This window comes from Coregonus clupeaformis, chromosome 35 (assembly GCF_020615455.1).
Source record: "Coregonus clupeaformis isolate EN_2021a chromosome 35, ASM2061545v1, whole genome shotgun sequence".
Classification (NCBI taxonomy): Eukaryota; Metazoa; Chordata; class Actinopteri; order Salmoniformes; family Salmonidae; genus Coregonus; species Coregonus clupeaformis.
In genome coordinates, this window is record NC_059226.1 from 8,878,383 (window position 1) to 8,950,471 (window position 72,089).

At 42.9% G+C, this 72,089-nt stretch overlaps 3 protein-coding genes and 1 long non-coding RNA gene across 6 annotated transcripts in view; 3 read left to right on the forward strand and 1 right to left on the reverse strand.

Annotated features, from left to right (window-relative positions):
- Positions 1-1,165: 1,165 nt before the first annotated feature.
- On the reverse strand, positions 1,166-19,768 carry LOC121551746 (ubiquitin carboxyl-terminal hydrolase 31-like). The gene is made up of 16 exons (XM_045210777.1): positions 18,457-19,768; positions 18,135-18,266; positions 16,777-16,871; positions 16,583-16,675; positions 15,253-15,388; positions 14,388-14,535; positions 14,038-14,218; positions 13,751-13,862; positions 11,195-11,289; positions 10,194-10,271; positions 5,343-5,472; positions 4,708-4,827; positions 4,227-4,452; positions 3,938-4,096; positions 3,558-3,713; positions 1,166-3,375 (listed from the first exon to the last, which is right to left on the reverse strand). The coding sequence occupies exons 1-16, from the start codon at positions 19,018-19,020 to the stop codon at positions 1,886-1,888; spliced, it is 3,915 nt and encodes a 1,304-aa protein (XP_045066712.1). The 5' UTR covers positions 19,021-19,768; the 3' UTR covers positions 1,166-1,885.
- A 21,964-nt stretch (positions 19,769-41,732) lies between these two features.
- LOC121550907 (interleukin-21 receptor) lies at positions 41,733-58,911 on the forward strand. Of its 2 annotated transcripts, XM_041863346.2 has the most exons (9): positions 41,733-41,872; positions 42,178-42,300; positions 42,518-42,626; positions 42,835-43,022; positions 43,421-43,560; positions 43,669-43,840; positions 43,983-44,073; positions 44,751-44,844; positions 57,723-58,911. In XM_041863346.2, exons 2-9 carry the CDS (start codon positions 42,243-42,245, stop codon positions 58,419-58,421), a joined length of 1,551 nt encoding a protein of 516 aa, XP_041719280.1. In that variant the 5' UTR covers positions 41,733-41,872; positions 42,178-42,242; the 3' UTR covers positions 58,422-58,911. The 2 variants fall into 2 exon arrangements, with proteins under 2 accessions (XP_041719280.1, XP_041719279.1); XM_041863345.2 differs by having other exon boundaries at positions 42,178-42,626.
- An 8,526-nt stretch (positions 58,912-67,437) lies between these two features.
- LOC121551971 lies at positions 67,438-68,026 on the forward strand. Its single transcript, XR_005997129.1, has 3 exons — positions 67,438-67,454; positions 67,757-67,853; positions 67,967-68,026. It is a non-coding gene; the product is annotated as an uncharacterized LOC121551971 (long non-coding RNA).
- Positions 68,027-69,387: 1,361 nt separating this feature from the next.
- LOC121551130 (3-phosphoinositide-dependent protein kinase 1-like) overlaps positions 69,388-72,089 on the forward strand; it is a 12,846-nt gene continuing 10,144 nt past the window's right edge. Inside the window, exon 1 of one of the 2 annotated variants that reach the window (XM_045210778.1) lies at positions 69,388-69,521. The gene's annotated coding sequence lies outside the window, so the exon portion shown is untranslated. Of the gene's footprint in view, positions 69,522-71,503; positions 71,622-72,089 lie in introns of those variants that run through there. The other variant, XM_045210779.1, reaches the window with a different exon arrangement.

Here is a 72,089-nt window from a genome sequence, read left to right on the forward strand (position 1 = left end):
CCCCACCATTTCAACAGTGTTTGCAGCAGCAGCTCACTTAATGACAGCGTAGCCAGGGGCAACAATAACAAGTGACAGGTTGTCAGACTGTTGCTGAATCCTTACAGCTTCCATTACAGAATCATTCCTGCTTTGACCGAACAGCCATACATATGGCTGTAGTTAATATGTAACAGTGGGGGTTTCACTTTCAGATAGACTGTAACTACAGGCAGCAAAATGTCTGCAGTGGAGTTTAATATTACACTTGGTGCAGTAGGTTAGAGATATCAAATCTCAAGACCCTGGAGAAACTGGGTCTCTTACATTGGCAGCAAGCAAAATATGAAATATTACAAAATGTGTTAAATGCCGTTTCAGTAGATGGGTATCTGAAGATTTCAATATGTTACAACCAGACCACCAAAACATTTTACCCTGGTATTTTGAATCATAATTAAAGTTATCATATTTACCATAGAAGGTAAGACTGAGAACTATTGGATGAACAGTTGAGAACTATTGCACTTAAGGGCATGGTAGGTTACCAAATGAGTTACAGCAAGACACAGGGAGAGTTCAGTAACAGGTCAAAGCTAGAGCGAGAAAAGCTTTGCAGATATTGGGGTAGCAATAGATCTGGCTTAAATGACTTGTCAAACTATCATTCAACTAAGGAGAAAATCCCATGCAGGGCCTGTTTTACAGTTATGTAGGTATGCTACAAGTAAACAGCAAAGAATAGCAAAACGTTCAGTGCAGTGTGCATTATTTAGATTGTCCTGTCTTCAGATCAAGTCCATTCAAAAGCAAACAGCACAAATGTAACAATGTTCAACTTAAATGAGCGATTATGGGTTTTATCAGTACTATACAGCTGCCTATGGCTGCTATTACATACATGGCAGAAATGTTAATTTCTCATGAGGTACCACAGGTTGAGAGGTGCTACCAGGATTGGTAAATGTGAACACATAGATCAGGGGTAGGCAACTAGATTCAGCCGCGGATGGTCAGGGGGCCGGAACAAAATTATAATAATTTGTACACTGCAAAATTACCACAACTAAGCCCAAAAACAGATTGTATTTGAAAATAACAATCATTACATACCTTGATTACATCTCTTTTTTTTTCTCAAGAGAATACTTGGGAATAGATTTTCTACATTAAACAAATGTTTTGCTGAATTCCTGGTGATTTTACAGCCTTTGACCAAAAACTAAAATCCCCCAAAATATATATATTTGTTTATACTAAAACCTTTGGGTAGCCCCCCCACAAAAAAATATATATATATAACTTGCGGGCCGGTTTCGGGCCACGGGACGCCTGTTGCCGACCCCTGACATAGATAGTTTTTTATATTTCAGAATCTCAGCATTTTAAATATATCAAACAGTGCCAGTATTGCCCTTTGAACAGCACCAGGTGTAGAAATGGAGTAACATTTTAGACTACTCCACAAAATATCTTAAGACTAGCGTCCCTTTACAACCTTAAATATCAAGTCCTAGACCCGTTACTCTAGTTTCACGTGACTTTTTTTAAACCATGTGAAAGTAATACATAAAAAATGACTAATAGATTTTTTGTTAACCAAGTTACTGTATAGCGTTGTCCTGGGGAAAAATATTCCATACTGTATTTACAAAGTGCTATCTTAAAACATTCCTATTCAGTTTTGTGTACAGTAGTAGACTAATACCATACTTTGCCGAAGGCAATGATTTGGTTCCATGACAGGATAGAAAGGCGCTTTTGATCATTTACATCTTGCTTATGAAAAGAAAAATACAAGTATATATACATATACTCTCTAAATCTATATATATTTATATCTTAGGCACACGGAAAAAAAATAGCTGCATACATAAAATAATGAGACTGCTATCGATATATAATGTCATTGAGGCTTCTGTGTTGGGCGTGCAGAAGATTGCATGCTGGTAGAAAGCTTTCTGGAGGATGCCTGCTTCTCAAGAGGCTTTTTCCCATTGGGGGGAGAATTAAGACTGGATTCAGAAGTGGAAGACTTGGATTTGCCTATAACAGGTAACAGAGAGCGTCTGACTGGGGTGGAGGGCTTGGAGGACTCCTTTACCTCAGTGACAACCTCGTTCACATGATGCTCTGGGGAGGCCTGCAGTGAGGCATTGGCTGACCCATCCCACTCCTGACCGCTCAGCCTGGCTGTCCTCTCAGAGGCCTTCTTGGCCAGGATGCTGGTCTTACCCAGATCGGCCGACCGGCGAGACTCTCTCTGGCGCAGGGCGTTCTTGAAGAACGACAGACCCTTGTCCTCTGACTTGCTGCTGCGCCTAGGGTCCCTGGAGGAGACGCTGGGGGAGCGCAGGCTGGTGACAGAGGAGCTGCTGATGGAACTCCGCAAAAACCTCCTCTCTGGACGGACCCCCTCCACAGCGGTCTTGCTGGGGGTCCGGGCTGCAGCGTTGCTGCCCCAGCGTGGTCTATCAACCAGAGGGCTTACCAACCCCGAGTCCCGACTGCAGCTCCTCTCCAGCAGCTTCTTCCGACCAGAGGAGGTCTTCTCAAGGCCAGAGGAACTCTTCTTTACGGTGGGGGAGGGGGAGGCGGAGGACTGCGGCGTGGAGATGCGCTGCTTGCGCTGAGGGGTTCCAGCTGCCGAGTCGGGACCCTTGGAAGACAAAGACTCTTTCTTTTTGGATGGGGTCCTGGTGGGCGTAGCGCTGCCGCTGCTGGTGGTCTTGTCTTTAGAGTTGGTCACCTTGGGGCCCTTCACCACAGGGCTGGAAGACATTTGGGATGTAGAGGATTTGGGGTTGGAGGACGAACACTGGCGCTTCTTGGAGCTTTTCTCTGGCTCAGACTTGATGGAACTCTTTTTGGACCCGACGCTCTCTAACTTCGGGGCAGATCCGGCGGTGCTGCTCTTGCGTTTCTGCTCCTTCGACGGGGTGGCTTGTGCATTTTGGTCCAGGGCTGTTATCTGGTTGTTGTTGTCAGTCGGGTCACTCTTGGAGCTCTTCTTATCGGCTGGCGTGGGTGCCCTGCAGTAGACCTCGTCTAGGATCCTCCTGTCATGGTCCTGATCGGTGCTGTTCCCCTCCATCATGGCCAAGGAGGCCCTGCCGCCAGGGTAGCACTCGTGCCTGCTGTAGCTACCGAAGCAAGACGTGGATACCTTGTCATCACACGCCTCTCCCCTCTCTCCTATCCTCTCCAAGGGGGGAGAGGAGCGTGAGTCCAGGGAGAAGCGTGAGGGGGAGTTGGACCTCATCTGGAGCTTGGCAGAGAGGGACCAGGAGGGCTTCATGCCGTTCTCACTGAAGGCTAGAGGACTGGCGATGGATGACCTGGAAGACGAGCTCTGACGCTGGATGCTCCGAACAAAGGGACGGGTCGAAAAACCACCTAAATAGATTAAAATAAATGAATTTACACTAATGCACTAGACTCAATGAAATGATAATTTAATGCCCCTTTTTCTCAAGTGGGCATGGTAACAGATTGTGTAAGGTCAGAAATAACTAGCTAGAGGAGGGGAAAAGAGCTGAAGAAGGAGAAATAAGACAGAGAATCCCATTGTATCTCACCGTCATCTTCGCAGTGGTCCCCTGTGGTGAACTCCACCGACTCGCCCAGGGAAGCCAGAGAGGTGCGTCTGGAGGAGGCCCCGGAAGCCAGGCTGGCCGGCCTGCTGCCTTGGAGACGATTCACCCAGTGGTCACACAGAGATGAGCTGGTGGAGCCTGGCACAGATAGACACAACAATCAACACCCTCAGGTCTCTCACAGATAACCAAACTCACTCCAAGTTGTTGATGCTACAGTCCAACTAAGACTGGACAGACAGTTTCAATGTCACTTAATGACATTTCTCCTATCGAACAACGTAATACACCATCTTACATAATACATCATCTACAAACACTAGTGTCAGGAAAATCCCACACTCCAAGAAGCAACCACTGACCTGCTACGGAGCTGTTGGCGGACCAGGAGGGGATGGTGTTCCTCCTCTGGTAGAACAAGATGTAGGCCGTCTGCTGACACACATCATCATCAGCGATGGGCTGGACCTCACTGTCGTCAAAGCAGTACCACTGGCCGTCAACAGAGTTCTTACAGTAAGCTGGGGGTTAGAAGAACAAGATATTTAGGGTGATGGTGAAGAAACTGTCAGACTGTAGTGTTATTTTCCTATCCATCTACCTCCACAGTCAGTGACTACTACCACCCTACTGCTAAACCACCAGTCTTACCTGTGTAGTGGCCTCCATGCATGTTTCCGTGGTGATTGCAGACGGCGTACAGGTCGTACAGGTAGTCGTCAGGGTTACGCCCCAGGCCGTACGGTCGTCTCCATGGTGACCAGTGGGAGGGCAGGCTCCAGCTGCTCTGGGACCTCTTCACCATGTGAGGAGCCATGTCCATGCCTAGCAGAGGGAACCGCACCATGTTCTGCATCTTCACCCTCCTGTCAGCCTCCTACAGGACACAGCAGCAAACACATCAGTACCCAGTCAACTGAACTGTCGCTACACCTGCCTCTTAGACAGGCAGGAGATAGGTCACTGGGTAAGACTGAGTGACAGTGACTGAAGGCAAACCAAGAATAAGAACCAGTCGGGCCACCAAAAGCATGAGAAACTACAATTACTAAAACATAACAGGAATGTTTGGACACAATTCTCAGTGTGGGAATTGAAGGGGGTGCTGAATGCTATGTAGGTGCTGCAGTACCTGTCTGAACCTCTTGAGGTGCAGTATGAGGACGTCAGGCAGGGTCCACAGGCTGAGCTTGATGCGGCCCTGCTGCAGCTGCTTGCAGTGGGGGCAGCGCCAGGCATCATCCGGGGCCAGCTGGAACAGAGACGGCACACACACGCAGCCATCAAGGAAAAGCTCCCCACCGCAGTGCTTTTAAATCAGTCTTACTCATAGAGGGAGTTCCTGACTGCTCTACTCCATGTTTTCACAGCAACCTCATTTTTTGTGACCAGAGCCTGTTCTTAAACTGACCACCTCCAGCCTCGGCTAACCACAGTGTATATTCAGAGTCTATCTGGCGTCCTTCCAGACAGAGAGAAGCCATTATAAAAATGCTGTATTTCAAACATAGCATTAGGGGCAGAATATCCAGCAACCTCAGCATTTGAACCAAATGAAAGGATATTGGATATTCAGCTGTTGAATAATAAACAAACCCTCTGGTAAGAAGAGAATGTTCCTTTTTTCAAGTCTCTTTTCTTGTTTAAATACATACGACAGCATACAAATGCATCGACGGCCATTGTGTGTGGCCTTGTGATACCAACACAGTGTGTGTGTGTGTGTGTGTGTGTGTGTGTGTGTGTGTGTGTGTACTCCAGTGTTACCTGCTCCTCTTTGGTGTAGAGCTGGAGGCACTGAGCGAGGGTGCAGGCCTGGGGCTGATGGTGATGCTCTCTGTGCAGATACACACTCTCAGCATCAGGGATGTACTCTTCCTCAGTGAGCCCAAACAGACTGCATGGAAGGGGAGGGGAGTCACAGTCAGCCAATGAATCACTCAACAACACACTGCCTCCTTTCCTAACACACAATACTAAATCTGACAATTCCCAATAAGTGGAGATTGCTTAGGTAGGCAAATACTTAAGGATTTCATTCCTTTATGTTATTCTGTCTCCAAATTTCTAAAGACATTCGCATGCTTCCCAGCCGAAACAGTTCGTAAGAGTTTGTGCATCTTTATGAGGGCATTATGTGAAGTTTCTGTTCATTTTGGAGTTCGGTAAAAAGAAATGTGGCTGTTCGGGCACACTTTTTCTGAGGCAAGCCGAAGTCGGTAGCCAAAGTCTACGCCCCTTCGTCTGTGATTGGTCAACAGTAGCGATTCTTCAATAAAGCCTTTGTTGTCATTCAATGAGAGACAGCTCGTTTTCATGCAATTTTTTAAATTGAGAAATAAATACTGCATCAAACATCTTCGTTAACTTTAAAATTGCACGACTATGAACTTCTCTGCAAAAACGTCAAAATTAATGACAGATTTCTTGAGTTATCTTCGATTAATTCTGACTACGGTCTCTCAAAATGGACAAACAGTACTTTTCCTCTCTCTCTCAAGCACACTCGTTCGGTTTTCCAAGCCGAGTTCAGCAAGGCGCCAGCCGAACTGAAGCGTGCAGACTTTTGCCTTAAAAAAGCAAAAACAAACATCAAAGTGCCTCGTCTGCTATACTCTCTCGCCCCTCTCTTTAGACAAACAATCTATTTTGTTTAAATTAATATTTAGTTGCTTTAAGGGAAAGGCATTTTAAATTATTTCACCATTCGAATATCCGGATAGTCGAAATACATGTTTTAAAGAAAAACACAACATGCAACAATTTCAACTATTTTACTGAGTTACAGTTCATATAAGGAAATCAATTTAAGTCAATTTAAATAAATTCAATAGGCCCTAATCTATAATTTGACATGACTGGGCAGGGGTGCATTAGGCCCACCAACTTGGGAGCCAGGTCCAGCCAATCAGAATTAGTTTTTCCCCCACAAAAGGGCTTTATTACAGACAGAAATAATCCTTAGTTTCATCAGCTGTCTGGGTGGCTGGTCTCAGACGATCCCGCAGGTGAAGAAGCCGGATGTGGAGGTCCTGGGCTGGCGTGGTTACCTGTGGTCTGCGGTTGTGAGGCCAGTTGGACGTACTGCCAAATTCTCTAAAATGACGTTGGATGCAGCTTATAGCGGAGAACTGAACATTAAACTCTCTGGCAACAGCTCTGGTGGACATTCCTGCAGTCAGTATGTCAATTGCACACTCCCTCAAAACTAAACTGCACATTTTAGAGTGGCCTTTTATTTTCCCCAGCACAAGGTGCACCTGTGTAATGATCGCGCTGTTTAATCATCTTTTTGATATGCCACACCTGTCAGGTAGATGGATTATCTTGGCAAAGGAGAAATGCTCACTAACAGGGATGTAAACAAATTAGTGCAGTTCCAGGTCTCTGGCAGCCTCTGGAACTGCCGTTCTGCGGCCAACAAGGCAGAGTTAATCTCAGCCTATGCTACCCTCCAGTCCCTCGACTTCTTGGCGCTGACGGAAACATGGATTACCACAGAAAACACTGCTACTCCTACTGCTCTTTCCTCGTCTGACCATGTGTTCTGGAGAGCACCTGGTCAGCGCGGCGGTGGCACAGGAATCCTCATCTCTCCCAATTGGACATTCTCTCTTTCCCCCTGACCCATCTGTCTATCTCCTCATTTGAATTCCATGCTGTCACAGTCACTAGCCCATTCAAGCTTAACATCCTTATCATTTATCGCCCTCCAGGATCCCTTGAAGAGTTCATCAATGAGCTTGACGCCTTGAAAAGTTCCTTTCCTGAGGATGGCTCACCCCTCACAGTTCTGGGTGACTTTAACCTCCCTACGTCTGCCTTTGACTCATTTCTCTCTGCTTCCTTCTTTCCACTCCTTTCCTCTTTTGACCTCACCCTCTCACCGTCCCCCCCTACTCACAAGGCAGGCAATACGCTTGACCTCATCTTTACTAGATGCTGTTCTTCTACTAATCTCACTGCAACTCCCCTCCAAGTCTCCGACCACTACTTCGTATCCTTTTCTCTCTCGCTCTCCTCCAACACTACTCACTCTGCCCCTACTCAGATGGTAATGTGCCGTCGCAACCTTCGCCCTCTCTCTCCCGCTACTCTCTCCTCTTCCATCCTATCATCTCTTCCCTCTGCTAAATCCTTCTCCCTCCGATCTCCTGATTCTGCCTCCTCAACCCTCCTCTCCTCCCTTTCTGCATCTTTTGACTCTCTATGTCCCCTATCCTCCCGGCCGGCTCGGTCCTCCCCTCCTGCACCGTGGCTTGACGACTCATTGCGAGCTCACAGAAGAGGGCTCCGGGCAGCCGAGCGGAAATGGAGGAAAACTAGACTCCCTGCGGACCTGTCATCTTTTCACTCCCTGCTCTCTACATTCTCTTCCTCTGTTTCCGCTGCTAAAGCCACTTTCTACCACTCTAAATGTCAAGCCTCTGCCTCTAACCCTAGGAAGCTCTTTGCCACCTTCTCCTCCCTGCTGAATCCTCCTCCTCCTCCCCCTCCCTCTCTGTGGATGACTTCGTCAACCATTTTGAAAAGAAGGTTGACGACATCCAATCCTCATTTATAAAGTCAAATGACACCGCTGGTCTTGCTCACACTGCCCTACCCTATGCTTTGACTTCTTTCTCCCCTCTCTCTCCAGATGAAATCTTGCAACTTGTGACGGCCGGCCGCATAACAACCTGCCCGCTTGACTCTATCCCCTCCTCTCTTCTCCAGACCATTTCCAGAGACCTTCTCCCTTACCTCACCACGCTCATCAACTCATCCTTGACCGCTGGCCATGTCCCTTCCGTCTTCAAGAGAGCGAGAGTTGCACCCCTCCTCAAAAAACCTACACTCGATCCCTCCGATGTCAACAACTACAGACCAGTATCCCTTCTTTCTTTTCTCTCCAAAACTCTTGAGCGTGCCGTCTCTAGCCAACTCTCCTGCTATCTCTCTCAGAATGACCTTCTTGATCCAAACCAGTCAGGTTTCAAGACTGGTCATTCAACTGAGACTGCTCTTCTCTGTGTCACGGAGGCTCTCCGCACTGCTAAAGCTAACTCTCTCCCCTCTGCTCTTATCCTTCTAGACCTATCTGCTGCCTTTGATACTGTGAACCATCAGATCCTCCTCTCCACCCTCTCCGAGTTGGGCATTTCCGGTGCTGCTCACTCTTGGATTGCGTCCTACCGGACAGGTCGCTCCTACCAGGTGGCGTGGCGAGAATCTGTCTCCGCACCACGTGCTCTCACCACTGGTGTTGGCTGGGCTCCCTGCCTGTGCCATTAAACCCCTACAACTTATCCAGAACGCTGCAGACCGTCTGGTATTCGACCTTCCCAAGTTCTCTCATGTCACCCCGCTCCTCCGCACACTCCACTGGCTTCCAGTTGAGGCTCGCATCTACTACAAGACCATGGTGCTTGCCTACGGAGCTGTCAGGGGAACGGCACCTCCTTACCTTCAGGCTCTGATCAGACCCTACACCCAAACGAGAGCACTACGTTCATCCACCTCTGGCCTGCTAGCTCCCCTACCTGTACGGAAGCACAGTTCCCGCTCAGCCCAGTCAAAGCTATTTGCTGCTCTGGCACCCCAATGGTGGAACAAGCTCCGCCACGACGCCAGGACAGCGGAGTCACTGACCACCTTCCGGAGACACTTGAAACCCTACCTCTTTAAGGAATACCTGGAATAGTATAAAGTAATCCTTCTACACCCCCCCCCCCCTCTCCCCATAAAAAAAAAAGTGGTTGTCCCACTGGCTATCATAAGTTCAATGCACCAATTTGTAAGTCGCTAAATTATGTAAATGTTAATACGCTTTTTGTGCGTATGGAACATTTCTGGAATCTTTTATTTCAGCTAATGAAACATGGGACCAACAATTTACATGTTGCGTTTATATTTTTGTTCAGTATATATTTTGCCCAAAAGTTATGAGATCCAAAATGTACCGCTTAGTAGGAATGACCCAGCTACGTTAGTTAGCCAGCTAGCTAGCTTGAAAGGCTAATTGAGGCTGCTGTGCTCCCCACCTCCTTGTCTACAACAATTCCATTCATATTAAACAACAGCCTACCTGTTGGTTGATCATTGTAGCCTACTTACTTACATTTAGCCAACTTAATTTCGTAATTGTAATTCCATTTTGCATTGATTAGAAATCTCCCACTTCACTTGGAGCCTTTGATGGTAGTGCTGCTTTGACTGACCGACAATAACAAGCTACACTCGTGAAAAGTGTGTAGGCTACCGGTACGTCTTTTTTTTAATGGCGCGCACTCATAAAAACTCATAAAACTGTTGTTTTACTAAAATGTCTAATGTCATGGTATATCCTTGTATGTAGCAATGTCACATAGATAATAACATTTTAGACAAAGTATTTTCATTAAAATAGGCCTAGCCTATATATATTTTTTAAATATCTTCTCGCAAGTCATTGAATACTAACTTCCATTTGGATAGTCAAATATTCTAACAACCATCCCCATCCCTAGTGCCTTTATGGGGATAATTTATGGTCATGTATTTCCCTGCAGGATGAATCTCACCACAAAACCCCAGAAACATGGCATTTTTCAAAGGGATGCAGAGCACCAGCAATACTGTTGTGCAGCGTTAACTCACTAATCCTTGGTCTCTTTGTCCCACTCCACCACTATCTTGACGTGCGGCGGTCCCCCCTGTCCACAGGACTTGTACGCTCTGCCGAAGAAAGATTATGTTATGAGGGAAAACAAGAACAAGCCAGTTTCACAACCCTGCCTGACAAGTTAAAAATATTCCAACCAACAAGCTGTATTCCTCTCATCTTCAAAACACTACAAATCTAAGTGAATTGGATTTACATTACCCATGTGGCTGTCCTTTTGCCTCCTGTACACATATCTAACCAGCTTTGTAGTGTGTGTACTGTGTGACAAACTTCCATTCTATTCAATTGAATCAGCAACTGGGATATAAACTATAATCCAAACCTGCTGAGCAAGCAGTGTGTGTGAAGAAACAGACACCAAAACATGTTAAGGCACGCCATTTAATGGTTCTGGTGACATAAGAGCATCTAATCTGGCATTCAAGTCTGGTTAGAGGATTACAAGGAGGCGGTGAACTGTAAACAACAGTGTGCATTGGGGGTGAGGAGGTGGTGTTCAGTAGGAAGAAAACATTTTTGAAAAGGGGAGATACTACCTGAACACAGATGTCCTTTTTCTGATGAGAAACGTTTTGTTATGTGCCCTACTGAACATGACCCTGGTTGAGAGCTACAGTTGAATAATATAAAATATGCCATTTAGCAGACACTTTTATCCAAAGCGACTTACTGTCATGCGTGCATAAATTTTTTACATACAGATGTGCTATCTTAATTTGATCACTCTGTTGTCGCAGAGAATCTTCCTGCGCAACAGGAAATGCAAATGTATTGCATTCGAGGTTTAACAAAAAATGTATCAACCCCTCAAAAAATGTCCATTAATTATAATCCACATAATATAGAAACTGGTCAAATTAAGATATCACATCTGTATGGGTGGTCCCAGGAATCGAACACACTATCCTGGAGTTGCAAGCACCATGCTCTACCAACTGAGCTACAAAGGACCAGGAATAACAAGGAGACTGACCTTTCCACTGTTGGGTGACAGAGAGGCTGCTCCTCTTGGGGCAGGAGGTACGTGATGCCAACCACACCAACCACTCGCAGGCTAAAGGGCCCCACCTGCAGATAATACCAGGACTTTAGTTACTCACTATCCCTATTCCCACTTCCTGACTGCTACGTATAGACATGTTGCCATGGCCGTGCTTTTCAAACCAGACCAACTGCATTCTATCCAATGAAGCAACTTACACGTCCAACATGCCATTACATGGGAATCAACTGTTCATTTCTTTAGAGTCTAAGACGTTGGAGGATAGGGGGTGCTAAGCTGACATATGGAATTGTTTTAAAATGGTCATACTATGGATAATTTAGCTATTTTATTTTATTTTAGGACCCCTTTAGATATAATAAAAAATATATAAAACATGTATTTTATCAAATATTGATTTTGGCCTTTACTACTAAAGCCCATAGAAACGCATTGAATAACACATTCATATATGGCAAAAAGGACAGTCAAGAAAGAAATAATAAGAAACAAGGTTTTGAAGTGTCTGTCCTAAATCTAGGAGATATAAAAAAAATGCTGGAAATATATACACCATCAGTCAAAAGTTTGGACACACCTACTCCTACAAGGGTTTTTCTTTATTTTAATATTTTCTACATTGTAGAATAATAGTGAAGACATCAAAACAATGAAATAACACATATGGAATCATGTAGTAAACAAAAATGTGTTAAACAAATCAAAATATAGTTTATATTTGAGATTCTTCAAATAGCCACCCTTTGCTTTGATGACAGAAGGCACACTCTTGGCATTATCTCAACCACCTTCATGAGGTAGTCACCTGGAATGCATTTCAATTAACAGGTGTGCCTTCTTAAAAGTTAATTTGTGGAATTTCTTTCCTTCTTAATGCGTTTGAGCCAATCAGTTGTGTTGTGACAAGGGGGGGTATACAGAAGATAGCCCTATTTGGTAAAAGAGCATGTCCATATTATGGCAAGAACAGCTCAAATAAGCAAAGAGAAACGACAGTCCATCATTACTTTAAGACATGAAGGTCAGTCAATACGGAACATTTCAAGAACTTGATGGAACTGGCTCTCATTAGGACCGCCACAGGAATGGAAGACCCAGAGTTACCTCTGCTGCAGAGGATAAGTTTATTAGAGTTACCAGCCTCAGAAATTGCAGCCCAAATAAATGCTTCACAGAGTTCAAGTAACATACACATCTCAACATCAACTGTTCAGAGGAGACTGTGTGAATCAGGCCTTCATGGTCGAATTGCTGCAAAGAAAACACTACTAAAGGACACCAATAAGAAGAAGAGACTTGCTTGGGCCAAGAAACACGAGCAATGGACATTAGACCGGTGGGAATTTGTCCTTTGGTCTGGAGTCCAAATTTCAGATTTTTGGTTCCAACCGCCGTGGCTTTGTGAGACGTGGTGTGGGTGAACGGATGATCTCCGGTTGTGTATTTCCCACCGGAAAGCATGGAGGAGGAGGTGTTATGGTGTGGGGGTGCTTTGCTGGTGACACTGTCTGTGATTTATTTAGAATTCAAGGCACACTTAACCAGCATGGCTACCACAGCATTCTGACGCGATACGCCATCACATCTGGTTTGGGCTTAGTGGGACTATCATTTGTTTTTCAACAGGACAATGACCCAACACACCTCCAGGCTGTGTAAGGGCTATTTTACAAAGAAGGAGAGTGATGGAGTGCTGCATCAGATGACCTGGCCTCCACAATCCCCTGACCTCAACCCAATTGAGATGGTTTGGGATGAGTCGACGGCAGAGTGAAGGTAAAGCATCCAACAAATGCTCAGCATATGTGGGAACTCCTTCAAGACTGTTGGGAAAGCATTCCAGGCAAAGGTGGTTGAGAGAATGCAAAGAGTGTGCAAAGCTGTCATCAAGGCAAAGGGTGGCTACTTTGAAGAATCTCAAATATAAAATATATTTTGATTTGTTTAAAACTTTTTTGGTTACTACATGATTCCATATGTGTTATTTCATAGTTTTGATGTCTTCACTATTATTCTATAATGTAGAAATTAGTAAAAATAAAGAAAAACCCTTGAATGAGTAGGTGTGTCTAAACTTTTGACTGGTACTGTATATATATTTTTGGGTAGGCACAAAACTACCTTCATACTTCCATTAGTTTTTTTTAACCGGTACCGGTTACCTTCAGACGAATCCTGTGACAGTTGTAGGGGTCGTAGAGCAAAACGGAGTTTGTGGGAGTCTTACCTTTCCATTGAGTGGTCATAATAATTTATATGTCAAACTGTTCAGACGTTTTTGTGAGAAGAATGATTTAATGGATCTCTCATGGTCTGACGCACACAGCTCTAGCTCTGACGGCTTTTACTGCAGATGCGGAAGTGCGACACTGGCGGATGCAGTGGATTGAGGGGGTTAAATGCAGTAAACCACAGTGCTTGCTAGTGAAAGCCTTCACTCGTAAGTCAGACTCTTTTGCCATTTCATATTTTTTTTTAGTTGACAGTTTACCTCAATTCTGTGGGGTTGTGTTTCCATTCACCCACCTGAATGTAAACTCCTGGCCTGAGCAGGTGATGCATCTTCTCCAGGATCTCCTTCTGCAGGATATCCCAGGTCACAGTGCGATCCATGTACAGTACAAATGGAAGACCAAACCTGGAAAAGAGGGAATGATATTCTACTGTTAAGACTCCAAGTATACCTTAATATAACAAATCTCATATGACCTGCACGGTTTCAGAGGACAGTGGAAAACGCTGGGCTGTAGTACCCATAGAAATACAATTAGAACATTGTAGTCAATATTATTAATAGTGCATCTCTATAGTACCTCCTCCCTTGCTGGCCGGTGCAGGCTCGGTTACAGATCAGCAGGACCATCTTGTCGGCCCCCATGTTCTTATTGGGCGTTGCAGTGGCAGGATTCACAGCTCCTTGCATGAAAGATGAAGTCCTGCTCATCTCACTCCCAAACTTTAAGTTGTTCTGGTTCAGGTTGGCAAGGAGACTCCCTGGATTTCAAATCCCAATCGGTCATTGATACTCAGTCAATACTTCAATATACATTACACAAAATGCATGACAAGTACACTACCAAAACTGCAAAAACAATTTTTTGAGAAATGCCCAAAACGTATTGAATAATTTGATATCAAAAGTAGATTAATAGTGAAGAGGTACCTCTCTTGGTTCGAATGTTCTCTAGCCTGAAGGTCTCAGGCGTCTCAAAGGCAAAGATGGAGTCGCTCTCCTGAATGATATCGAGATCGTCGTCATCATCACAGAAGGAGCGATGGAAACCGTCGTAGTACATCTCCGTCAAAACAAACTGAAACAGAGATAAGAGGAAGTCAGAACAAATCAATAAGCTGCTGCCATTTAGTCAACTCTAAAATGCTTTTATTCAGATAAGATGGTGAAACATTAGTTAGGCCATGCCCATTTTAGTGAATGAAAAACAGAACACAAATAAACATCAATATTCTCTACAGTGTATAGGCCTACCTCTTCTGTAAATATGGAAGGCTACACACTATGCTTGAAAACCCCCTCCCTTCCTCCTGGAGTCCTTGACCTATCCCTCAATCATATCAACTTTTCTTATTCAGACTAGGATTTCACAAAGACTAGTGTTTTGCTTAATGTTATCCAATGACATCACTGTATGAAAGGTTCAGCCACATCAAACCTAAGCATCAGTTCTGTTGTTCTTGGATACAATGGGCTCTGTTCCAGTGATCCCTTCATCCTGATTAAAGAGACTATGATGCACTATTCTAATACTACTTACCACAACACTATAAAGCAGCTATTAATACTGAAATGGGCACACAATCAGTCTAGTACCCAGGGATTAATCATTAAAGGAAAAGTAAGTCTAAGTAGGGCGCTCCTTTACTGTTCTTTTCAGATAACAATCCTTTGAAATCCTTAGTAGCTAGATACCACAATAAAATAAAACATCCAAGTTAACGTCTGTGTGTATGTAACCTAGTAAGACAGAGCTGAGGCTGCTAGGGATAAGAGAGCAGGAAGGAAGCAGCACCTGGTCCAGGGGGATCTTGGTCTCACGTGACACAGCATCTCGGAGTCTGGACACGGTGCTGTTCAGGGGCACGGCCACTCCGATCCTCATACAGTGAGAGTACTTCCCCTGGTAGACCACTGTCACATACAGAGGCCTGGGAGGAGAGGAAACATGGGAAAGGACAGGGATCAAATATTGGCCCTCTGCATGGAATAATTACAAAACACCAGATAAAAACCACTGACATGGGCCAGGAATTAACAGAATGGACAAACTCAACTGTCGCCATATCAAACACAATTACGTCCAATAATCAACCTCTTAGGAGAGGACAGGTTTCCATCTCCTCTAATAATGCTGCTACATCACTGTCTGGAGACTAGCTCATTTGTAATTACTCTGAGAGCACTGAGCAGGATTCCTCTGGTGACTGTGTGGATCAGTGCTACTCTAAGCTGACACTAAGAACTCAGCCAGCAGGCACAGCAATGCAGCTTTTTCAGGAGTTCAGTTTCAGATACCACACATTTAGGAGAACCCACATTTTCAAGATGGTTGCCATTTCTGAGATTCTCTGTCATTTGAACTTTTTATATAGGATCTGTCCCATGATTGTGTTTCTGGGAGGAGAAGGAAGAAGAAGAAGTGAGCCACTGAACCTTGGTCTGGAGGACCATTATTCTGTCATCAATCAGATTCGCCGGAGGACTAATGGGACATAATTTGCCACTGCCTATCTCCTAATTTCACCTCATCCTTCCCATCTTTAATTATGCATGGACAGTAATGAATTTAGTGGCTTAAAAAAGAATCTGCATCGATCAAGGCGCTCTCTCCTTGATGTGACAGTATAACACTATCGTAAAAATAGCATCACTGTGTCATGAGGACAAAAAGGCCATACATGTCCCAGGTACCTCAGTTTAGGAGCATTATGAATCCTCAACTGAGTGAGCATAAAGGTGGTTTTGACTGCTAGGCACAAATAATGAAATTCAAAATACTAAAATTATGACAGAAGAACACAACATATTTCTAAAATGTGATAGGCCTACATCTTCATTTCAAATTTAAAAGTACGTCTATTTTCCTTTTTTTCTGGGCATGTAGCCCTTAAATTGGCTTTAGAAATAGAATAGTCCCATAATACTGGCTTGGTTTGGTCTGCAGATAGTCTCCTAAATGGCATATTTGGCCCCAAACGACATTCCTTCTTATTTGCTTTGCTTCCGCATCCCTGGGAAATTGAAATGAACCGCAGTCTCAAGTAGTCTCAAGATATACATTTCAACAGTCTTGTTCCGGCCACCAGACCCAATGCTGGAACACAGCAGAGATGTGTACTCACCTTGTGTGAGGTAAGGGGATGGGCAGGGAGATGCAGAGGAAAGGATCAAAGGTGTTGCTCTGTTTTTGGCAATGCGGGCAGGTGAGCGACGACCTGTCGGTAAGAAAGGGAACTCATTTGTCTCAGAAGAAGTCATGAATACACAGAATGGAGAATATAAAACACCTCAGCGGTAAGCATCATATAAGACCTACCTGTACTGGGCCTGAAATAGCTCTTGCACAAATGAACCGGTAGAGAGCGGAAGAGAAGGCCCCTCTAGATCCCCATCATCCTCTTCCACTGGTGGCTAATAGGAGAAAACAGAGTGGATGAGCTCTCACTGCATATTAGACGATTTAGGATATTGAGGCTGTATTCTATTCACTACGTCAATGAGCATCCAAAGCACAGTCTGAAAGACATCGAAAGGATAAGAGACCAAAATACAAACAAAACTGCCAGTGATGCTGCAGCTCCTCTGACTTATCCTCAAGGAAGTATGGGCATTTGGCATGGCGAACTAATCAACAAAGCTCTGTGGGGTCTATTCAGGTCACGTCTCTCACTCTGCATGTCTAAAGCCTTCCTCATGCTTCGGTTCTGCTGGCGCCTAGTCGAACTCAGCTAGGCGAACGAATGTGCTCGCATACTCCCTTAAAATACCTTTGCTTGAAAAACGGGAAAGCGGCAATAGTATCGTTTGTCCATCTTGAGACACCGTAGCCAGTATACACTTCCTCAACATTGTCAGAATTCATCTAAGATAACTCAAGAAATCTGTCAGTAACTTTGACGTTTTTGCCGAGGAGACCTTATTCGCACAATTTTACTTCTCAAGTGAACAAAATTTGCATGAAAACGATTGGTCTCTGATTGAATGACAACAAACACTTCATTGAAGAATCCCTACTGTTGACCAATCACCGACGAAGGGGCATAGACTTCGGCTACCCACTTCAGCTTGCCTCCAGAAAAATCCTTGCCAAAGATAAAAAATAACAAAATGTCACCATAATATATGCACAAACTGTTCCAAACTGTTTCGGATGGGAAGCATGCGGACGCCTTTACAGAGCAGGGAGCTGTGAGTGACAGCAGACCGGGAAGACTGAGAAATCCAGGAAGGGGACACAGAACACCATCACTTCCTGTTCATTCTCCCACAGGAGATGAATCAGTCATCACACTGTAAAGTAGGGAAGTGAGCTCTATCTCCTAACTTGTTTGTTCCAGTGCGCTGGAAGATTGATGCCTGATAAGGGGCTCAGCGTTCAGAAATGGGTTAGGTCGGTAAATCTGCCCTGGCCTGCAGGATGCCAGGCCCTTTCCCTCGCTCCAATGTTATTCTGTTTGGAATGTCTGAGTGAGGCTTCAAAGGACATCACAATTAGCCAGCCACCTCCTGTCACCTCCTCCACTCAGACTGCTGACTCACCTCAGGTACAGCTCCATTCACTGCTGGCTCAAGGTCACATCACTAACTGTCTCGCTGTGCTAACCTGGCCACTACCACCGTTCCTTAAGTTGCATTAGTAGCCCCTAACTCTATGATGTACAAACAAAAGTTTACCTTAATGGAAGGCCTGTTGTTGGGATGGTTGTTGAGGTCCTCATGTACCCTGTCCAGAAGCCAGAGCAGAAACTCCTGGGCATCATGCTGAGCATTGCCTCTATACTGCAAAGCGCTCTTTGAGACAGCATTCTGTAACAAACAGCACAAGCAACACTGCTTGAAAATTCTGGTGATAGCCTAGTCTCAGAAGTATGATATAGCCTAAATGTATTTGACCATTAGGCTGTTTCAAAGATCTGTAGTATAGGCTGAATCTGAGGACCAAATGCAGTCCTGTGAGACACGCAGTTTTGCTTTATGATGCATTTTACCAACTTACTTTGAACTCCCTGCTGTGCTGTGGGGTGTATTCAAATGTCCACAGGGCCCGGACCAGTCCAGACAGCTGCTCCGTCACCTCGCCTCTGTCCTGAGGGCCCTTCCTCCCCAAATGCACACCGTTTGTCTTCGGTTTCTCCTTCTCCTCGTCCGTTTCCTCGACTCCCCGGTATTGTTCCAGTGCCAAATACTCAGCAAAGAGTTCAGTGTTACTCAGGCACTGGAGGATGGCATTCATGAAACAAGTGTTACCATGGTTTTTGAGACCAGACACTCCAGGGACCTTCTCTCCGAGGAAACAGTCACTATCATCCAAAGCTGTTGAATCTTTGCCTCCAGTTTTGAATAATGTGAAACCCCCATCGTCTTTGTCACCTTCAATAGCATGCCCATCTGATCCAAAATGGGACAAGGTTGACAGGGTCCTGAGGACTCTGCCCATAAAACTACCCACAGAGCGCACAGAGCCTCGTCTGAAGAGTTTCTTGCTGAAGCTACCAGATTTCTTCTCTTTAGTCGTGGCTTTACTAGACATGATTGTCTGGCTTGTTGGGCACCCCGTCATGCAATCAATGTCAAAATACAATCTTTCCTGTGCGGAACGAGCTGAGTTAGCTAGCTAACTAGAATTACTTTCAGCTGTCTCGTGCTACATCTCAACTGGGATTAGGATGTCAAGTTACATCTCCACCCATAAACTAGCTTGCTGGGATATATTTCCCATGCTAGGGGTCTAGCATTGACTACAATTAAATACGTGTCAACACATTTCCAAAGACAATTGTTATGTTGATCTAATTGCATAACTAACGTTAGCGTGTCAGCTAACACAACAGCAACAATCCATAGCTAGCTAGTTAGCGAATCAGCTAGCTAGATTGGCTAGCTAGCTAGCTTGCAAGCCATACATTTATCCATTTTAAGTGATTCGATTTAGTAAAATACACTAATCACAATAAGTTGTCGATGCATTTTTATATGCTAAACAAGTCAACTTATCCGCTGACGCTCTTGCAAGTCGTTTCTTGTAGCTAGCTGATTGTTTTTATAGTTAGCATTTGCACATTAGCTAGCCAGAGATGCTAGCCACTGCATAAATGAGTCCCTTGCGCAGAAGTGTCCTCATCCCATCCGAAAATATAAATGTAGCTACCAAGCCAAGAGACGTTGAATTCCGTGTCCTTGATTAACTTGAGTGGGATTGTAAAATGTCCTATGCTTTCCAAACTGAAGTATTCTCCTAAATCCGACTTTCCATTGCAACGGAGTCGGTTTTTCACACTATCAGCAAAAAAACCACGGACACTGCAGGACCGCAGAGAAACAGCTGACGTAACAGAGTCAACGCCAAAATACAACTGGGGGAGGGAGGGGTTCCACTGTGCCTTTTTTTCTCTCTCCATAAACCAAACGTTTTGTATCAAAGTATCAAAATGTGCATTATTGAATAATAAAATCAATGATTTTTTCCAAAGGTAGGCCTATCCATAATCATGCAGTTGACAACTAAGGAAATACTTCCTGATCTAAGGACAGTCCAAAAAATATGATTGTAAGATTGACATAAATAATTGCTTCTTAAAATGTATTTGTTTTGGTTGCAAGTATGAGTGGGTTGGGTCTCCCATAGTACAGGGTGGGGCCCTATGATAATGGGGTTAATGAAATCTGAGAGGAGGTATGTTTCAGTTCCCACATTCATCCAGTCAGACATCAAATTGATCTACTGGTATTTTAATGCACCACAACATACAACATGTACAACAAATAGGATGGTGGAATCAATCCTTGACTGCCACATCTTGGCTGCATGGCCTCATCATACAGTGATGGATTTAGCTTTATTGAATTTTATGTAACCTATCACATACACACATTAGCCTATCAAAATACTAAATTTGGCTCCATGATCTACTAAAACGCAAAACACACAGACATAGTAAAACAATATATTTTTTAGCTTGGTGTCAGAGGAAAGAGAATCAGTCTGATGAGGGAATCAGTAGTCAAGGTCACCAACATAAAACCAATTGTAATTTGAGTCTTCATTGTGCCCGCCTCCTAATCCTCTACCCACCAATCAGCATGTCTTCTGTCATGTAGCACAGCATGAAATTAGCCTAATGCAAATTGTCCTTTAGACTTCTCTACAATTGAGATGGGAGGGAGAGTCACAGCGAGCTTTGTAATGTATAGTCTACTTTCAGACATCAGACACAATGTCAAACAGCATAAAATGATGTAGGCCTAATGGTTCATGTATTTCCCTTATTGTTTTCCACTGAACGTAGTATGGTTTTGACACCTACAAATGCTACCGACCTAAAGATGCAAGGATGTGGTGAATAAATGTGGGTTTTTAATTATAGTGCCATGAGTCACTTTCCTCATAAATATCTTTCTTGGACCTTTAACTATTGTTTTGCTATAGCTATTGGGTTGGTGGAACTTAGAAGTAAGGTAAAAGTAGGCTACCCAGATATAGATCCTAGAGATACAGATTCATCCATATACTGCCACCACATGCCCATATCATTCAGGTATGGCTTAATTTCCTGCTATGTTAAGCTGTCCTCAGCACACACAGTGACTAGATAATGTGCATCCCAGCAGCACCTCTCATCATTAGGATATCTATCCAATTAAATCTCTCCCAAGTAGCTCAGACTAGAGTGCAGACCCTAGACCTTACGTAAAAGAAGGGTGTAGACCATGCATTTTACTGGGAAACATCGATTTCCTTCATTCTATCTTATCCCGGTGTTCAGTGCCTCTGTATTGTATTATACAGTACATGTTAAAGCACATTACTTAATGCAACATTTATTGCCAAAAATATTTTCTACAGCTCTTCAAAATTATATACAATTCAGCCATGTGACTATTGCACTCTGCTGTTTGGAGAAAGGAAGTCAGTCACCAAGAAAGATTTGGAAAATAATTAATTATTTTCACTGCAATGTAGACTGCATGAGCACCCCCACACCCCACAGCACATAATGAGAAACATCTCCATAGATTTGAGCGGCAAAGACTAATTTAGCTACAGACACATGATTATTTAAAAATCCACACATGTAGGCCTAATATGACCTAGTGTGGTTTTATAGAATGATTAATTTGATCATTTTGTGACGGCAACATGGGTGCCTGTGCACACACTTGCGCCAATACACGTACTTTTAGGCCTAGATCATTTTTAACACAGGCCCACACTGCTAAATACTTCCCTTATTGCTAGCAAGTGTCCCAGTTATCTTTTGATTCAAATGAAGTAAAAAAAAAATGAAATCCTTCAATTTGTGCAGTGATTTCGAGTGCTTAATTTGTGTTTGTCTTGTTCTTGCCAAATCACACTTTTTGGTATACAGTCTGAAACAAAGCACTGCAAAATCTTGGAAATGTTCCTTACAAGCCAGAATGTTGAATAAAATTGCTTTTGAACTTACTCTACAGGTTGTCGTTGCGGTTCTCAAAACGTGAGACAAAAACATCACAGGAAAATATCCCACTGGGCACGGATGTCAATTCAATATCTATTCCACATTGGTTCCATGTAATTTCATTGAAATGATGTGGAAACAACATTGATTCATTCAGTGTGTGGCCAGTGGGTATTGTTTACCCAACTTTTTAGAGTGCCACCTGGCACATGCGCAAAACCATGTAAATTTTTAGTATGCATGCATCACATGCATGTACTTCTGTGTTGTGCAACTGCCTTAGGTCATGAGCAAACACATCTTGATTTGGAAGATTGATTTCCATTTTATTTGGAATGGCAAGCCAGACAAAATTAAAAGGGCCTATTTATATAAATGTACAGCTGTGCCATATAGATTGCAAAATAGTTGGGAAGAGATTTTCAATGTACCGATTCCATGGCACATGGTTTATGAACTGATACGCAAAATGACGCCGGATTTAAAACTTCAAATTTTTCCATTTAAATTATTATACAAAATTCTTGAAACCAATATAATGTTATATACACTGCTCAAAAAAATAAAGGGAACACTTAAACAACACAATGTAACTCCAAGTCAATCACACTTCTGTGAAATCAAACTGTCCACTTAGGAAGCAACACTGATTGACAATAAATTTCACATGCTGTTGTGCAAATGGAATAGACAACAGGTGGAAATTATAGGCAATTAGCAAGACACCCCCAATAAAGGACTGGTTTTGCAGGTGGTGACCACAGACCACTTCTCAGTTCCTATGCTTCCTGGCTGATGTTTTGGTCACTTTTGAATGCTGGCAGTGCTTTCACTCTAGTGGTAGCATGAGACAGAGTCTACAACCCACACAAGTGGCTCAGGTAGTGCAGCTCATCCAGGATGGCACATCAATGCGAGCTGTGGCAAGAAGGTTTGCTGTGTCTGTCAGCGTAGTGTCCAGAGCATGGAGACGCTACCAGGAGACAGGCCAGTACATCAGGAGACGTGGAGGAGGCCGTAGGAGGGCAACAACCCAGCAGCAGGACCGCTACCTCCGCCATTGTGCAAGGAGGAGCAGGAGGAGCACTGCCAGAGCCCTGCAAAATGACCTCCAGCAGGCCACAAATGTGCATGTGTCTGCTCAAACAGTCAGAAACAGACTCCATGAGGGTGGTATGAGGGCCCGACGTCCACAGGTGGGGGTTGTGCTTACAGCCCAACACCGTGCAGGACGTTTGGCATTTGCCAGAGAACACCAAGATTGGCAAATTCGCCACTGGCGCCCTGTGCTCTTCACAGATGAAAGCAGGTTCACACTGAGCACATGTGACAGATGTGACAGAGTCTGGAGACGCCGTGGAGAACGTTCTTCTGCCTGCAACATCCTTCAGCATGACCGGTTTGGCGGTGGGTCAGTCATGGTGTGGGGTGGCATTTCTTTGGGTCGCCAGAGGTAGCCTGACTGCCATTAGGTACCGAGATGAGATCCTCAGACCCCTTGTGAGACCATATGCTGGTGCGGTTGGCCCTGGGTTCCTCCTAATGTAAGACAATGCTAGACCTCATGTGGCTGGAGTGTGTCAGCAGTTCCTGCAAGAGGAAGGCATTGATGCTATGGACTGGCCCGCCCATTCCCCAGACCTGAATCCAATTGAGCACATCTGGGACATCATGTCTCGCTCCATCCACCAACGCCACGTTGCACCACAGACTGTCCAGGAGTTGGCGGATGCTTTAGTCCAGGTCTGGGAGGAGATCCCTCAGGAGACCATCCGCCACCTCATCAGGAGCATGCCCAGGCGTTGTAGGGAGGTCATACAGGCACGTGGAGGCCACACACACTACTGAGCCTCATTTTGACTTGTTTTAAGGACATTACATCAAAGTTGGATTAGCCTGTAGTGTGGTTTTCCACTTTAATTTTGACGGTGACTCCAAATCCAGACCTCCATGGGTTGATACATTTGATTTCCATTGATAATTTTTGTGTGATTTTGTTGTCAGCACATTCAACTATGTAAAGAAAAAAGTATTTAATAAGATTATTTCATTCATTCAGATCTAGGATGTGTTATTTTAGTGTTCCCTTTATTCTTTTGAGCAGTGTATATGTGGGATACAACCTTCCCAGCTCTGCACATTTTGCTGCGAAGAGACAGAGTCATTAGATCATTTATTTTGGTACTGTCCATATGTAGCTTGTTTTTGGTCACAGGTCCAGGAATGGCTGAAAAATTGCAACATTTACCTGTAGCTAACTCTGCAGATAACACTACTGGGTGATTTGAAAAGTCATAGTCAATCGATCAATAATATAATACTTTTAGCAAAAATGTTTCTTTAATTTACAATTTGTAGAAACTATGAGAATAGAAAGGTTCAGAACTTTTGTGAAACATCACAGCACAGTTGAAAAACATATGGCAAATAGAAATCCAATATGGATGGTGTTAAGAGATAGATGGGAGGGGTTGAACGGAGTTGAAGGGTGGGACTAATAACAATATAACTAATGTAAAACACACTGTGTACGTAAAATGTATATAGTAAGGATAACCTGGAAGTAGAAGCCTAAGTGTTGTTGTTCATTAGTTTACTCAAAATAGGGGAGGGGTGGTAGGGTTAGTGGAAAATAATAAAGGAAAATATATTTTCTAAAGATATGTATATATACACAGTCCCAGTCAAAAGTTTGGACACTCATTCCAGGGTTTTTCTTTATTTTTACTATTTTCTACATTTCAGAATAATAGTGAAGACATCAAAACTATGAAATAACACACATGGAATCATGTAGTAACCAAAAAAAGTGTTAAACAAATCAAAATATATTTTATATTTGAGATTCTTCAAAGTAGCCACCTTTTGCCTTGATGAGTGCGCAAAGCTGCCTTCACGGCAAATAGTGGCTACTTTGAAGAATCTCAAATATAAAATATATTTTGATTTGTTTAACACTTTTTTGGTTACTACATGATTCCATGTGTTATTTCATAGTTTTGATGTCTTCACTTTTATTCTACAATGTAGAAAATAGCAAAAATAAAGAAAAACCCTTGAATGAGTAGCTGTGTCCAAACTTTTGATTGGTACTGTATATATATATATATATATATATATATATATATATATATATATATATATATATTCCCAAAAATATATGGGGGATTGGAAATGATGCATAGGATCAATACCACAGATAACTTCAGATATAATTGTATTCAACATTTGTGACAGACATGGGACGTTTAGGGTTTTTTCTATGTAAATGTACATGGCGTTGCCTACACAATTGAAGGCATCGCCACGTTTCGTGACTAGTCTTGTTCCTGTTGCCACTTCTTGGATCTCTGCTCGAGCACATCTGTACTATGAGGCGTGCCCACAGACTTGTGTGATAGTGGTGCGGGGGTCAGCTGTTTGTTTACCGCACCCACCAACAATTGCTAATAACCCATCCCCAACCGCCCGACTATATGTGATAAAGGGAAAATCTGAGACCTGTACCCGACCCTAACCCCTTAAATACAGAAAATACGCTGTAGGCTACAGTCAGGGTGTTTTCACACTTGGTCCCTTTCAGACAATGTTTGTGAACTCAGTGCAGTTCTCTTAATTTCTTGTGCAGTTTGAACACTCCAATGGAACTCAGACGCCTCAAAAGAGCCCCCGAAGCGAACCGAACTGAGACCATCTCGAGAGGTGGTCTGAGTTCGGTTCGCTTGAATTCCACAGTATGGTTCCCTTTTTTAGGGCAATGTGAACACAAAGCTCCCAGGTTCGCTTGTCATTATTCCCGCACAACACACTCCCCTCAAACTCAACTCGGGACCTCAAAGCCAGTTCCACAGCATTTTTTCATTGTTCCACTCTAATCAGGGACTGATTTAGACATGGGACACCTGGTGGGTGCAATTAATTATCAGGTAGAACAGAAAACCAGCAGGCTCTGGACCTCGTAGGGTAAGAGTTACCCCTGCACTAGACTACTGCAGCACCGTTTCCCCTGCCATAACCCCTCACACTGGTGCCACAAAAGAAAGAAGATGATGATGTGCAGGTTCGCGGAAAAAACATGTACTGTTTTTGAATATTGATTAGCGATTGTGAAGGATGCACAGACATTACAAAATATGTGTGGAGTTTTGTACTGACAAGTCATTTAGATTGTTTGTTTGCAATATGTGATCTTTAGGCTAAGGGAGCTTCAAAAACGTTTTATTCCATTGTGGGTTTGAATAGTGTGAAAAGACAACATATTTGGTCACAACATAGGGTACAAAATCAATGCTAGCTATTAAAGGGGCAGTAGCCTACATTGGGTGTACAATTTTCAATTACAGCATAATCTACAGTTATTATGTTAATTATTCTGTTATCAATACATTTACATGTTAATATTATCTTCTAATTATAATTATTATGGCTCATCTTTTAACTAAATGCAATCTATTAGCTTCCAAAATGTGAGTAGGTATATCTAGTTGTTCGATAACACCTTCTAATGGAGAAGGGGGTAGCTGCATCCCAATATGGCGAGTGGGTGTGTTGAATGCGCTCTGCTATAGGTTAGAATAAAGACAGAAGAGTATAATTTAGAAACTCTGTGGTTAGACGGTTTTAATTGAGCTGTATATTTTTTTTATTCCGTTTCTTACCACGCAACTACCATACATTGAGATACCATACTGCGAGAGTTTGGACTTCTGTTTTGAAGCCAGAGGATGAGTCTGAGTCGTATTTCACTGTTAGTTTTACAACAAGTAATTGTACATTGTCAGTACTGATGATGGGTGTACTGTTGCTTCATGCATTGTATGTGTGTGCTTACTGTGACTGTCACCCTGATATTGGCTACTTGGTAGCTACTTCCCACGCCTTTGCCCGGCAGTAGTGCTTGTCAAGCGGGAGTGAAGGGCACTGTGTCCCGGTGTTGTGGCTGTGTTGTTGCCATTCATGCCCTCCCCATTGAGTAGTAGACTGTATGTATGTATCAAGGTGACATCTAGATGGTTAGCAATATTAGTTATTTCTTGTGTATGCTGCTATCCTACTTTAAATAACATAATGTGAGAGAAAAAAATGTCCACGTAGCTCCCGCCGGCGACACGACCATGATACCCAGTAGGAAGCTCTTCAAGTTGGCGGGTAACAAAAGCCAGAGCACTGCTCCACCGGCGTACTATCGACTTGTAGTGCAGCCCAATCAGCCACGCAAAACGGTCTTGAGTGGCAACAAATCTGCCCAATTAGCTGATTCGCTTTCCATACACCCACTCCTTTTGACACACCCACTCGCCTATACTCCGCTGACCTGATACCCATACTTGTTCTGATGGAATGGCTGGTCCTGCACTTTGTAAAAACCCAGAGTGCATTGAGTGAATGTTGGAAAAAGATCTTGGTTCTTTTCTAAACATAGCAATGAATGCAAAGAGGACTCAGACCACAAAATAGGTGAAGTGACCTGGCAAAATAGTTGAATCCTAATTCAAATGCAAGGGCAGTGTGAATTCAAAGAGAACAGAGTTATTTTGCTTTAAATAGATCGGTTATTTTAAAGCGGACCATATGTGAAAACACCCTCAGAGATGGCGGAATGATTTTTTGGTCGTGTCTACACATGACACTTACATGCGACTTCTGCTATCAGAATACGAAGATCGCATTGAAAGATGGGTCTAGACACACAAAAGTTGCTTTGTGGTCTTGTGGTATCGCGTCGATGCTGGCAATTTTTGCTGATAAACAAAGGAGTCCGCTCATACTGAACCTTTGATCATAAGTTTTATTCATATCACAAGCTTTCAGCATGAGTTTTACAGACCTGCAGTGTCTGGAGAAACAGTGTCCCAAAATAATCTGTCTGTTTCTAACCCCCTCTTTGTCTAGCCCATACTTATAAGGAATGCAAAAATATGGGTTGCTCCCTCTGCTGTCCAATCACCTGTCTCCCCTGGGGCGTCACCCTACAAATGGCTACTTTTGAACTAAAATAAACATCCGTTCAGTTCCACATGAAAAACATTAACAAAGACATAATCCTAATACACTACAGTCTGATTGTGTTCAGATCTGGCTGACCACTTCAGGAGGTGGTCAGGGATGCATTGTGTACGGATATCTCCTCAGTCTGGACACAATCAGGCTACCGAAAGCGCATACAGTGGGCGACGTCATTAGCACTCCTCCCACAAATCTCCAGAAAGCTTGTGTTTTGGGACAGAGAGGCACTTTTTTATTATAATGTTAGAGGAAATACGTTCCTAGCCAGCTAGCTAATATTTAGAAAAACAAAATTAATTTTTTTGGCTAGAGTTATGCTAACCCGTTTGCAATCCCTTTAGCATTGCTTGTTAGCTTGCTGGCTAGCTACAGAGGTTAAATGACTAGTTAGTTACAGTAGTTAGCTACTGACATCAGTTGTTGTGTTATTATCATATTTTGCCCATTCAACCGTTTGTAGAATGCATACTGGTATTTGAATATAGCGCGGGAAAAGGGAATCTGGACACCTTGTGGACACAGTAGACACATTTAAATGTAGGTGTATACACACAACGCGTTCGGAATTCCATGATCAGAACTCTGATCAGAATCCTAAAGCTGCATGAACTGTCAAGTCTAGACACGGCCTTTGACAGGGGGTGCAGGATTTTTTTTTGCCTAATTTAGATATGTTTCTGCTTATAATTTCAGACATTTTGGTAGACTATTTGTTAGTCAACTTGTCTGTAATTAGATACATGCAGCTTCTCTTCTGTCATTATATGTTGCCCTAGAAGACTAAATAAACCCTTCCTCACCAGAAACGTAATAAATTATAGAATGAATGCTTCAATCTAGTTGACATCGGTAAAGTTCTCTGTCATCTCTGATTCTTTTGCGGAGCAAAGACATTCAGGGACAGGGGAGAAAAAGCCCCCCCCCCCCCAAAAAAAAAATAGAAAGATTTTCTGTGCAAAATTTCAAAATGACATCAGTTTGATCGGTTGTAAGGAAATAGAAAGCTGTGAAAAGGACCCAAAATGTTTCTAGTAAGATTTCAGTTTGGCTTGGATGCATATTTTTTGTAGCCTAGCTGAAATACTATCAGCTTTTATGATGCTGATAAAGATAGCACCTCTACAGATGGTCCCTAACTGTGCATTGCATTCTCTAAAGATGCTTAAAGAAATAAATAATATTTCTCCACTCCTGTTCTCAAAATGTACATTTGGTGTATTATTTTACTGCAATAAATGCTTAATTCTGCAGGAGTTACTACTAATAAGACTATGTGAGAGGTTATAGACCTAGTCAGTATCCAGATTCCAGTTTCCATTTAACCCATCTGAACAGTAGGCTACAGTTCCCTTGAGGTGCCATAGGTCTATTTGAAGTCCCTGTCTTGTGACTGTTGAATTTGTATAGAGCATCACAATCATCCTCTTTTACCAATTCACCAAATCTTTCCCAAACATTACTTTTCTGTCCCTCTCTTCTATTTATTTTAAACTCCCAATTTCGCAGCTTTTCTTTAATCGTATTAAACTCAGACATTGTCCTTTTTGCCTCAGTGGATCAACATTAACCTTTTCTGCCCGTTCCCAAACGCGTTTTGCGATTGGTGTGTAAGCTATTTCGTGCATGTAGGACTAAAGTTAGGCCCTAAAGCACAGGCATCAAACTCATTCCACAGAGGGCCAAGTGTCTGCGAGTTTTTGCTCCTCCCTTGTACTTGATTAAGGTCGCTAATTAGTAAGGAACTCCCCACACCTGGTTGTCTATAGGGCTTAATAGAAAGGAAAAATCTAAAACCTGCAGAGACTAGGCCCTCCATGGAATTAGTTTGACACCCCTGCACTAAAGCTTACACACTAATGTCAGAGAGACAAAAAAATAATCAAATGAAAACCTCAATGTGGCCTATAGATATAAATTGCACAATAATTATACATGTATGGATGTTTTTTATGTACTGTTTCAACAAGACCTTCATCCACACAATATTTAATGACACTAAATCAACCCTGCAGCGACTGCGGGTTATGAGTCAACCACGCATCACTACGCATCACTGCTTTGCTTTATCTTGGCCAGGTCGCAGTTGTAAATGAGAACTTGTTCTCAACTGGTTTACCTGGTTAAATAAAGGTGAAATAAAAAAAAATAAAAAATAAAAACTAGTGTACAAGAATACTCGCCGATACTCGAGAACTTTGCACCCCTTTGCCCTCCAGGTTCTGTCATTTGGTCAATGTATTATTTTGTTGGATGAGATTGAAAATGTACACTGGTTTGATTGAGAAAGGACTGTGAATATTATGTGATGGTATGATAGTCTGCTTCAACGTTTATTTTAGCTTTCAGCAAATAAAGGATGTTTTAACCAGTTAATTGTTCATATTTATCCCTGCTTGTTGAGGTTATGGTGTTGCCCGGTAAAGAATACCAGCAAAATAAATAGTGGCAGTAGGCCATACCGGTAAAGCATGAGCCCATCACAATAATTTAAACAAAGATGGCATGAAAACTGTAGGCTATTACACCATAATTTATCATTACCGTCTGTCGGGCGCAATAGAAATGAGCGAATGGACTTTAAAAACGTGTGCTATACGCATTATGCGGTGTGGTTCGAAGTTAATACTGACATTTTGCCAAGGCAGAGATGACTGGCCGAGACGCGTGGGCAGCAAGACGCATCAATCAATTTAGGCTACAAGAGTAGACCTATTATGACAATCACCAAATTGTCATACACTTTTTGGTGTTTTTAACATATGTCTCTTTCCATTCTTCAAATGGCGGGTGCACAGTGAACTGTTTGGATGCTGGGATTATTTTAGTGGACGAACGTGCGCAGGTAGCCTACTTTAAAAAATAATTTGTTTGACAATCAGATGAAAACATAATGACTGGTTGTGTTCATGCCACATTAAAAAGCAGTACATGTTTACAGTTAAAAATCACCTGTTTTTACTATTCACTAAGCATAGTGGATATGCCCCCTTCATAAGTTTAAATTTTTTAAATAATAAATTAAAAAGATACATCTAAAAAGATAAGTGGTTACCCAAACCTGTCTGACTTTCTGGAATATTTCAAAATTACTCGTCTAAGCGGAAAATATTTAAATATAACCCTAGCAAACATCTGCATTTAGATTTTAACCCGTGGTATTTTCCATTGGGGGGAGAACTGCTCTGATGTAGTAGGCCTACATAGTCTCAACTTCCCCAGCCTGGTCTCATAGACTAGATGTAACATAGTAAATGTAAATCTTGGTTCTCAAATTGGAATGATATTTTACATTTGGTATGGTTACATAAGACAGATGGTTATTTAAGGCAAAAACGAAAGTAGGGTGGTTGGTCGGGGTGGATGGCTGGGTGTGTAACGCGAGTTCCAATCTCATCACAGACAACTTTAGCATTATAGCTAATTACCAACTTTTCAACTACTTACTACTTTTTAGCTTCTTTGCAACTACTTTGCATGTTAGCTAATCCTTCCCCGAACTTTAACCCTTTTTAGCTAACTCTTCCCCTAACCCTAAGCTTAACCCTTTAACCTATTGTAATTCGTAACATATCATATGAAATGGGTGATGGGACATCCACAAATTAATACATACCATACCATACCAAATGTAACATATCTACTATACTGAACGAAAATATAACCGCAACATGTTAAGTGTTGGTCCCATGTTTCATGAGCTGAAATAAAATATATAAATACAATATTTCCATACGGACAAAAAGCTTATTTGTCAAAAATGTTTATTTTGCACAAATTTGTTTACATCCCTGTTAGTGAGCATTTCTCCTTTGCCAAGATAATACATCCACCTGACAGGTGTGGTATATCAAGAAGCTGATTAAACAATATGATCATTACACAGGCGCACCTTGTGCTGGGGACAATAAAAGGCCACTCCAAAATGTGAAGTTTTGGTACACAACACAAGCCGGCTCCAATGACATTTTAGAGAATTTGGCAGTACGTCCAACCGGCCTCACAACCACAGACCACATGTATATATGCCAGCCCAGGACCTCCACGTCCGGCTTCTTCACCTGCAGGATCGTCTGAGACCAGCCACCCGGACAGCTGATGAAACTGAGGAGTATTTCTGTCTGTAATAAAGCCCTTTGTGGGGAAAAACTCATTCTGATTGGCTGGGCCTGGCTACCCAGTGGGTGGGCCTGGCTCCCAAGTGGGTGGGCCTATCCCCTCACAGGACCACCCATGGCTGAGCCCCTGCCAAGTCATGTGAAATCCATAGGTTAGGGCCTAATGAATGTATTTCAATTGACTGATTTCCTTATATGAACTGTAACTCAGTAAAATTGTTGAAATTGTTGAATTGTGTTTATTTTTTTGTTCAGTATAAATGGAGTGTTCCGGATTTACATTCAGAATAATATGAAATGCTCTGAGACCAGGTTGGTTGCCCAGGGGGTGCCTCAAGGTACATCAGTGGTGATCGGTGCCGTTTAAGATTAGGGAGGACAATTTATTTATTTATTAGCATGGCCTTATTTCTATTACAGCATATTGGATGACTGTCATTCATATTCCATTCACCCAGCTCAGTTTAACATCGATAGATTTAGGCTACTTAATACACTATACTCAAATTTTCCCTATACCCATCATGGTCCCACGGGGGGCCAGTATGAAAAATGTATGCACTCACTAATTGTAAGTCGCTCTGGATAAGAGCGTCTGCTAAATGACTAAATGTCAATTGGATCACTAAAAAATGAGGTTGCTACAACCTAGCCTATGAATGAAAGTTTACAATGTAGGTCCACAGGTCGAGATTTTTTGTTGTTGTTGTAATCAAGGTAACAGACAGTGACACATTCAATACTGCCGTGCACACGCTTGCCTGCATCTAGCTGATCTAAGGTGAATTCACTAGTCCAAAGAGTTGCAAACAAGAGTTTCTGTTGGACAAATTCAGGAATGTTTCTTCCCGTTTCGTTCCGTTTGCTTCCGTTTAAGAAATGTTTTAACATAATCGGCTGAAAGAATACACCCCTGTTCACCCCCAAACACAGTTCACTTTCATAGCAGCCACATCAGCATGATCTCTTTGCACATTGTATAATTCCTTCTCGCATCTACGCGCTATTCTGTGACCAGGGGAAAAAACCTTTCCAAGCCAAACCTTCATACCATAACTGCTAACCGTTACACACAGTACAGTGTACAGCAAGCAGTTTAGCAGTTACACCGGCAGGCCCCGGTGGCAATAAATGGCTTGACTTGGAAGAGTTCCAGTGTTGGATAGCCATAGCCAGCTAGTTAACATAGCATCCCTCTCTATTTGAGCCGGGTGTTTGAGTAGGCTAAACTAGCTAGCTGCATTCGCTAGCTAGCTGCAATATGTAACTTCTTGGGCAACCTGACCAAATTCACATAAAAATGTGTATTATAGATCTGTCATTATCATTGAAAGCAAGTCTAAGAAGCGGTAGATCTGTTCTATGTGCGCTATTTCTATGCTTCCCGTTTTAAGTTTAATTTTTGCGTCTTTTACTTTCGGTTTTGTACACCAGCTTCAAATAGCTGAAAATTCAATATTTTGGGGTTATGAAAAATATATTTCACAGCGGTTTAGATGGTACAATTATTCTCTACACTGAGCGATTTCCTTTTAGTGCATCTTTAAGTGAAAGTGAAAAAAAAATACTATGAAATATAGCTAGCTCTCTCTCTCCCTCTCTTGCTTCTCCTTCATTTTTTAAGAAATGTATTTGTTAAAAACTGTTAAACTATTGTCTTTCTCTCTCTTTGAGTCAACTACTCACCACATTTTATGCACTGCAGTGCTAGTTAGCTGTAGCTTATGATTTCAGTACTAGATTAATTCTCTGATCCTTTGATTGGGTGGCAACATGTCAATTCATTCTGCAAGAGCTCTGATAGGTTGAGGACATCATCCGGAAGTTGTCATAATTACTGTGTAAGTCTATGGAAGGGGGTGAGAACCAAGAGCCTCCTAGGTTTTGTATTGAAGTCAATGTACCAAGAGGAGGACGGAAACTATCTGTCCTCCGGCTACACCATGGTGCTACCCCAGAGAGTAGTGTTGAGGCTACCTTAATTTCAAAACAGTGTGTTTTAATCAATTATTTGGTGACGTGAATATATTTAGTAAAGTTTTATCTAAAAAGGATAACTTTTTTAAGTTTCACTATTTTACATTTTATAAAATTCACTGAGGATGGTCCTCCACTTCCTCCTCTGAGGAGCCTCCACTGAGGTACATGTATTTCTATCTGGCTTTGCCAGTGTTCATGTTTGACTTCGGGAAGCCCTGATGGGGAGAGCGTCCACGTGGGTAGGCTGTATTTTGTATTTTGTCCCCTATCCTCCCGGCCAGCTCGGTCCTCCGCTCTTGCTCCGTGGCTTGACGACTCATTGCGAGCTCACAGAACAGGTCTCCGGGCAGCCGAGCGGAAATGGAGGAAAACTAGACTCCCTGCGGACCTGTCATCTTTTCACTCCCTCCTCTCTATATTTTCTTCCTCTGTTTCTGCTGCTAAAGCCACTTTCTACCACTCTACATTTCAGGCCTCTGCCTCTAACCCTAGGAAGCTCTTTGCCACCTTCTCCTCCCTGCTGAATCCTCCTCCTACTCCCCCTCCCTCCTCCCTCTCTGTGGATGACGTCGTCAACCATTTTGAAAAGAAGGTTGACGACATCCGATCCTCATTTATTAAGTCAAATGACACCGCTGGTCCTGCTCACACTGCACTACCCTATGTTTTGACTTCTTTCTCCCCTCTCTCTCCAGATGAAATCTTGCGACTTGTGACGGCCGGCCGCCCAACAACCTGCCCGCTTGACCCTATCCCCTCCTCTCTTCTCCAGACCATTTCCGGAGACCTTCTCCCTTACCTCACCTCACTCATCAACTCATCCTTGACCGCTGTCAACAACTACAGACCAGTATCACTTCTTTCTTTTCTCTCCAAAACTCTTGAGCGTGCCGTCTCTAGCCAACTCTCCTGCTATCTCTCTCAGAATGACCTTCTTGATCCAAACCAGTCAGGTTTCAAGACTGGTCATTCAACTGAGACTGCTCTTCTCTGTGTCACGGAGGCTCTCCGCACTGCTAAAGCTAACTCTCTCTCCTCTGCTCTTATCCTTCTAGACCTATCTGCTGCCTTTGATACTGTGAACCATCAGATCCTCCTCTCCACCCTCTCCAAGTTGGGCATCTTGGATTGCGTCTTACCTGACAGGTCGCTCCTACCAGGTGGCGTGGCGAGAATCTGTCTCCGCACCACGTGCTCTCACCACTGGTGTCCCCCAGGGCTCAGTTCTAGGCCCTCTCCTATTCTCTCTATACACCAAGTCACTTGGCTCTGTCATATCCTCACATGGTCTCTCCTATCATTGCTACGCAGACGACACACAATTAATTTTCTCCTTTCCCCCTTCTGATAACCAGGTGGTGAATCGCATCTCTGCATGTCTGGCAGACATATCAGTGTGGATGTCGGATCACCACCTCAAGCTGAACCTCGGCAAGACAGAGCTGCTCTTCCTCCCAGGGAAGGACTGCCCGCTCCATGATCTCGCCATCACGGTTGACAACTCTATTGTGTCCTCCTCCCAGAGTGCAAAGAACCTTGGCGTGATCCTGGACAACACCCTGTCGTTCTCCGCTAACATCAAAGCGGTGACCCGATCCTGCACGTTCATGCTCTACAACATTCGCAGAGTACGACCCTACCTTACACAGAAAGTGGCACAAGTCCTAATCCAGGCACTTGTCATCTCCCGTCTGGATTACTGCAACTCGCTGTTGGCTGGGCTCCCTGCCTGTGCCATTAAACCCCTACAACTTATCCAGAACACTGCAGCCCATCTGGTGTTCAACCTTCCCAAGTTCTCTCATGTCACCCCGCTCCTCCGCACACTCCACTGGCTTCCAGTTGAAGCTCGCATCTACTACAAAACCATGGTGCTTGCCTACAGAGCTGTGAGGGGAACGACACCTGCTTACCTTTAGGCTCTGATCAAACCCTACACCCAAACGAGGGCACTACGTTCATCCACCTCTGGCCTGCTAGCTCCCCTACCTCTACGGAAGCACAGTTCCCGCTCAGCCCAGTCAAAGCTATTCGCTGCTTGGGCACCACAATGGTGGAACAAGCTCCCCCACGACGCCAGGACAGCGGAGTCACTGACCACCTTTCGGAGACACTTGAAACCCTACCTCTTTAAGGAATACCTGGAATAGTCTGGTGTCTCACTGGCTATCCTAAGTTGAATGCACCAATTTATAAGTCACTCTGGATAAGAGCGTCTGCTAAATGACTTAAATGTTAAATGTTAAATGTCTTCACAGTGCACATAGTCTATTTTTTAGGCCAGATTCAGATTTTGGATTGATATCAGATTGATTTTTTATTGCAGAGATTCATTTTTTTCATTGTTTGTTTGTTTGTTTTGTAAGACCTTCTGTAAATCAACTCCTACCATTATTTTGATAGCAGGCCCTAAAACCAAAATGTTTGCACGTTATCCCTTTCAGCCTCCTGCTCCAGCCTCAGCCCAAATGTCCGCCAGATGGCGCTATTATTCCTGATGTAATTTGTCTTCTGGCATCCAAACATATTATATAATATGCCCAACCGGTGATACACTCGTGTCCCCTGGCGACCGGCTCATACATAAAACATTATCCAGCCTATAGTCTACATCTTTTTTTAAAGTAGTGGGACTGCCACTCCTTTCGCATTTGTTGAGCTTTATTAAAGATATACAGTAGTAGCCTACTGTTTTGGAAAGACAGGAAAGATGGGAAGAGGTAGCTGATATCAAATGAAATGACTATCATCGTTAGCTAATTATTTTAGCTTGTGATAGCCATATCTTGCATTTCCCAGCATCTTTGCAGGAACTAGTCATTTCTAAGCGCTGCAGCCACAGTGTGAGCCAAACAACACAAACAAAGATTTACAGTTGAAGTCGGAAGTTTACATATACCTTAGCCAAATACATTTAAACTAAATTTTTCACAATTCCTGACATTTAGGATCACCACTTTATTTTAAGAATGTGAAATGTCAGAATAATAGTAGAGAGAATGATTTATTTCAGCTTTTATTTATTTCATCACATTCCCATTGGGTCAATTAGTATTTGGGAGCATTGCCTTTAAATTGTTTAACTTGGGTCAAACGTTTCGGGTAGCCTTCCACAAGCTTCCCACAATAAGTTGGGTGGCTTTTGGCCCATTCCTCCTGACAGAGCTGGTGTAACTGAGTCAGGTTTGTAGGCCTCCTTGCTCGCACATGCTTTTTCAGTTCTGCCCACAAATGTTCTATATGATTGAGGTCAGGGCTTTGTGATGGCCACTCCAATACCTTGACTTTGTTGTCCTTAAGCCATTTTGCCACAACTTTGGAAGTATGCTTGGGGTCATTGTCCATTTGGAAGACCCATTTGCGACCAAGCTTTAACTTCCTGACACATGTCTTGAGATGTTGCTTCAATATATCCACATCATTTTCCTTCCTCATGATGCCATCTATTTTGTGAAGTGCACCAGTCCCTCCTGCAGCAAAGCACCCCCACAGCATGATGCTGCCACCCCCGTGCTTGGTGTTCTTCGGCTTGCAAGTGACCCGCTTTTTCCTCCAAACATAACGATGGTCATTATGGCCAAACAGTTCTATTTTTGTTTCATCAGACCAGAGGACATTTCTCTAAAAAGTACGATCTTTGTCCCCATGTGCAGTTGCAAACCATAGTCTGGCTTTTTTTATGGCGGTTTTGGAGCAGTGGCTTCTTCCTTGCTGAGCAGCCTTTCAGGTTATGTCGATATAGGACTTATTTTACTGTGGATATAGATACTTTTGTACCTGTTTCCTCCAGCATCACAAGGTCCTTTGCTGTTATTCTGGGATTGATTTGCACTTTTCGCACCAAAGTACGTTCATCTCTAATAGACAGAACGCGTCTCCTTCCTGAGCGGTATGACAGCTGCGTGGTCCCATGGTGTTTATACTTGCGTATTATTGTTTGTACAGATTAACGTGGTACCTTCAGGCATTTGGAAATTGCTCCCAAGGATGAACCAGACTTGTGGAGGTCTACAATTCTTTTTCTGAGGTCTTGGCTGATTTCTTTTGATTTTCCCATGATGTCAAGCAAAGAGGCACTGAGTTTGAAGGTAGGCCTTGAAATACATCCGCAGGTACAGCTCCAATTGACTCAAATGATGTCAATTAGCCTATCAGAAGCTTCTAAAGCCATGACATCATTTTCTGGAATTTTCCAAGCTGTTTAAAGGCACAGTCAACTTAGTGTATGTAAACTTCTGACCCACTGGAATTGTGATACAGTGAATTATAAGTGAAATAATCTGTCTGTAAACAATTGTTGGAAAGATTACTTGTGTCATGGACAAAGTAGATGTCCAAACCGACTTGCCAAAACTATAGTTTGTTAACAAGAAATTTGTGGAGTGGTTGAAAAACGAGTTTTAAGGACTCCAACCTAAGTGTATGTAAACTTCCAACTTCAACTGTACACACACACAAGATGCCATTTCTAACTCGGTACAAAAAGTGGATTTAATATCTTTCTGAATATGTCCTTGTTATCGGAGTTCCACCTGCAACTGGACAAATATGTCTATAAGACACCGGTCCCTTCCGAAATGGGAACAAAGAAAGTATAGCTAAGTAAAAGTTAAAGTAAAGCCGTAATTATTTTGTTGCTTTGACAAAGTCATTTCTGAAGATTATTATTTATTTAGTGATTAGTGATTCATTTACGTCTGTCCTCATTTTATGGTCAACCCTGTTATGTGAACTGAACTCGTTTTTAAAATATTTTTTCAAAAGCAACATTGAACATCTAATAGTCAAATCATAGAGCAAAAGCAGGTGAGCTGTTTCTACTCTTTTTGGCAATTTTCTGGTAAAATGAACGGGTCGAGCATAACACCTCAACCCTGTTACCCATAGACAGACAGGCTAGACATTTTTAAACTATGCATTTGTCTTTGTGAAGCTTGCGTTCAATTGCCACTCCCTGTTTCACACAACAAGCTTCAATTCCCCTGTCACAAGTGGATTTGTGGCTGATTTAAGAAGAAATCATCAACCCTGTTATGGTCATCCCTATCACTTTATATTAATATACACATACTTTCTTTATTTTGTACCTTTTGAGATGGGAAAATGTGTTTTTTATGAAGTTGAACATGTTAAAACTTTATGAAGCTGAGAGTGTAAACATTTGGTGAAATAAACAGTTTTTTCTCAAAAGGCACCAAATTGGTGGAAGGACCCATTAATTAATAAACTGACTTTCGAAACGTGGGTCTGCAGACCTTCTTCCTCTCTGTCAAAATAAAAGTCCCCACAAGATATCGCTTGCTTGCGCACATATGGCGCACATGCAGGACTTTTGTTTTGACATGAGGGGAAGTAGAGAGGAAGTGATTTGTCAGGCACCTGCAGCAGACCCATGGTTGGAAAGGCCCACTGCAGTCAAAAGGTTTTATAAATATTTCCACAGTATGAGGTTGGAATAATACAACATCAAATAATTTCACAACGCTGCCTGAGGAAGATTCTAGTAGTCAAAACGCGTTGTAGTTGTGCATCCTGATATCCTATGCTGACCCTCCCATGTGTATTATTTTGTAAATATATACTGTTAATAGTTCACTAAAGTTTATTGCAATGTACCGGCTGCCTACTCGTCTTCTTTTTTGGATTACCTGCCATTTAGGGGCCTACCTTCCACTGCCTTCTTCTAATGGTCTGGGGCTGTTTTTCATGGTTCCAGTGAAGGAAATCTTAACGCTACAGCATACAATGACATTCTAGACAATTCTGTGCTTCCAACTTTGTGGCAACAGTTTGGGGAAGGCCCTTTCCTGTTTCAGCATGACAATGCCCCCGTGCACAAAGCGAGGTCCATACAGAAATGATTTCTCGAGATCGGTGTGGAAGAACTTGACTGGTCTGACAGAGCCCTGACCTCAACCCCATCGAACACCATTGGGATGAATTGGAACGCCAACTGCGAGCCTGGCCTAATCGGCCAACATCAGTGCCCGACCTCACTAATGCTCTTGTGGCTGAATGGAAGCAAGTCTCCGCAGCAATGTTCCAACATCTAGTGGAAAGCCTTCCCAGAAGAGTGGAGGATGTTATATAGCAGCAAAGGGGGGACCAACTCCATATTAATGCCCATGATTTTGGAATGAAATGTTCGACGAGCAGGTGTTCACATACTTTTGGTCATACCATGTAGTGTATATGACTATGTTGTCCAAGGAATACTGTAGCATAGGAACGCGAAGGCTAAGTGGGAGGATGAGTCAAAGGGCCAGGGGATGGATTTGAACCCATGCTGTGGCCTGTAATGTGGAACACATAGGCCACAGCCTGTAATACATTACTAATAAATAATCATTGGGAAGCCTGTCAGTATAAACCCTAGAGGAGTTGAGGAAAATTGAGAAAATTGAGCACTGTAAGGCTTCAGGTGTAATTTGATCACAATGTGAAAATAAGATTAAGATGATGCAATTGAATTGAAATATCGATTTATCAATCTGAAATTGTTTCAATAGCCACATTCTAGAGCAGTGTCAATAATGCTGTTTTATTTGACCTTTAACCCACTAGAGTCGATGTCCGCGCCCTGCAGAAATCTAAATAGCATAATAAAAACATCCCCATAAAAATCTGTCAGTTTAAGCTAGAGATATCTGTTTTTGCATTGGATGCGTCTCAATCCACTGCATCAGCCGATGTCGCACTTCTGCATCTGCGGTAAAAGGTGACAGAGCTAGAGCAGTGTTTGTCAGACCATGAGACATCCCGAAAATCGGTCTTTTCACAAAATCGTCTGTAGCGTCCGAACGGTTTGGCTATAAAACTGTTATGACCCCTCTCTCACGAACACGATAGTGTTCTCCGATTTGCTCTACGACCCCCACAAGCGTGGGACTCGTCTGAAGTCGGTACAGCCAATCTGCCAACTTGTAGCGTCCGAACAGTTTGGGCTACACACTAATATGACCCCTCTGTGGATAGGTGAGACTCTCACTCTCACGTACATGTCGGTTGTTTTTCTCTAGGCCTCACAAGACTCGTCTGAAGGTCTGGAAGTATATATGGAGACTGTTTAGTGCCAAAAATAAGGGGTTAAATTATAATAATGTTTCCTGATCTGTCTTATATCTCTCAGATATAGGACAGACACTTCAGAACAAACTTCCTTTAGATTTTTTGGGGGGACTATCTGTTGTTCCATGTAGTGAATCTGTTATTATTATTATTATTTGTTTTTTTTGGGGGGGGGATCTGTTATTCAACATATGGGCTAATAGTAGTGAAACAAAAATGTTTAATCAGATATGTTTTTTATGTATTTTTTTATATACTTCAAGGGGTCGTAAAGTTCTATCTCAAATAGCAAATTGATCCTTGGTATGACCTTCTTAAAAAAATTCCAACTGACTTGTTGGAAAGGTGGCATCCTATGACGGTGCCACGTTGAAAGTCACTGAGCTCTTCAGTACGGGCCATTCTACTGCCAATGTTTGTTTATAGAGATTGCATGTCTGTGCGCTAAATTTGATACACCTGTTAGCAACGGGTGTGGCTGAAATAGCCAAATCCACTCATTTGAAGGGGTGTCCACATACTTTTATATATATATAGTGTATGTCTCAAACTTTGTTCTCACAGATGGAAAGACAGAAGTAGGGTTGGGAGGGACCTCGTACAATGCTCATAGGGTAGCCACAAAACAACCACATCCTCAGTGACACTGCAGCAGATGACGACTTTCAATATGTCAGATATGTCATTGTGCCCTGAACTTCATCACTCAGTCTGTGACACAAATTAATGAATTCATTTGGCTTTAGAAATAATCAAACAATGATGCCATGTGGCATGGTTAGCAGAATCTGTCAGAACCAATAAGGTAAGAATACTATCTGAATAGTATTTTTCTGAATAACATGAATAACATTGAAGTACAATATCCTTATTCTATTGTTAGCGTTGTCTATCATTAGATTTCTTTGTGTGGGGTTTGGTGTTTTTGTAAACGCATTTGTTGCTTCCATTTATGGACTTAACCTTTGCTTGATATATAAATTAAACTTGCTCCTTCTTCTCGACTCCAATACAATACTATATATTTGTTTCATACACTTCTAGTAATGGTTACTTTACTTCAAGCAATGAACTCCAACACAAGGACAAATGTGATCTCTTGTTTTTCAGGCTTTCAGGTGCCATTGGTGATATCAGTTATTGAGCAGAACAGACTACTGTCCATTGTTGCCCTCATGGCTGTGAAGCAACTGCTAATCACCTCACTGGTGTTGTGTTACCTGATTCAATACGGCAAGTTACACTTTTTCTCATCTATTATTTGTGCTATATATTGTATTGATTTTCAAGTGATGTATTTTCTCAAACACATATCTAGATAGTTTGTTATATTAGAAGGAAATGTTTTACCACATCAGGGTACCAGCAGAGCCTTATATAGACTATGAGTCTGGGCACCATGGCACTGGCATCACACTGACCACATCATCCTTTTCCCCTGCATTCACAGTTGCATGTTTCTGCAATGTCACCTGCACCACAGACTACATGACATCCCTGAACTGCTCCTGCTCAGGCACAGTGCCCTCATCTCCCATTCTCCTTGAGGCAGAGTGCAGGTACACACTGTTCTCTGTCACTGCTGTGTTTCTGGCCTTGCTCCGATAGGTTTAAGAGATCACGTTTATACATGTTTATGTACTGTAAAGTTTAAACATGTCATTTTAAGAAAAACATCTGAATGTTACATAAACCTTTTCATATTTGTTTTTTGTTTTCTCACAAAAGCTGTATTTTAATATTATAATCACTCTTCTCTCTTTTCAGAGATTTTGACGGGCAAGTGAATGCTAGCTGTGAAATAACACCCTCACAAAGATGGTGCATAATACAACCAGAAGGTTTTGGCATATACATAGGCTCTGACACTACTTGCACTGCAAGAGTAAAGCACACAGGAAAAGAAGACAAAATGAAAACCAATGACTCAACTGACTGGAAATTGTATCAATTAGGTAAGTGGAGTAGGCCTATGTCTTAGGATGGTTGGTACTTTCCCCTGAACATTGCCTCTGATTCAATGACAAGATATGACATGAATAAGAAGTGTTTATCATTAGCAGTAACATAATCTTATCAACCGCTTACTGGATTGAGTATGGTGTCTTAAGACCTATTCTGCTGTGACACATTTTTATCAACAGTTTGAACTTTGCACAGCTTTGAAATGACAGTGTTGAACAGTCTTTACAATGAGGATTATTGTGTGGTGGGGACTGTGTGTCCTGGGTTCTTATGTATCACCCGCATTTGAAAGCTAATATGGTACAAATGATTGAGCTGTGTGCACTTGAATCCATGCCTTTTTCATATAATGGTTCCAACCCAAGCTTCTCTGCCTTTTCTTCCATAGTGAAGCCGCAGCATCCTGTCAATGTGCAAGTAACAGAGAACATTGACAGCTACAACATCACTTGGCAGATGGATGAAAACACTTACCTTGATAAACTGTTCATGTACAGGGTGCGGATTAGAACAAAACATTATTTAAAGGTAAACTAAATATATTTGCTATGTTACATGTTTCCAATAAAATGTTACAGTATGTGAAAGACCAGTTCCCTCAAACTGTTAAATATGAGTTTTTCTTTTGACCTACAGGATCCAGTCTATTACCCTGTAAGAGAGGACCGGAGGTACCAAGTGCTAAACAACCTTATACTGCAACCAGGAACTGAGTATGTGGCAAATGTCCAGGCCTCAGTGAACCCTGTGTCCAACTACCAAGGTCCCTGGAGCGAATGGAGCTCCACCGTAGAATGGAGGACTACAGGTACATCAATGCAGCAAGTTTAGATTTCACTGATCTGCGTTACATGATCTTCCTGGATATATTGGATTGGGACTTCATTTTTCAGGTTATAGTAATGTATAAAATGTTTATCTCTTTCTATACACTATGTGTATATTTACAGAAGGGGATGATAAGTTTTGGTGGCAGTGGCCCGTTTTACTGACCATTGTCCCCTGTTTGATCCTGTGCTGCCTGTGCTACCTCTTTAAAATGTGAGTATGCCTTATTTATGATCATTCAGGCAACAGTAAATGTTTGCTATTGAACATTGTTTTTATACAGATAAGCATTTTTGATCAGACACCAACGTGTAACCTCAATTTCTTCAGGTCTGCCAATAAATTAAATGTTCTAGCCTGGTCACCATCATATGTGCTATATCCAACTTCTCTGACTTTCGTCAGATGCCTTGAACAAACACAACAGTTGGCTAAAGCACAAATTGATCTGTGAACAGGCTAGAAATGTTCAGCCTCTTGGTGTTTTTACAGAAAGTGTGAATACACTACACTTTCCTGACATAACCTCCCACATACACAGACACCACAGCTGATGCTCTTTACTTGCAGATACACCATGTAGATATAGGGGTTAGAAGACACAGGAAGTCAGAGCTGCTTCGACATTATTATTACACCAAACCTAACCAACGATAGCACGGTGGAGGTGTCATACACTCTCAATTACACCACTTACCCTTTAAAACACATTATAACACCTGCATAGAGAAAAATTCCATCCTCCAAGAAATGAAAAGTGAAAGAGTATTTGTGAAGACCTGAATAGTTCTGCTTATGTCACTTTCACATACATTACATTCACATATAATTTCCTTTGTGAAAACAACTTTCCCTGTTTGTCATTTTGCCTCTACATCTCTTCCCTGCAGATTGTGGCCGAAGAGGCTACACTTGATGAACTATTCCCCAAGCCCAGAGGACTTTTTCAAGCCTCTCTACCACACATATGGAGGGGATTTTAAGGTAAAAAAATACAGGCAAAACAAAAATAACTAATTGTGTATGCGGGACTTGTTCTAAACCCCTCCAGCAGGTGTTGCCTATAGGGGGAACTTCAGCATTGCCAACAATGGGACTTTCCCATTATCAAATCCTACAATGACTACACAAATGAGGGGGGCATTAGAATGACTCAGTCTGCAGGAGCTTCAAGGGCTTGTTTTTCAATTCATATGTGGGTAGATGCTCAGTAGAAGTTGAGATGATGATCACCCCCCAATGGAAAATACCACAGGTAGAAATCTAAACTCAGATGTTTGCTAGGGTTATATTTAAATATTTTCTGCTTACAGGATTATTTTATAAATATTCCAGAAAGTCAGACAGGTTTTTAGATTTGTATTTTTTATTTATTATTTACAAAACAAATGACACTCCACTATGCTTAGTGAATAGTAAAAACATATAATTTTTAACTGTAAAAATGTATTGCCTTTTGATGTGGCATGAATACAACCAGGCATTATGTCTTCATCTGATTAACCAGGCTTCCCTCCAACCTTTTATGCGAGTAAAGTATGTCAGATAAAAATGTAATGACAGGCTTGATGGAAACGGTAAACTTTCCAAATGTCGACTAAACAAAATATGCTAGACAAGGTGAAATCTTTTTGTGTCGGTAAAATGAATTATGCGAGTAATGTCGGTGGAAACGCTTTTCTGTGCAAATATCAGGGGGGGCCTGAGTGAAAAAGTTGTATAACCCCTGGGCTAGAGCGCACACTATATTTACTAGACACGCTTATCCAGAGTGATATACAGGAGCAATTAGGGTTAAGTGCGTTGCACAAATGTACATGACCGATTTTTCATGTAGTCGATTTGGGGATTCGAACCAGCGACCTTTCGGTTACTGCCCCAACGCTCTTAACCGCTAGGCTACCTACCACAAATTATCACGGAAATTATTTTGTTAGAAAATCATGAGATGAAAATGCGATGGAAACCCATTTAACTTGTATTTTTTATTGGGTACATGGGAATCTAAACGCAAAATGTATTTTTATGTGCACTACATCATCATACACAGCCTTTTATCTGCAACAAGTCAATTTGATGGAAACACATCTATGGGAAAATGCGCATATTTGTTTTATGGGGATTTTTTAATATTCGCATGAAGATCTGTAGCCAATTTCTTCAAAAAGTAGGCTACCTGCGCACGTTTGTCCACAAAAATCATCCCAGCATCCAAACAGTTCACTGTGCACCCGCCATTTGAAGAATGGAAAGAGATGTCTATTAGGCTACAAAACACCAAAAAGTGCAATGACATTCTGTGATTATCATAATATGTCTACTCTTGTAGCCTGATGCATCTTGCTACCCACTCGCGTCTCGGTCTCGGCCTCCGCCAGTCATCTCTGCCTTGGCAAAATGTCATTGTTCACACCTAACCTAACAGCATTTTGGAGCGTAGACCTATACCGCACGTTTTTAAGTAAATTCGCTCATTTCTATTGCGACTGACAGGCGGTAAATTATTGTGCCATCTTTGTTTAAATTATTGTGATGGGCTAATGTTTTACCGGTGTTGCGTACTGCCACGATTTATTTTGCTGGTACTCTGTACTGGACCATACCGGCTTACTTTCACCCCTGACTATAATTATATCCTGATGAAGGAAACAAATGTGTTGATAAAAAACATTGCAAGATCAACAGCCTCTGCCACCTAGGTCTAAAGTGTAAAGCATTACCCTTTATCACCAGGGGCCTCATTTATCAACTCTACCTACATTTCTTATTAAATTATTGCATACCTGGAGGTCCTAGGATTTGTGTATGCAACAAAATATATAAATCAGAGCCATACTATATTTGTGAACTCGGGAACGAGCGCTACAATCCCACCTGGAAAACGCCCTCCATTCACTTTTTATGGTAACAAAAATACCATAATTTGCTGTATGGTTTGGAAATGTTGGAACTAGGCCATGTCCGTTTCTACAAGAAAGCGCAATAGCAAATTTGAGCACATTTCTGTAGAGGTGTGGGCAGAATGTTTTAACCCATCTGTTCCAAAAAATATCCCAGACATGCCACTATGCAAATCTTATGCCATTAGTAACCCTCAGTGTAATCCATATTGCTTTTTTATTATTATTGTATTGGGAAAAGTACAGTGCCTTCAGAAAGTATTCACAACCCTTGACTTTTTCCACATTATGTTGTGTGACAGCCAGATTTTAAAATTGATTAAATTGAGATTGTTCTTGTCACTGGCCTACACACAATACCCCATAATATCAAAGTGGAATTATGTTTTTAACAAATTAATTCAAAATGAAAAGCTGAAATGTCTTGAGTCAATAAGTATTCAACCTCTTAATTATGGCAAGCCTAAATAAGTTCAGGAGTAAAAATGTGCTTAACAAGTCACATAATAAGTTGCATGGACTCAATGATTTTCAATTGACTACCTAATCTCTGTACCCCACACATACAAACAATTATCTCTAAGGTCCCTCAGTCGAGCAGTGAATTTCAAACACAGATATAACCACAAAGACCAGGGAGGTTTTCCAATGCCTCACAAAGGGCACCTATTGGTAGATGGCTGAATTTAAATATCCCTCTGAGCATGGTGAAGTTATTAATTACACTTTGGATGGTGTATCAATACACCCAGTCACTACAAAGATACAGGCATCCTTCCTAACTCAGTTGCCGGAGAGGAAGGATACCTTTCAGGGATTTCATCATGAGGCCAATGGTGACGTTAAAACCGTTACAGAGTTTAATGGCTGTGACAGGACAAAACTGAGGATGGATCAAGAACATTGTACACTCCACAATACTTACCTAATTGACAGAGTTAAAAGAAGGACGCCTGTACAGAATACAAACATTCCAAAACATGCATCCTGTTTGCAACAAGGCACTAAATTAATACTGCAAAAATGTGGCAAAGCAATTTACTTTTGGCCTTAATACAAAGTGTTATGTTTGGGGCAAATCCAATACAACACATTACTGAGTACCACTCTTCATATTTTCAAGCATAGTGGTGGCTGCATCATGTTATGGGTATGCTTGTAATCGTTAAGGACTGGGGAGTGTTTCAGGATAAAATATCAACTGAAAGGGAGCTAAGCAAACGCAAAATCTTAGAGAAAAACCTGGTTCAGTCTGCTTTCCACCAGACACTGGGAGATTAATTCACTGTTCAGCAGGACAATAACCTAAAACACAAGGCCAAATCTACACGGGAGTTGCTTACCAAGAAGATAGTGAATGTTCCCGAGTGGCCGAGTTACAGTTTTGACTTAAATCTACTTGAACATCTATGGCAAGACCTGAAAATGGTTTTCTAGTAATTATCAAAAACCAATTTGACAGAGCTTAAATAATTTTTTTAATAATAATGGGCAAATGTTGCACAATCCAGGTGTGGAAAGCTCTTAGAGACTTACCCAGAAAGACTCACAGCTGTAATCGCACAGTTGATAATGTACGCACAGTTGATAAATGAGGCCCCTGATGATAGAAGTGCCTTTGGCAGCAATTACAGTATTGACTCAGGAGTGTGAATACTTATGTAAATTAGATATTTATGTATTTCATTTTTATTTTGTTTATCAAAAAATTATAAAAACTTGTTTTCACTTTGTCATTATGAGGCATTGTGTGTAGACAAGTGAGTAAAACATATATGTAATACATTTTGAATTCAGGCTGTAACAACAAAATGTGGAATAAGTCAAGGGGTATGAAGACTTTCTGAAGGCACTGTATGTGAAAAAGTATGTTTATTGGGAACATACAGTGCTATGCCTATAATAAAATTAACATACATTAACCCCTATTCCTCAGCCCCAATATCTATGTACCTCAACCCACTAACCCCACACACACCTAAACCCAATTATCCACACACCCCAACCGTTACCCCAATGCCCTTACCTTAAGACCCACATGCCAATACGCTAATATTGATACAATCAAGTCCTGATACACCTGTATCCTAGCCCTATAAGCCCTATTTCTTACCCATAGACCCCAGTTCCTTTGCCAAAATACCTCATCCCTGTTCCTTGCTAATCTCAGCCCAGTTCCCCACTTTGCCTAGGCCTGTATTCCCCAAATCATGTCATAGATAAACGCATAATACAGTGGTATAACACATGTGCCCCAACCCCACTCACTTTTTTTCCTACCACAAACTTCCTGCCAGACAGTATTTGAATAGGCAAATAGACATCCATCCAGACCCATTGCCTTTATGAGCCTTGTGTATCCCTACACCCCATTACCCATATAAACCAAGTAAATCCATGGGCACACTCATATTGAACAGGTCTACCCCAGTGCCCAAGCCTTAACATTCATACAAACCAGGTCTACACTTGTACTTCAGAACCAGAATTATTTTTAGTTTTTTGACCACTTTTCTTTATTTGTTGTCTTTTGGGGGGGGGCTACAGGTACAAATTCAAATTCATATAATTTTATATTCTGTTCATATCATGTTTTCCATTCATTATTTCACACGTATATATTTGTGTTGTTACCTGTGGGCTCAGAAAGAAAAAAATATTTTTTTATCATATTAGAGTTGAAGTAATAATAATCAGAATGTAAAGGAAAATAAAACGAAAAAGAAGTGGGCCTCCAAAAACCACCCCCACCCTCCCATCCCATTCCCCCTACCCCACCCAGCTAACATGTCTCCATCCCACCACCAAATATGATTATGATTCAGGCCCATATAATAAAAGTCAAAGAAACATAGTCTACATGCTGCTATGCTATCTCCTTGCCAGCTGCAAATGCATCTATTTTATCACTAGGCTATGTTTTTAAGCTTCTATTAGCCTACCATTATTTTAATTCCCTTGTGTCATACGCAATAGTCTTTTTTTTGTGCATATGCACCATTGATAAATGAGGCCCCTGCTGGTTTCTCAACTGCAGTTACATCAACATCCAGTAGGGTTAAGTGATGTCCATGGGGAAATTAAAGCCTTGCATAAAAACAATCATTTGAGATACGCCAACATTGAAAGAATATGTTTAGAGAGAGACATGTATTTTGTGTCTGAAGTCAGTGAACAACCCATGGTGTCAAAACAAACACAAGTGCCTATTCAGAATCCCATTATCAATTTGTACTGGGCTGGGCTTTGGTGGGGCACAATATGGACTTGGACTGAGATCAGTCCAAATATCAGTCCAAAAGATCCCTTTTCATATCATCCATAGAAGAACTATTGCACACACACACACATGCACACACATTACACAAAACAAATAGATGATGATAAATCATTATGGATAGATGTAGATCATCTTTTCATATAAGATTGTGAAAATGCAAGTATTTAAAAAGAGCACTGAAGTCTTTTACTTCCTCTGTGGCTGCAGAGAGTCTGGCATGAGGTTATAGGCAGAACTCCAGTAGCTAAACCACAATCATGCAAGCTGTCCTTTGAAATTCTCTTTAGAAAAATCTCAGAAAAAGACTCCAAGAAGTGTCCATGTCCAGGGCCGTAACTAGGATTGAGTTATAGTGAAGTCCCAATTTTTTTTTTTAAGTTGAAGCTTATTTACTGCATTTCTATACAATTAAAAAACGTTAAAATGTTATTCGGAAAACAGCAAAAATAAGCAAAAATGACCCCAGCTATTATCACCTTGGCTGCTGTAGGTTCATTCACCTCAATCGATCTACAAACACATAGCCTATTAGCAATACAACTGTAATGTTATACCTCTGAAAGGGGGGAAATATGAGAAATGATTCTCACTGACACATAGCATCAGCGATTGTTCAGTCAGTTGTAATGATCAAATCATTAAATCATCAACTCTTCACATACTAAAATTTCCTCAAATTACATACACTGAGTTTACAAAACATCAGGAACACCTTCCTAATATTGAGTTGCACCGTCTTTTGCCCTCAGAACAGCCTCAATTTGTCAGAACATGGACTACAAGGTGTCGAAAGCTTTCCACAGGGATGCTGGCCCATGTTGACTCCAATGCTTCCCAGAGTTGTGTCAAATTGGCTGGATGTCCTTTGAGTGGTGGACCATTCTTGATACACATGGGAAACTGTTGACTGTGAAAAACCCAGCAGCGTTGCAGTTCTTGACATACTCCAACCGGTGCGCCTGGAACCTACTACCATACCCCGTTCAAAGGCACTTAAATTGTTTGTCTTGCCCATTCACCCTCTGAATGGCACACATTCACAATCCATGTCTCAATTGTCTTGATGCTTAAAAATCTTTCTTTAACCTGTCTCCTCCCTTTGGTCTACACTGGTTGAAGTGGGTTTTAACAGGTGACATCAATAAGGGATCATAGCTTTCACCTGGATTCACCTGGTCAGTCTATGTCATGGAAAGAACAGGTGTTCCAAATGTTTTGTGCACTCAGTGGATAGTGTTCACATTTGTATTCCTAGGCATTACTAATCAAGCTCTGCACAAACATACATCCAAATGGAGCACACAGACAGTGGTGTAAAGTACTTAAGTAAAAATACTTTGAAGTACTACATACAGTGGGGAAAAAAAGTATTTAGTCAGCCACCAATTGTGCAAGTTCTCCCACTTAAAAAGATGAGAGAGGCCTGTAATTTTCATCATAGGTACACGTCAACTATGACAGACAAAATGGGGGGAAAAAATCCAGAAAATCACATTGTAGGATTTTTTATTAATTTATTTGCAAATTAAGGTGGAAAATAAGTATTTGGTCAATAACAAAAGTTTCTCAATACTTTGTTATATACCCTTTGTTGGCAATGACACAGGTCAAACGTTTTCTGTAAGTCTTCACAAGGTTTTCACACACTGTTGCTGGTATTTTGGCCCATTCCTCCATGCAGATCTCCTCTACAGCAGTGATGTTTTGGGTGCTGTCGCTGGGCAACACAGACTTTCAACTCCCTCCAAAGATTTTCTATGGGGTTGAGATCTGGAGACTGGCTAGGCCACTCCAGGACCTTGAAATGCTTCTTACGAAGCCACTCCTTCGTTGCCCGGGCGGTGTGTTTGGGATCATTGTCATGCTGAAAGACCCAGCCACGTTTCATCTTCAATGCCCTTGCTGATGGAAGGAGGTTTTCACTCAAAATCTCACGATACATGGCCCCATTCATTCTTTCCTTTACACGGATCAGTCGTCCTGGTCCCTTTGCAGAAAAACAGCCCCAAAGCATGATGTTTCCACCCCCATGCTTCACAGTAGGTATGGTGTTCTTTGGATGCAACTCAACATTCTTTGTCCTCCAAACACGACGAGTTGAGTTTTTACCAAAAAAGTTATATTTTGGTTTCATCTGACCATATGACATTCTCCCAATCCTCTTCTGGATCATCCAAATGCACTCTAGCAAACTTCAGACGGGCCTGGACATGTACTGGCTTAAGCAGGGGGGACACGTCTGGCACTGCAGGATTTGAGTCCCTGGCGGCGTAGTGTGTTACTGATGGTAGGCTTTGTTACTTTGGTCCCAGATCTCTGCAGGTCATTCACTAGGTCCCCCCGTGTGGTTCTGGGATTTTTGCTCACCGTTCTTGTGATCATTTTGACCCCCACAGGGTGAGATCTTGCGTGGAGCCCCAGATCGAGGGAGATTATCAGTGGTCTTGTATGTCTTCCATTTCCTAATAATTGCTCCCACAGTTGATTTCTTCAAACCAAGCTGCTTACCTATTGCAGATTCAGTCTTCCCAGCCTGGTGCAGGTCTACAATTCTGTTTCTGGTGTCCTTTGACAGCTCTTTGGTCTTGGCCATAGTGGAGTTTGGAGTGTGACTGCTTGAGGTTGTGGACAGGTGTCTTTTATACTGATAACAAGTTCAAACAGGTGCCATTAATACAGGTAACGAGTGGAGGACAGAGGAGCCTTTTAAAGAAGAAGTTACAGGTCTGTGAGAGCCAGAAATCTTGCTTGTTTGTAGGTGACCAAATACTTATTTTCCACCATAATTTGCAAATAAATTCATAAAAAATCCTACAATGTGATTTTCTGGAAGTTTTTTTCTAATTTTGTCTGTCATAGTTGACGTGTACCTATGATGAAAATTACAGGCCTCTCTCATCTTTTTAAGTGGGAGAACTTGCACAATTGGTGGCTGACTAAATACTTTTTTTCCCCACTGTAAGTCGTTTGGGGGGAATCTGTACTTTACTATTTATATTTTTGACAACTTTTATTTTTTCTCCACTACATTCTGAAATAAAATAATGTACTATGGCTGCCCATAAATACATTTAAAAAAAACAAGAAATTGTGCTGTCTTGTTTGCTTAATATAAGGAATTTGAAATGATTTATACTTTTACTTTTGATACTTATATTTGAGCAATTACATGTATTTGCTCAAATATATGTAACTGCTTGCTTCCCCTCTCTCTCTCATCTGCTTAAGTATTTTAGATACTTAAGTATATTTAAAACCAAATACTTTTAGACTTTTACTCAAGTAGTATTTTACTGGGTGACTTTCTCTTTTACTTGAGTCATTTGCTATCAAGGTATCTTTACTTTTACTCGAGTATGACAATTGGGTACTTTTTCCAACACTGCACAAATATGATTCTATTATCACATTCACATGAATTATTAGAATATTACTTATGATTCTGTATTAATTACATTTACATTTACGTCATTTAGCAGACGCTCTTATCCAGAGCGACTTACAAATTGGTGCATTCACCTTATAGCCAGTGGGATAACCACTTTTTTTTTTTTTTTTTTTTTTTTTTTTTGGGGTGGGGGGGTAAGGGGGGGTAGAAGGATTACTTTATCCTATCCCAGTTATTCCTTAAAGAGGTGGGGTTTCAAGTGTCTCCGGAAGGTGGTGAGTGACTCCGCTGTCCTGGCATCGTGAGGGAGCTTGTTCCACCATTGGGGTGCCAGAGCAGCGAACAGTTTTGACTGGGCTGAGCGGGAACTGTGCTTTCGCAGAGGTAGGTAGGGGGGCCAGCAGGCCAGAGGTGGATGAACGCAATGCCCTCGTTTGGGTGTAGGGTCTGATCAGAGCCTGAAGGTACGGAGGTGCCGTTCCCCTCACAGCTCCGTAGGCAAGCACCATGGTCTTGTAGCAGATGCGAGCTTCAACTGGAAGCCAGTGGAGTGTGCGGAGGAGCGGGGTGACGTGAGAGAACTTGGGAAGGTTGAACACCAGACGGGCTGCGGCATTCTGGATGAGTTGTAGGGGTTTAATGGCACAGGCAGGGAGCCCAGCCAACAGCGAGTTGCAGTAATCCAGACGGGAGATGACAAGTGCCTGGATTAGGACCTGTGCCGCTTCCTGTGTAAGGCAGGGTCGTACTCTCCGAATGTTGTAGAGCATGAACCTACAGGATCGGGTCACCGCCTTGATGTTAGCGGAGAACGACAGGGTGTTGTCCAGGGTCACGCCAAGGCTCTTTGCACTCTGGGAGGAGGACACAATGGAGTTGTCAACCGTGATGGCGAGATCATGGAACGGGCAGTCCTTCCCTGGGAGGAAGAGCAGCTCCGTCTTGCCGAGGTTCAGCCTGAGGTGGTGATCTGTCATCTACACTGATATGTCTGCCAGACATCCAGAGATGCGATTCGCCATAGGGGAGGATTCAGCAGGGAGGAGAAGGTGGCAAAGAGCTTCCTAGGGTTAGAGGCAGATGCTTGGAATTTACAGTGGTAGAAAGTGGCTTAATATCAGTGATGTAGTGCTAAAAATAAATGTGAGTAATGGATAAGATGAACATTCACCAATATAAACGAAAACATATGACATTTTTATAACTGTATTGTTTGCATTTTGATTGCATTTTAATGTAGGCCTATATGGATGATAGGCCATGTCGAGATGTTCATATTGAAATATATCTTATTTTTTAAAGTTCCTAACTTGTTTGATAAGATTAGCACAGATATGGGGCCCAGACCCCACGTTTGGGAACCACTGTACTAACTTCTCTCTCTGCTTGCTTCCCCTCTCTCTCTCTCATCTGCTTCCTCCTGCATGCATTGGAGCCTGCCTCAGCCTTGATCACCACTGAGCGCCACACCAATGTCTCAGTAGCATACTCTCTGTAAAGCAAAGTTATTATGATAACTTAGTAGCCTATGTTTTGCTCCTGCTGAGGTAGGCTCCGTTTAACGTTAGCTTCTTACTTCATCCTTCTAGCTGGCTAAGTAAAACTAGCCAGAGCCCTTCAATGTTGATTAGTGCTATCCGGGGTCCTTGGGACATCCCTACCCTAACCCTAACCCCTACCCTAACCATAAACCTTACCTAATCCTTACCTTAACTATTTTACACTTTAACTATAATGCTTTAGGGACGTCCCAAGGATGCCGAATAGCTTGATCCCTTCAACGTTACTGCGATATAAGTCTCTGCCGGCAGCTAGGCAACTGACTGACTGACATATCTAGAAGCGACTATTTACCAGTTGTGCTCTCATTCTCAGAGTCGGTTTTTGTTTGTTTGAGGGATGTTTGTAGACACCGCAGGAGTCGCAGGACGGTTTTAAAATTGCCTTTTGTCCGGCATCTCGCAAACACTGTCAGCAGCCGAGCAGCATCTCTAGTTTTGCCTACTCAACTGAGCCGACTCCGATATCGGGTAGTTCGATTCACGTCTCAGGCCCCGGCCTGTACCGCTAGAGGGCGGAGTTATCCGTTTGAGAGAGTGGTGAATGTGCTACTAAAAAGGCAAATCTGGGGGACGAAGGTGAACATAACGAACACACCACTGTTCACAAAGAAGCAGGCACGATTAGAACTCGGACAGATCGTTCTCATTTTAAAATTTCGTAATTTAGCAGACGTTCTTGTCCAGAGCGACTTACATTAGTGACTGCATACATTTAATACTTTTTTCTTCTTCTCCTCCGTACTGGTCCCCCCGTGGGAATCGAACCCACAACCCTGGTGTTGCAAATGCCATGCTCTACCAACTGAGCTTTGATCAATGCTGGGAGCAATATTTAGATGTTGACCCATAATTGAGTTTCTTTATTGTGTACAAAATATATTGTAGCGACTTTAACCCAACACCTAGCGGGACCTCTTGTTGCATAAAATGGTTAAGGTGTTGGCTTGACAGTCGCTGGACCTGCGTTTGAGTACCCGTTGGGGCTAACCTCCCCACCAAATTCGCAATATTGGTGTCAGAAGTGGGATAGAGCAAGGGTGGCTATCAGAGAGACGTGTACACGTGAGGGATTTGGTGTGGAGACATGCTCTCCCGAAGGAAGTTGGTAATGTAGCTGTTGCTGGACCTGGGTTTGAGTCCCAGTCGGGGCTACCCCCTGAATTCGCTTCGGTGTCCTCATATGTAGTTACGGCCATGTCACATGACAGTCACACCATTTCAAAAGATTTAGCAGGCAGGAAAAAGCTAATGAAAGATAAACCAGAGTTACTGGAACCTGTGAAACATCCTCTTGCAACAGCCCACAGATATGAGACACTGATCTTGCAAGCACTAAAATAACTGTAGATTGGTATCTTCACTTCTCTGCAATACATGAGACACATCCGATCGTATATCTGCTCAACCTAATGTAAACCTAAACAAATCTTTTTTTTTATATAAAGGATGTACTTTAGGTTGCCCTTTCACTCAGCAGTATACATTTTTCTGAACTGCACAGATGTTCTGTGAGAAGATCATAGTTATAAGGATGTCCACAGGGTTTGGTTATAGTTGAGGAGCATGACATAGCTGTACTAACTATGCTGTCTTATAGCATAAGCTCAATGTCAGTGATGAACACACATAAAGCAAGTCCCTGATCAGGACAGCGGAGTCACTCACCACCTTCCGGAGACACTTGAAACCCCACCTCTTTAAGGAATACCTGGGATAGGATAAAGTAATCCTTCTACCCCCCCTTACCCCAACCCACCCCCCCACCAAAATAAAAAAATAAAAAAAAAACATTGCAAAGTGGTTTTCCCACTGGCTATAAGGTGAATGCACCAATTTGTAAGTCGCTCTGGATAAGAGCGTCTGCTAAATTACGTAAATGTAAATGTAATATAGTATAAAAATGACCTCACAGCTAAAGAAAGCATTTTGTCAATATATGATAAGCACAGTCAGGTAGATGTTTTTAAAATGCCCTCTCTCTTTAGCTCTCTGACAGCTGTTAGTGGTGCAGTATGGCCACTTACTGCTGTCTTTTCAAATGAAAAACAGTGATTGGATTCTGCTGAATTGCTCTTCACCCAGATAAGGTATTCTCATGCAAAAGCTTGACCATGCATATCTGTGGACAACATCTTGCTCTAGAAGGGTTCAGAGTTGTGCAAAATAACTGCCATCAGTTGCATAACCATTTCTAAATGTTCACTAAATGTAAACAAAAATAAATAAAACATATATAAGGTAATTCTTTCTGTGATCGATTTTCATATTGACAACTGAAGTTACCATGACCTGCTACCAATAACAGAGATAAGCTCTCATTCAACCTTTTACATTCAAGTGTAGCTCAGTTGGTGGAGCATGGCACATGCAACACCAGGATAGTGGGTTCGATTCCCGGGACCACCAATACGTGAAAAATGTAAGCATGTATGACTAAGTCACTTTGGATAAAAGCGTCTGCTAAGTCCCCTGTAGCTCAGTTGGTAGAGCATGGCGCTTGCAACGCCAGGGTTGTGGGTTCGTTTCCCACGGGGGGCCAGTATGAAAAATGTATGCACTCACTAACTGTAAGTCGCTCTGGATAAGAGCGTCTGCTAAATGACTAAAATGTAATGTAATGTAAATGGCATACTGAATGATCCTATAGAGGCAAGGCTTTGTTTCTGGACAGGGCGGGCCTACCTTTCACCTCAAATGTACTTAATCATCCATTTTATCATTATATTTTGCAGAAATGGGTTGGACCTGTCTTCATCTTCAGTGAGCTGGATCCCTTGGAGAAAAACCCATCTACACAGATGATGACTGAGAAGCAGCTAGACATCCTCGGGCTGTCCAGGCTGAGCGTGGAGGAAGACAGCAGCAGCAGTGGGGACCAGGGCACCTGTCACTCCGCTGGACACATCTCCATCGATACTGTGATGGTGTCTGGGGAGGAAGGAGCTTTGTCAGGGAGTTCTTGGGAGACCTACAAGTGCAGCCAAGGTGGGGGAAGCTTCTCCCAATATACTGGAGGGAGCAGAGGAGGTATGGACAGTGAGGTGGAGGGCCCTCTTGGTGCTGGGGCAGAAGAGGAAGGAGGGTTATGTGGGGAGAGTGGAAGACGGGCATCAACGGGCCTGCCTGCTATGGAGTGGCAGCTCCAGCTACAGGCCCGCAACAATCAACCAGAGCAGATTTCATTGGTCTCAGAGGACGGCTACCCTCCCATGATGCTGGATCTGGACAGTGTGGACACCATTGACAGTGGAGTCTTTGTTGAGTCTGACTGTAGCAGTCCTGTGAACACTAACTTTGATTCTGAGGAGCAGATAGACTCTGCTTTACTGAGTGGGGTAGGCAGTTCCCCTTCTGAATATGTCAAACAGTGGATGACAGGTAACACTATGCAAGAGGACCCAACCAACTCAGGACAGAACAGGACAATGTGAGTTCTCCCTCATCTCCTCTGTCACTGACAGTGCTTCAGCATATTTGTAAAATGCCTTACTCTCCCTGGCATAGGTATATTGTTCATATTGTCATCATGTTTTAAAAAAAAGTGGAGTATGAATGATTTCTTCCCAACATAAAGATTATTTGTCATGGTAATACAATAATATTGTCTGACAATAGTTGTGAAGTTTTGGCCTTCATGTAATTAATTATTTTATACGGCTTCATTTCTCATGCAATTTCCATGTAGAAAGGGTTTTGTTTTTATATCATGTTAGTTGTGCATCTAATGTTTCTTATGTATGTGACAATGGATCCATTGTGGAGTTTGCATTCATTTTCAATCGCTTGTTAAATCTTTAAAGGGACAATCCGCAGATGCTACATCAATTTTTTGACTTAAACATTTATTATATAAACTCATTTATTAATGAAGAATATAACTTTTAAAAGCCTCATGAGCTTAGTTCAACCCCATCAGAACCCAAAATACATGCTTGTTTTATTCCAATGTTTGTAAACATTGTAAGTGGAAACAAAAACTGTATAGCCTCAAAATATGCTTAAAACTATTATTTGTATTTATTGGATGGTCATTCCTTGCATCAATAGTGCTGTCTATGAATTTATGAGTGGTTACATTTCTCCAGGCCCATCCCTCAGCTTTTACCAAAACAGAGGCTGGTGACCGCTTTGTTTTTGTTTCAACTGAGAATTGCCCACTATTTCTTCTCATATGCATGATGAAGTCCCATAGTGGTCAAATAATTCTTATTAGGTTATGGGAGCATTCCAACATTCAGATATTAGTCTCCTTTTTCTGTAAGATACATAAATGCATCAGAAAACAGATTTAGGTCTGCTTTAATGCAGTATTGTCAATGTATGCAAACTAAATAGACCATTTCTCTTTGCCATTCTCATTTGCTGATAAGAAATTATAGCTACGCGTGACTTTAAACTAAAAGCTTGGCAGCGGTAGGCTACATCTGATAAATTGTCTCGCCACTCTAGGTATCAGATTCTGTCATTTGGCTATTGCAATTGCACTGTTATCACAATGAGTTAATCCACTGTTTAGTTTCCATTAACAATCTCTGAGAAGGGTGAGACTGAGATTGATTTGACTGCACTGAAGAGTATGATAAATAGAAATAGAAAATTTCTGTGAAATAGAAAATATTATACATATAGTACCAGTCAAAAGTTTGGACACACCTATTCATTCAAGGGTTTCTCTTTATTTTTACTATTTTCTACATTGTAGAATAATAGTGAAGACATCAAAACTATGAAATAACACATATGGAATCATGTAGTAATCAAAAAAGTGTTAAACAAATCAAAACCTATTTTATATTTTATATTCTTCAAAGTAGCCACCCTTTGCCTTGATGACAGCTTTGCACACTCTTGGCATTCTCTCAACCAGCTTCACCTGGAATGCTTTTCCAACAGTCTTGAAGGAGTTCCCACAGATAATGAGCACTTGTTGGCTGCTTTTCCTTAACTCTGCGGTCCAACTCATCCCAAACCATCTCAATTGGGTTGAGGTCGGTTGATTGTGGAGGCCAGGTCATCTGATGCAGCACTCCATCACTCTCCTTCTTTGTAAAATAGCCATTACACAGCTTGGAGGTGTGTTGGGTCATTGTCCTGTTGAAAAACAAATGATAGTCTCACTAAGCCCAAACCAGATGGGATGGCGTATCGCTGCAGAATGCTGTGGTAGCCATGCTGGTTAAGTGTGTGTCACGAGTGGAGTGTAGTGGGATGTGGAATCACACGCAGGACACAGAGAATAAATCCAAAGCACTTTAGTGAAGTCCTAGTGTACGCCAAAACCGGCAACAGGTCACAGGCGAAAACAAACGCACACTAGAACGACAAAGTCAGTATGCACAAAGTGCAGGTCTCTCTAAATACAATCCGAAAATGAGAGAGAGAACAAAATACAGAACAAACAACCACACGACAGCAGAACAATTACACACAACACCAGACCTAACACAAGGGAACTAAATAGGGTGCCTAATGAACACTAAACAATAACCAGGTGTGACAAACAGACAAAACCAATCAAACAAGAAACATTGAACGGTGGCAGCTAGTACTCCGGAGACGACGACCGCCGAAGTCTGCCCGAACAAGGAGAAGGGGCCGCCTCGGCCGAAACCGTGACAGTACCCCCCCCTTGACGCGCGGCTCCAGCCGTGCGCCGCCCCCGGCCTCGGGGACGACCAGGAGGGTGCGGAGCAGGGCGCGTGGGATGACCACGATGGAATTCGGTCAGAAGAGACGGGTCCAGGATGTCCCTCCTCGGCACCCAGCACCGCTCCTCCGGGCCGTACCCCTCCCACTCCACGAGATATTGGAGACCCCCCATCCGGCGTCTCGAATCGAGGATGGCCCGAACAGTGTACGCCGGAGCCCCCTCGATGTCCAACGGGGGCGGAGGAAACTCCTCTATCTCAAAGTCCTGGAGTGGACCAGCTACCACCGGCCTGAGGAGAGACACATGGAACGAGGGGTTAACATTTTTGTAATCAATGGGCAGTTGTAATCTGTAACACACCTCGTTCAATCTCCTCAGGACTTTAAAAGGCCCCACAAACCGCCGACCCAGCTTCCGGCAGGGCAGGCGGAGGGGCAGGTTCCTGGTTGAGAGCCAGACACGATCTCCAGGTGCGTACACTGGCCCCTCACTGCGGTGGAGGTCGGCGCTCGTCTTCTGTCGACGGATGGCTCGCTGCAGATGGACGTGTGCAGCGTTCCACGTCTCCTCCGAGCGCCGTACCCACTCATCCACAGCAGGGGCCTCGATCTGGCTCTCATGCCACGGTGCCAGAACCGGCTGGTACCCTAACACACACTGGAAAGGGGTTAGTTTAGTGGAGGAGTGGCGGAGAGAGTTCTGTGCCATCTCGGCCCAGGGCACATATCTCGCCCACTCCTCCGGCCGGCCCTGACAATATGACCTCAGAAACCTACCCACATCCTGGTTGACACGTTCGACCTGCCCATTACTCTCCGGGTGGTAACCCGAGGTAATGCTCACCGAAACCCCCAACCGTTCCATAAACGCTCTCCAGACTCTGGAGGTAAACTGGGGGCCTCGATCAGACACTATATCCTCGGGTACCCCGTAATGCCGGAAGACGTGAGTAAATAGAGCCTCAGCGGTCTGTAGGGCAGTAGGAAGACCCGGCATGGGAAGGAGACGACAGGCCTTCGAGAACCGATCCACAACGACCAGGATGGTGGTATTCCCCTGTGAGGAGGGAAGGTCGGTAACAAAATCCACCGAAAGGTGAGACCAGGGTCGTTGTGGAACGGGCAGGGGTTGTAATTTACCCCTGGGCAAGTGTCTGGGCGCCTTACACTGGGCACACACTGAGCAGGAGGAGACATAAATCCTCACATCCCTGGCTAACGTTGGCCACCAGTACTTTGTGCTAAGGCAGTGCACTGTCCGGCCAATACCTGGATGTCCAGAGGAGGGTGACGTGTGAGCCCAATAAATAAGCCGATCCCGGACCTCGAGCGGGACGTACGTCCGACCCACCGGACACTGTGGAGGGCTAGGGTCGGTGCGTAATGCCCGCTCGATCTCCGCATCGACCTCCCATACCACCGGTGCAACCAGACAAGACTCAGGTAGTATGGGAATGGGCTCCACGCACCTCTCCTCTGTGTCATACCGCCGCGACAGGGCATCTGCCTTCCCGTTCTGGGACCCAGGGATGTAAGTGATCTTAAACACAAACCGGGCGAGAAACATAGTCCATCGAGCCTGGCGAGGATTCAGTCTCCTAGCTGCCCGAATGTATTCCAGGTTACGGTGGTCAGTCAGAATGAGAAAAGGGTGTTGAGCCCCCTCGAGCCAATGCCTCCACACCTTTAGGGCCTGTACCACGGCTAACAGCTCCCTGTCTCCTACGTCATAATTCCTCTCCGCCGGACTGAGCTTCTTAGAATAAAAAGCACAGAGGCGGAGTTTAGGTGGTGTGCCGGACCGTTGCGAAAGAACAGCCCCGATACCGGCTTCAGACGCATCCACCTCCACTTGGAATGGTAAAGTGGGATCCGGGTGCGCCAGCACTGGAGCCGAGGTAAACAGGTCCTTCAGTCTCCCAAAAGCCCTGTCCGCCTCAGCTGACCACCGCAAGCGCACTGGACCCCCCTTCAGAAGGGACGTTATGGGAGCTGCCACCTGTCCAAAACCCCGGATAAACCTCCGGTAGTAATTCGCAAAACCCAAGAACTGCTGCACCTCTTTAACCGTGGTTGGGGTTTGCCAATTACGCACGGCTGACACACGGTCAACCTCCATCCTCACCCCTGACGCAGACAACTGATAGCCCAAAAAGGAGACTGACTCCTGGAAGAACAAACATTTCTCGGCTTTGACATACAGGTCATGCTCCAACAATCTCCTCAATACCCTGCGCACCAGGGCTACATGCTCGGCCCGAGTAGAACTGTACACCAGAATATCGTCTATGTACACCACTACTCCCTGTGCCTGCATGTCCCAGAAAATCTCATCTACAAAAGATTGGAAGACTGATGGAGCATTCATTAACCCGTATGGCATGACGAGATACTCGTAATGACCGGAGGTAGTACTAAATGCTGTCTTCCACTCATCGCCCTCTCTAATGCGCACCAAGTTATATGCGCTCCTGAGGTCCAATTTTGTGAAGAACCGTGCCCCGTGCAATGACTCCGTCATAGTCGCAATCAGCGGGAGTGGATAACTATATTTCACAGTCACCTGATTGAGACCGCGGTAGTCAATACACGGACGCAAACCTCCATCCTTTTTCTTCACAAAAAAGAAGCTCGAGGACGCGGGAGAAGTGGAGGGCCGTATGTATCCCTGTCTCAGAGACTCGGCAATGTATGTCTCCATTGCCCTCTTCTCCTCTTGTGACAAAGGATACACATGGCTCCGCGGGAGCGCAGCTCCTGCCTGAAGGTCTATCGCACAATCCCCCTGTCTATGAGGCGGCAACCTAGCCGCCCTTGTCTTGCTAAACACGAGTGCCAAATCCTCATACTCAGGTGGAATGTGCAATGCGGGCATCTGGTTCGGACTCTCCACCGAGGTCGCCCCTACGGAAACACCCAGACATAACCCCTCACACTGAGCAGACCACCCTTTAAGAGCCTTCTCTCGCCACGAAATCGTAGGATCATGGGTAATCAACCAGGGAAGCCCCAGTACCACCGGATACGCAGGAGAGTCGATCAGATAGAGTTGAATCGTCTCCTCATGACCCCCTGCGTCTTCATCCTAAGTGGCGCTGTGACCTCCCTAATCAACCCAGATCCTAACGGACGACTATCTAGGGCATGTACAGGGAAAGGATGATCAACCGGAAGGAGGGGAATCCCTAACTCAACACAGAATTTACGATCTACAAAATTCCCAGCTGCGCCTGAATCTACTAGCGCCTTATGCTGGGAACGAGGTGCAACCTGTGGGAAACAAACAGGTATGGTTATGTGTACGACAGAAAGCTCTGGGTAAGTAGGGCGCCTACTCACCTGGGAGGACTCCCCAATGTGTGGTCTGCCGTCTCCTCCACCAGGGGACCCTCCCCAGCACCTAGCCGCGGTGTGCCCTCCACGGCCACAGTTGGTGCAGGGGACGGCCCCCCTCGGGCTCCTCCTTCTCCCTCCTCTAGCGCCAGCACCTCCGAGCTCCATCGGGCTCGGCTCGGAGGCGCTGGAGGGTGGAATGGGCGACCCCCCACCTGGGACGTCCGCGGTTAGCGAGCAGGGTGTCCAGCCGAATGGCCATGTCCACCAACTGGTCAAAGGAGAGTGTAGTATCCCTGCACGCCAACTCTCTGCGGACGTCCTCCCTGAGGCTGCAACGAAAATGGTCTATGAGGGCTCGCTCATTCCACCCTGCATCTGCCGCTAGAGTCCGGAACTCCAGCGCAAACTCTTGAGCGCTCCTCATCCCCTGCCGGAGGTAGAATAGACGCTCCCCCGCCGCCTTCCCTTCTGGTGGATGGTCGAAGACCGCACGGAAGCGGCGGGAGAACTCCGCATAGGTGATAGTGGCGGCGTCTATTCTCCTCCATTCGGCGTTGGCCCACTCCAACGCCTTGCCGGTGAGACAGGAGATGAGGGCGGAAACGCTCTCGTGTCCCGAGGGCGCCGGGTGTACGGTGGCAAGGTAGAGCTCCACTTGTAATAGGAACCCCTGACACCCGGCAGCGGTGCCGTCGTACGCCCTCGGGAGCGAGAGCCGAATCCCACTGGGTTCCGGTAGTTGGACGGGCGGGCTGACCGATGGTGATGGTGAGGTAGGTGGGGGTGTGGGTACCCCGCTGGTCTCCCATCGATGGAGGGTGTTCATGACGCGGTCCAGGGCGTGCCCGATTTGGTTGATCCGATCATCTTGACCACGAAGACGCTCCTCCATGATCTCGGTAGGTGCGGGTGCTCCTGCTGATTCCATCAGATGGTGTGTAATTCTGTCACGAGTGGAGTGTAGTGGGATGTGGAATCACACGCAGGACACAGAGAATAAATCCAAAGCACTTTAGTGAAGTCCTAGTGTACGCCAAAACCGGCAACAGGTCACAGGCGAAAACAAACGCACACTAGAACGACAAAGTCAGTATGCACAAAGTGCAGGTCTCTCTAAATACAATCCGAAAATGAGAGAGAGAACAAAATACAGAACAAACAACCACACGACAGCAGAACAATTACACACAACACCAGACCTAACACAAGGGAACTAAATAGGGTGCCTAATGAACACTAAACAATAACCAGGTGTGACAAACAGACAAAACCAATCAAACAAGAAACATTGAACGGTGGCAGCTAGTACTCCGGAGACGACGACCGCCGAAGTCTGCCCGAACAAGGAGAAGGGGCCGCCTCGGCCGAAACCGTGACAGTGTGCCTTGAATTCTAAATAAATCACAGACAGCGTCACCAGCAAAGCACCCCCATACCATCACACCTCCTCCTCCATGCTTCACGGTGGGAACCACACATGCAGAGATCATCTGTTCACCTACTCTGCGTCTCACAAAGACACGAGGGGTTGGAACCAAAAATCTCAAATTTAGACTCATCAGACCAAAGGACAGATTTCCACCGTTCTAATGTCCATTGCTCGTGTTTCTTGGCCCAAGCAAGTCTCTTCTTATTATTGGTGTCCTTTAGTAGTGGTTTCTTTGCAGCAATTCGACCATGAAGGCCTGATTCACACAGTCTCCTCTGAACAGTTGATGTTGAGATGTGTCTGTTACTTGAACTCTTTGAATCATTTATTTGGGCTGCAATTTCTGAGGCTGGTAACTCTAATGAACTTATCCTCTGCAGCAGAGGTATCTCTGGGTCTTCCTTTCCTGTGGCGGTCCTCATGAGAGCCAGTTTCATCATAGCGCTTCATAGTTTTTGCGACTGCACTTGACACTTTCCGGATTGACTGACCTTCATGTCTTAAAGTCATGATGGGACTGTCATTTCTCTTTGCTTATTTGAGCTGTTCTTGCCATAATATGGACTTGGTCTTTTACCAAATAGGGCTATCTTCTTTATCCCATCCCTACAATGTCACAACACAACTGATTGGCTCAAACGCATTAAGAAGGAAAGAAATTCCACAAATTAACTTTTAACAAGGCACATCTGTTAATTGAAATGCATTCCAGGTGACTACTTCATGAAGGTGGTTGAGAGAATGCCAAGAGTGTGCAAAGCTGTCATCAAGGCAAAGGGTGGCTACTTTGAAGAATCTCAAATCTCAAATATATTTTGATTTGTTTAACACTTTTTTGGTTACTACATGATTCCATATGTGTTATTTCAAAGTCTTGATATCTTCACTATTATTCTACAATGTAGAAAATAGTAAAAATAAAGAAAAACCCTTGAATGAGTAGGTGTGTCCAAACTTTTGACTGGTACTGTATGTTCATTAAAATATTATGATCGGTTAATTTGAGCATTTAGATAGTAATCAACTCTGTCACAGAGAGGCATGAAGAAGGTTACCTGTACTTTGAGCATCACTGACGAGCCTGCAGGTGTCAACTACACGCACTACTGGTTGAATTTCACCTGGTCTGATGAAGATGGGTGAGCCTTCTTGTGTGATGATGATGCATTCTTATGTTATGAATCTCCTGGTTCTATCCATTGCATGTAGTGGAGAGATGAACACGCAACATTAAATTAAAAAATAAATAATGTGCACATGCTGAGGATAAATAATTTCCCATATAATTTGAATCACAAAAATCATATTATTTTCCCCCACAGGATTACATTCAAATGTCCACTGGTGGAGATGGTGGACAGTTATGGTTGCACATTTGTGGCACATTTTGATAATAATTTAACGTATCACGGCTCTTCATTTAATAACATGGACTGTTTCCATGTACATCTTTGTTATAACATTGACTGCCAATCAAACTATGACAACTTGACAGACTTTGAACCATCCAAAAATAGTAAGTTCCCTTTGAAGATTATATTGATTTGCAATGCATGGAAAATTGCATGAAATAAATATGATTGTGCAAAATATGTTTTTCTATAGCTGACAAATATGTGCAATGACTAACTCTATGTCATCAGTTCAACCAACAGCTCCAAGTCATCTCGCTGTCCAGTGGACTCCAGAGGGCTACAGATGCACTTGGCAGAGTGGATATGAACACCATGCATACATGACAGATTTCCATTACCAACGCTCCTTCTACAAATACCATGGTGATAAGGATGAGGTAAAGTGCATTGTAATAAAAGTCATGCTTCAATGTCTTATTAAAGTCAATGGTTGTTAGCTAAATTGTTTTCTGGATTTCTTTCTCAGGTTTTCCATGTGTCCTCTCGAAACAACTCTCTTTTAATTGATGGATCTGGACATGAGCCAGATACCACATATGTTCTGAAAGTGAGATCCGATCCAAACTCCTCTGAATATAAAGGAAAGTGGAGTCCGTGGAGTGCATTAGTGCAATTGAGGACTGATGCAAAGGAAGGTGAGAGAGATCTGCTTTGGAGACAGACTAGTTAAATAATATACCACTCTTACCTATCTCCTTTTTGTTATTGTTCCAAAATATGCTATAGAGAAACCATTTAGGCTGCGTTTAGACAGGCAGCCCAGTTCTGATATTTTTTCCACTAATTGGTCTGTTGACCAATCACATCAGTTCTTTTCACATCAGATATTTTTCAGAGTTTATCTGATTGGTCAAAGAACAATTAGTGAAAAAAATGTCAGAATTGGGTTGCCTGTCTAAACACAGCCATTGATGCATATACTATTTCTCTCCTTCAGCAGAACCAACTATAGTCCTTGTCCTCAGCCAGTTTGTATTTCCAGTTTGTGTGATTGCTGGAGTTCTGTTGTTTGTATTTTACAACCCCACCACAAGGTAACTGGTCTTCTTCAGAAACCCATAAAAATACTTTTAAATTGTGTCATGCGAGAGCAAGTCTGATTTGGAAGCACACAAACACAAATCATTTATAATCATTTGTGCCATAGAATGAAGATAAAAGCTTTCTATGATGTGCCAAGCCCAGCCCCCTTTTTCCAGCCTCTGTACAAAGATTGATTTAAAAAAATAAAAATATTTTACCTTTATTTAACTAGGCAAGTCAGTTAAGAACAAATTCTTATTTACAATGACGGCCTACACCGGCCAAACCCGGACGACGCTGGGCCAATTGTGTGCCGCCCTATGGTCCTCATAACATCTTCAAAATGGTCCCTGGGTTACAGTTCATATCTGAATCATTTTTTCTCTATAGGACTGGCTTGCGTCAGAGTGCAATCTGATACAAACGTACAAGACACAAGAGTTCCTGACCATCGATACTTTGATTATTGATGCCAAACCTATAGCAGAGGACCAGGACTGTTCAACTACAACACCATATCCTCTTTCACAAGGTCAAACTCCCTATGTTGGTCCCTCAGTGATGGACTGGGTCTGCAGTCACAGTCCAAATGGAAATGGTCCAGGGGACATCCCTTACACCCAGCTTCCCTGCTCTCCCCTAGAGCTCCAGTTTGGAGATATAGTCACCTCTCTCTCTCGGGACCCTTCGGTCGCCTGCGAGGGTGACTCTGGATGTGAGGACTTAACACTCAGCCGTGATAGCAGCTTGCCTAATAGTCCTGTATCTAGTGAGCCAGAATGCATCTGTACTGATTACTGTATCCTAAAGGTTTTATCCCCACCGTTGTGCCCAAAGAGGTCTTTACTCATCCCTTGAAGAGTTATTGCATAGAGGGACCAGGTAAGGAGGAAACCTGTGCCACTGAGTGAAGATACCAATTGTTACATCATATGCCAATAGGACACAGACTGCCTACCTCTTGAGTTGTGAAAATGTACTGAGCAAGGGGTGTCATAGTCTTTATAATTGACTAAATTACATAAGGTTGTCTTATGATCATTTGCAGTTTCTAATTAATAATTTTGATGTAGAATTGTGTATATATACTGTAATTAAATGTGTTTTGTCTGTTTTAAATAACGTACATTTTAAAATGACTGTATCAATTGTGTGATAGTTTAAATAGCTCTTTTGGACCAGTTCATTTCATAATTTGTCTGCACTGATGGCACCACTAGAGCCATTGATCCTTCAGTATGTGAGTTAACCACCAGAGGATGCTGCGACTCAACACTTGCTACTATCTGTAATATTTTTTAAGTAGCTCAATAATCCTGTAATTACTATGTCCTTTAATTTGTCTTGTATTACATACGCGTTCGCTATTGCAAATACAATAATACATTGGTATGGTTTATATATATTGTTTCCTATTTAGCAAAACAGTGGATGAGTAGCTATAGTTATCAGTAGAGGCAATTGCGCCAATATCTATTTATAGCCCACCAATGGTATTCAACTTGCTTCATCTTTCATCCTTCTTGGTACAATTTCAAAACAAACGCGCGTGCTACAAATTAACGAGAGTAAAATGTGTCGTTGTGATATGACGTCACGTTTCGGAAAAACGAACCCAGTACGTAGCTAGCTTGCTTGAGGACTTCCATCCATGGCAGCAAGCAACCACTGGCCAGATTGTGAGTATCTGCCTGTGTTGCATTAACTGTCAGTTGGTTGTGGGAATGGGGAAAGTCAGGAAATGGTGACCTTATACTACTGACGTTAGCTAGGCAGTTTAGCGTGTGCTGGTAAGATTCATTTTCAAGTTTGGGGTTGGGTCTCACAGCAGCTACCTGCTAGTAGTACTACTAGCTAGCTAGATTGCTACCTTAGCACATCCGTGTGTGCAGTTGTCTTCTCAAATTTGGATTGCAAAGATGTCTAATTTAAATTGATTGACAGACCAACACTTTTCAATGAACAGCCTGTCAGTGTCTGCTACCAATTTGATCAGTAAACTGTGGCAGCACTAGCCGAGTAAACTCAATGATGATGGAGGTGAGCAGCGACTGGTGTGGGCGGACTGGAGTTCAGACGTCAATTATAATTTTTTTTATAGGGACTTCAGCACCCAAAGAATAGCCCGCATTTGGGTGCTGAAATCCGTCGTTTTTGATAAAAACTTTATGTGACGTCGGAGCTGCAGTCTGCCCACACTAGTCGCTGCTCAAATAAATCGTTGAGTTTAGTCGGCTATATCTGGCTAGGCCTATGCTTCTGCAGCCATCTCTTTACATTACTTTAACATCCACAAATGTGAATCTAGAAGGATGGTTCATTTAACATAGCTATGATGTTGGTTTTGGTTATCTGCTATGGTATTACCACCGACCTGTGCCATAAAGGTCAGACCTCTTGGCAAAGGATGTAGGACAGGGGTTCCCAACTGGCGGCCTGCTGACCGAATTAGGGCCACATTTTATTTTATTTGGCCCCCCAAGTTTTCTGAGCAACAAAAAAACGTATTTTTAAATAACTTTTAAAATGTTTGACCATAAAATACATAAGCAAATCAGCTCCAAGTGATTTTAATGTTGGAAATCTGTTCCAAAGTATTCCCACGCATAATAGCGAGATATACTGTATGTGATCGTAAGCAAGGTTTGAAATGATTATGTTTTAGTCAAATATATCTGTTTGGGCTTCTTGCGGTACATTTTTTGTCTACAAATTATTTGTAATTATGTTCCAGCCCCCTGACCATCTGCTCAAGAAAAAAAAAAACAGCCCAGGACTGAATCTAGTTGATGATCCCTGATGTAGGCCAATTACCCACACACATACAGAAGGCTACAGTCCTCCTGAGAGCTGTAATATTATAGGGTCATAGAGTACCACAGCCATAATACCCATAAAACCTAGCGGTCAATTGTTTTTCCACCATTCAATTTTCCCATAGGGAATTTTAGAAATACTTAAAATAAGTGCTTTGTTTTGTGTAGGCTTACCCTGGTGTGATATTTTGATAACGGTGGAGATCTCTCTAGGACAAGGTGACTTTTATCAATATATTCACCTGGATTAACCCCCCCATAAATAAATAAATAAATAATAATAATAAATAAATAAATGAAACGCTAATTAGCTGCTAATGTGGCAAACATAAAGAACTACAAATGCCATGATGATCTGGACGAGACTGCCGAATCGAAGCAAAGGTAAGAATCTCTGGATTAACTATCTAATGTTAGTTAAATGTAGTAATGAATAAATTGGCTACATTTCTTTAAATGGACAATTCTGTGAATTGTTTTGTGTACGTTTTAAATTGACACAATACCTGTTAGCAAAGGCGTCAGCTAGAGATGCTGTGCAGGAGCTTGCAGGGATTTGTAGTTTTGCATGATGTGTACTTTGCTGCTACTTAGCATTTTTGAATCTGAGAGTAAATAGAGCCGAAATATATATATTGATAAAAGTCAACTTTTGCAGTAAGAGCTGTTTTCTTCTAAATTGTACATTTCTATGTGCAAAGGGACATACCCTTCTGGTTTCTGTGGTTTATAGTTTTGTCATGGTGTTGTTGGAGCACTGCCTTCCGTGGCAGGTGTCTGGAGTGGAAAGTACCCTACACCAGGGATCATCAACTAGATTCAGTCGCAGGCTGTTTTTTGTTGTTTTCTTGAGCGGATGGTCAGGGGGCCGGAACATAATTACAAATAATTTGTGCACTAGATTCTACTCTGCTGAAATAGTATGTGCATTACAGTATTTGCATTCTAAAGGTAAATTCACAGGTAAGACCAATTTCACAATGTATTATTAAGTTTGACATTCATTTATTTTATATTTTTGTATCTTTGAATAACTTTTAATGGAAGTTTTATAATGTTCCTTGTTTAGAAATTGTGGGCTGTATATTCGGCTGGCGCTAAGGAGGCGCAAGTGTCAAACGCACATTATTAACTGTCAAACGCACGTTAGTTTGCAATGTCGTCATGTAAAAACTGTTGCACAATTTATTTATTGATCCAGTCTAAATAAATAATATAATAATACTCGTAGGAAAGGTTTTCATCTTTTGCTCATAATCTGTGGATACTATACGATTAGAAAGGTTCAAAATGTATGTAAAACATCACAGCACAATTGAAAAATATATGGCACATGGAAACCAAACGAGGGTGGTCTATGGTGATAGGTGGGATGGGCTGAGAGTGGCTGAGGGGTGGGATTAAAGATCTTATGTTCAGTAATGTATTATT

Coding starts and splice junctions, on each gene's coding strand:
- LOC121551746 (XM_045210777.1), bottom strand. CDS start 19,020: ATGACGGGGTGCCCAACAAGCCAGACAATCATGTCTAGTAAAGCCACG. Junction 13,863..14,037: donor ACCGGCCAGCAAGGGAGGAG/GTACTATAGAGA, acceptor CCTCTTTTCCAG/GTTTGGTCTTCCATTTGTAC. Junction 4,453..4,707: donor ACCTCAAGAGGTTCAGACAG/GTACTGCAGCAC, acceptor TGTGTCCTGTAG/GAGGCTGACAGGAGGGTGAA.
- LOC121550907 (XM_041863345.2), top strand. CDS start 42,409: ATGTTTTACCACATCAGGGTACCAGCAGAGCCTTATATAGACTATGAG. Junction 43,561..43,668: donor GAACAAAACATTATTTAAAG/GTAAACTAAATA, acceptor TTTGACCTACAG/GATCCAGTCTATTACCCTGT. Junction 43,841..43,982: donor CGTAGAATGGAGGACTACAG/GTACATCAATGC, acceptor GTATATTTACAG/AAGGGGATGATAAGTTTTGG.